Below are 72,089 nucleotides of genomic sequence, written 5' to 3' on the forward strand. Positions count from 1 at the left end.
AAGTGTTTGAATAATATCAAAAAATGTAATATACTAAAGTTTAATACATTTGCTTAAGTAAAAAAAAAAAATTTCATTGGCCACATTTTTTAATTGAAAAAATTGTTGTTAAAATTTGCACATCAACAGTCTTTGAAAGCAAGGACATGAAAGGTTAACCCATTCCCCATATTATACATGAGATCCTTCTGGCTACCTCACATTTCTAGCCAGAGGGCTGGGGAGGGCGGAAAGCTATTGGACACCAGAGGTTGTACCAGGTGGACTCCTCAAAAGTGAGTGTGCTTGTCCTGGCTTGTTGCTCCAAAGCTCTGTAATAAAGTCATTTTCCTAGAAGGGTGTATGTGGCATACATTAAACAATAAGAACTAAAGTGCTATGTAATGGGCAATGTACATGTGTTCCTTTTTAAACAAAGGTGTATAAGTAAAAAGTAAAAGTTTCCTTTGCAGGTTAATAAAAGCCAAAAAGGGGAAAAGAAATAGAACGAAGGACGAGCTAATTCAACACTGCAGCTGGCAGGCTCGGTCCAAAGATAAGACACTGGCCTGCCCAAGGACACTACTCACAGCTAGGATTTGGCTAATAGCCAAGAAAGAGCGGGGCTTGAATGTGCCCAAGCAGCTGTGAGATCTGCAACACACTGCCAGACATTAATGAAATGTGTTAGGTCTCTGTATTTACAGGTAAAAGAAGTCCTGCTTCAAGAATCCTGAGCAAACCTGCCATTTGTTAAAACCAGGTGACTGGGTCTACATAAAGGTCCATCAACAAAAGACTACTCTGGCCCCTTGCTGGAAAGGCCCTTATTAAGTCCTGCTAACTACCAACACCGCTGTGAAGTGCCAAGGACTGACTGCCTGGACCCATGCTTCTTACTGCAAAAAGACCCCTCCACCTCGAGATGACTTCACTTTGACTACTGATCAGCCTGTCCCTCCTTCTGGGTTTTTTTTTTTTCTTTCCTCCTTTTAAACAGCAGGAAAAAAAAAAAAAGAAAACAAGGTGAAGTGCTAGTAACCTCTCCCTTGTCCACTGACAAAGCTAACCTGCATTCAGTATTTGCTAAAAAAAAAACAGCACTACAGGGTGACGTGCTAGTAACCTCTCCCCTGTATAATGCAAAACCATGACTGTTCCAAAAAAAAAAACGCCTGCTCTGCTAAAACCACCAAAACCCAAGGATTCCTGACTGCAAGAGACACTGAGAATTGGCCTTAATGGCAAAAACGGAGCATTGTACATTGGCAGGAAGGAAGTTGCGGGATGTGTTCTTGGAAATGTGAAGTAAAGTGGTGGGGTGGGTTTATTCCAGAGGCTGGAACCTGTGCTTGTAGGCAAGTATAAATACTAAAAACGCCTTACAGCCATGAACATTACTCCCACCATCTGCCACCACTCCTTTGCAGGTAAAGGTTCCTGGATCCATCATAGCTATGTTAAGTTGGCGCTGGGACCCCCACCTGACCCTGACAAGCCATTGGACGAGCCACTTCACAAATAAACACTACAACCAACCCATGGACTGAGCTTTCCAGCTATTGGGACCTTCACAGCCCACCAGGACTTTTTGTTTTCCTGTTTACTGGACTTACATTGGGGGTAGTGTTTTTCATATGGTACAGGGGAGGATGTCGACATTGGTATGGTTTGCCTGGGGGATCCTCTCCCTATTCCCAAGTCCAGTACAAGGATGGGAGGGCAATAGCTTCTTGAATTTAACCTGTGCTATCAAACAGGGTGTAAATCGAACGCAGTGTTGAATTTGTATTCATACCCCCACATATTTAGGTCAGGGGGTCCCGTTGGTAGGGGTACCTATCCCCCTTAATCGAACACTCCAAGCTAAGCTATGGGCAAACACTACATTTAACTGGAATGTTACAATCCAAATATGGTTTATTAATATGGTGGCTCAGGGTAATTATGCTTTATGTGTGTCAGGACGTAAGGCTATAGAAAATACAGTTTTTGTAGGAAATTTTGTGGGGTGCCAAAACACCACCCAAATCAGCTCTGGTGCGGAAGTCCCCTCTACCTACTCCAGGACCCCGTGGCCAGTCCCCAAGGGGTCTGGCTGGTATTGGTTATGCAATCACACAGCCTATAAGATTCTCCCAGCAGGATGGTGTGGTACATGTACCTTAGGGGCTATAGTACCCGCCGTGACAGTACACCAGAACCTGACCCGGGGAGAGATCCGCAATCTAGTATGGAGGGACAGACAAAGTATTCCTTTAAACCCCCTTTCTTATCGGCCCAAAGGCTTTCACTCCTTTGTGCGTTGGTTTCTGCCATGGTTGGGAGTAAGCGAGCTGGAAAAAGCTATAGTTAACATTTCAGCTGCTTTGGAATTAATGGCAAATGCTACTGCAGATGCTCTATCTGCCCTTCAAATTGAAGTCACTCAGCTATCCCAAACTACATTGCAAAACCGCCTAGCCCTGGATTATCTCCTTGCAAATCAAGGCGGGGTTTGTGCTCTGGTCAACTCAAGCTGTTGTGTTTTTGTAAATCAGCACCATAGGGTGGAAACTGACATCCACATCCTCAAGCAACAGGCAGCCCTATTCCACCACATCAGCCTCGACACTACCAGCGCCGGATTCCAAGAGGTCTGGGACTGGCGCACCTCATGGCTACCGGATGTGGGGACTTGGGGACGGCGTATTTTGTATTTACTTTTTTTGACTGTTATTGTTTTTGCGTTATTTTTTGTATGCCTACAATGCTGCAGTATGTGCTGTCGGCAGTTGCTAACCCTGCAGCGCGGTTACTCAGCCCCGATATAGCTTACTGACGTACAAAAAAAAAAAGGGAGGACTGTTAAGGAAAAGTTAGCACATGTGACTCCATTTTGGTTTGGGGCCCACCATTGTTTAAATGCCAGCACATCATACACCAGGAGGAGTAATCCTTAGATACTGAATCCCTGTGAAAATCCTCCTCCTTGTCTCCAGCCTGCCTTGATTCCCAGTATCTGGTTTTTGTCAGTCTCTAACTCCCTGTCTCTTGGCCTTGATGTGAGGCCTCCCATCCTGATAATAAAAGTTACTGATGCATGGCTTTAGGACCATGCTGTATAATTAACATACTGGTATAGCACGAGGAATGCACCAAGCAGGGATAGGTGGTAGATAAGACAAGGGTTTGTTTATTGGCTAAGGTTTCCGATGCACGAGGGCAACATGCTTTGCTAAAAGGTATATAACCTTTGTATAATTTGCATTCAGGGTCCCCTCCTGGCTAGCAGGGGGGCACCACGCTCGAGCGTAATAAACTTAGTGTCTTTTGGGAACTCTGCAGTTGTGGACTTTATTTCTGTGCCTCAGCCTAGATTCGAACTGTGCGTGACCTATCAGGTATAATTCGCAGCATTGGTGTGCGTGTCCTACCAGGTGTAATTTGCAGCACTTGTGTGCGTGTCCTACCAGGTGTAATTTGCAGCACTTGTGTGCGTGTCCTACCAGGTGTAATTCGTAACACCTAATATCTAAACAAATGCTTTGCCTCAGTCTTTAACTAGGCTAATGACGAGCTTAGGGGTAATGGTGGGATGACAAATGGGAATGAGGATATGGAGGTAGATATTACCACATCTGAGGTAGAAGCCAAACTCGAACAGCTTAATGGGACTAAATCGGGGTGGGGGGGGCCCGGATAATCTTCATCCAAGAATATTAAAGGAACTGACACATGAAATTGCAAGCCCGTTAGCAAGAATTTTTAATCAATCTGTAAACTCAGGGGTTGTACCGTATGACTGGAGAATTGCTAACATAGTTCCTATTTTTAAGAAAGGTAAAAAAAAGTGATCCGGGTAACTACAGGCCTGTTAGTTTGACATCTGTAGTATGCAAGGTCTTGGAAAAAATTTTGAAGGAGAAAGTAGTTAAGGACATTGAGGTCAGTGGTAATTGGGACAAAATACAACATGGCTTTACAAAAGGTAGATCATGTCAAACCAACCTGATCTCCTTCTTTGAGAAGGTAACAGATTTTTTAGACAAAGGGAACGCAGTGGTTCTAATTTACCTCAATTTCAGTAAGGCATTTGATACGGTTCCACATGGAGAATTATTAGCTAAATTGGAAAAGATGGGAATCAATATGAAAACTGAAAGGTGGATAAGGAACTGGTTAAAGGGGAGACTACAGTGGGTCACACAGAAAGGTGAACTTTCAGACTGGAAGGAGGTTACTAGTGGAGTACCTCAGGGATTGGTTTTGGGACCAATCTTATTTAATCTTTTTATTACTAACCTTGGCACAAAAAGCGGGAATGTGCTAATAAAGTTTGCGGATGACACAAAACTGGGAGGTATTGCCAATACAGAGAAGGACTGGGATATCATACAGGAAGATTTGGATGACCTTGTAAACTGGAGTAATAGTAATAGGATGAAATTTTATAGTGAAAAGTGCAAGGTCATTCATTTTAGGGATTAATAACAAGAATTTTTGTTATAAACTCGGGACACATCACCTGGAAGTAACAAAGGAGGAGAAGGATCTCAGAATATTGTTTGATCACAGGATGACTTAGGGTATGTCTACACTACGAAATTAGGTCGAATTTATAGAAGTCGGTTTTTTAGAAATCGGTTTTATATATTCGAGTGTGTGTGTCCCCACAGAAAATGCTCTAAGTGCATTAAGTGCATTAACTCGGCGGAGTGCTTCCACAGTACCGAGGCTAGAGTCGACTTCCGGAGCGTTGCACTGAGGGTAGCTATCCCACAGTTCCCGCAATCTCCGCTGCCCATTGGAATTCTGGGTTGAGATCCCAATGCCTGATGGAGCTAAAACATTGTCGCGGGTGGTTCTGGGTACATATCGTCAGGCCCCCGTTCCCTCCCTCCCTCCGTGAAAGCAAGGGCAGACAATCGTTTCACGCCTTTTTTCCTGAGTTACCTGTGCAGACGCCATACCATGGCAAGCATGGAGCCTGCTCAGCTCACTGTCACCGTATGTCTCCTGGGTGCTGGCAGACGCGGTACTGCATTGCTACACAGTAGCAGCAACCCATTGCCTTGTGGCAGCAGATGGTGCAATAGGACTGGTAGCCGTCATTGTCATGTCCGAGGTGCTCCTGGCCACGTCGGCCAGGAGCGTCTGGGCAGACATGGGCGCAGGGACTAAATTTGGAGTGACTTGAGCAAGTCATTCTCTTTAGTCCTGCAGTCAGTCCTATTGAACCATCTTATGGTGAGCAGGCAGGCGATATGGATTGCTAGCAGTCGTATTATACCATCTTCTGCCGGGCAGGCAAGAGATGAGGATGGCTAGCAGTCGTATTGTACCATCTTCTGCTGAGCAGCCCTGAGATGTGGATGGCATGCAGTCCTTCTGCACCGTCTGCTGCCAGCCAAAGATGTAAAAGATAGATGGAGTGGATCAAAACAAGAAATAGACCAGATTTGTTTTGTACTCATTTGCTTCCCCCCCCCCTCCCCCGTCTAGGGGACTCATTCCTCTACGTCACACTGCAGTCACTCACAGAGAAGGTGCAGCGAGGTAAATCTAGCCATGTATCAATCAGAGGCCAGGCTAACCTCCTTGTTCCAATAAGAACAATAACTTAAGTGCACCATTTCTTATTGGAACCCTCTGTGAAGTCCTGCCTGAAATACTCCTTGATGTAAAGGCACCCCCTTTGTTGATTTTAGCTCCCTGAAGCCAACCCTGTGAGCCGTGTTGTCAGTCGCCCCTCCCTCCATCAGAGCAAGGGCAGACAATCGTTCCACGCCTTTTTTCTGTGCGGACGCCATACCAAGGCAAGCATGGAGGCTGCTCAGCTCACTTTGGCAATTAGGAGCACATTAAACACCACACGCATTATCCAGCAGTATATGCAGCACCAGAACCTGGCAGAGCGATACCGGGTGAGTAGACGACGTCAGCGCGGTCGCGTGAGTGATCAGTACATGGACACAGATTTCTCTGAAAGCATGGGCCCTGCCAATGCATGTATCATGGTGCTAATGGGGCAGGTTCATGCTGTGGAACGCCGATTCTGGGCTCAGGAAACAAGCACAGACTGGTGGGACCGCATAGTGTTGCAGGTCTGGGACGATTCCCAGTGGCTGCGAAACTTTCTCATGCGTAAGGGCACTTTCATGGAACTTTGTGACTTGCTTTCCCCTGCCCTGAAGCGCATGAATACCAAGATGAGAGCAGCCCTCACAGTTGAGAAGCGAGTGGCGATAGCCCTGTGGAAGCTTGCAACGCCAGACAGCTACCGGTCAGTCGGGAATCAATTTGGAGTGGGCAAATCTACTGTGGGGGCTGCTGTGATGCAAGTAGCCCACGCAATCAAAGATCTGCTGATATCAAGGGTAGTGACCCTGGGAAATGTGCAGGTCATAGTGGATGGCTTTGCTGCAATGGGATTCCCTAACTGTGGTGGGGCCATAGACAGAACCCGTATCCCTATCTTGGCACCGGAGCACCAAGCCGCCGAGTACATAAACCGCAAGGGGTACTTTTAAATAGTGCTGCAAGCTCTGGTGGATCACAAGGGACGTTTCACCAACATCAACGTGGGATGGCCGGGAAAGGTACATGACGCTCGCATCTTCAGGAACTCTGGTTTGTTTCAAAAGCTGCAGGAAGGGACTTTATTCCCAGAGCAGAAAATAACCTTTGGGGATGTTGAAATGCCTATAGTTATCCTTGGGGACCCAGCCTACCCCTTAATGCCATGGCTCATGAAGCCGTACACAGGCAGCCTGGACAGTAGTCAGGAGCTGTTCAACTACAGGCTGAGCAAGTGCAGAATGGTGGTAGAATGTGCATTTGGACGTTTAAAGGCGCGCTGGTGCAGTTTACTGACTCACTTAGACCTCAGCAAAACCTGTATTCCCACTGTTATTACTGCTTGCTGTGTGCTCCACAATATCTGTGAAAGTAAGGGGGAGACGTTTATGGCGGGGTGGGAGGTTGAGGCAAATCGCCTGGCTGCTGGTTAAGCGCAGCCAGACACCAGGGTGGTTAGAAGAGCACAGGAGGGCGCGGTATGCATCAGAGAAGCTTTGAAAACCAGTTTCATGACTGGCCAGGCTACGGTGTGAAAGTTCTCTTTGTTTCTCCTTCATGAAACCCACCGCCCCTTGGTTCACTCTACTTCCCTGTAAGCTAACCACCCTCCCCTCCTCCCTTTGATCACCGCTTGCAGAGGCAATAAAGTCATTGTTGCTTCACATTCATGCATTCTTTATTCATTCATCACACAAATAGGGGGATGACTACCAAGGTAGCCCAGGAGGGGTGGTGGAGGAGGGAAGGAAAATGCCACACAGCACTTCAAAAGTTTACAACTTTAAAATTTATTGAATGCCAGCCTTCTTTTTTTTGGGCAATCCTCTGTGGCGGAGTGGCTGGTTGGCCGGAGGCCCCCCCACCGCGTTCTTGGGCGTCTGGGTGTGGAGGCTATGGAACTTGGGGAGGAGGGCGGTTGGTTACACAGGGGCTGTAGTGGCAGTCTGTGCTCCAGCTGCCTTTGCTGCTGCTCAACCATACACTGGAGCATACTGGTTTGATCCTCCAGCAGCCTCAGCATTGAATCCTGCCTCCTCTCATCACGCTGCCGCCACATTCGAGCTTCAGCCCTCTCTTCAGCCCGCCACTTACTCTCTTCAGCCCGCCACCTCTCCTCCCGGTCATTTTGTGCTTTCCTGCACTCTGACATTATTTGCCTCCACGCATTCGTCTGTGCTCTGTCAGTGTGGGAGGACAGCATGAGCTCAGAGAACATTTCATCACGAGTGCGTTTTTTTTTTCTTTCTAATCTTCACTAGCCTCTGGGAAGGAGAAGATCCTGTGATCATTGAAACACATGCAGCTGGTAGAGAGAGAAAAAGGGACAGCGGTATTTAAAAAGACACATTTTATAAAACAGTGGCTACACTCTTTCAGGGTAAACCTTGCTGTTAACATTACATACATAGCACATGTGCTTTCGTTACAAGGTCGCATTTTGCCTCCCCCCACCGCGTGGCTACCCCCTCAACCCTCCCCCATCCCCGTGGCTAACAGCGGGGAACATTTCTGTTCAGCCACAGGCAAACAGCCCAGCAGGAACGGGCTCCTCTGAGTGTCCCCTGAAGAAAAGCACCCTATTTCAACCAGGTGACCATGAATGATATCTCACTCTCCTGAGCATAACACAGAGAGATAAAGAACGGATGTTGTTTGAATGCCAGCAAACATACACTGCAATGCTTTGTTGTACAATGATTCCCGAGTACGTGTTACTGGCCTGGAGTGGTAAAGTGTCCTACCATGAAGGATGCAATAAGGCTGACCTCCCCAGAAACCTTTTGCAAAGGCTTTGGGAGTACATCCAGGAGAGCCGTGAATGCCAGGGCAAATTAATCCTTTCACATGCTTGCTTTTAAACCATGTATAGTATTTTAAAAGGTACAGTCACCGGAGGTCCCTTCACCGCCTGGCGGGTCCGGGAGGCAGCCTTGGGTGGGTTCGGGGGGTACTGGCTCCAGGTCCAGGGTGAGAAACAGTTCCTGGCTGTCGGAAAAAGCGGTTTCTCCGCTTGCTTGCTGTGAGCTATCTACAACCTCATCATCATCATCATCTTCTTCGTCCCCAAAACCTGCTTCCATGTTGCCTCCATCTCCATTGAACGAATCAAACAACACGGCTGGGGTAGTGGTGGCTGAACCCCCTAAAATGGCATGCAGCTCATCATAGAAGCGGCATGTTTGGGGCTCTGGTTTTCTGGTAAGCTTGCCTCAGCTCCTTAAGTTTCACGCGGCACTGCTTCGGGTCCCTGTTATGGCCTCTGTCCTTCATGCCCTGGGGGATTTTGACAAAAGTTTTGGCATTTCAAAAACTGGAACGGAGTTCTGATAGCACGGATTCCTCTCCCCATACAGCGATCAGATCCCGTACCTCCCGTTCAGTCCATGCTGGAGCTCTTTTGCGATTCTGGGACTCCATCATGGTCACCTCTGCTGATGAGCTCTGCATGGTCACCTGCAGCTTGCCATGCTTGCCAAACAGGAAACGAGATTCAAAAGTTCGCAGTTCTTTTCCTGTCTACCTGGCCAGTGCATCTGAGTTGAGAGTACTGTCCAGAGCAGTCACAATGGAGCACTCTGGGATAGCTCCCGGAGTCCAATACCGTCGAATTGTGTCCACAGTACCCCAAATTCGACCTGGCAAGGCCGATTTAAGCGCTAATCCACTTGTCAGGGGCGGAGTAAGGAAATCGATTTTAAGAGCCCTTTAAGTCAAAATAAAGGGCTTCATCGTGTGGACGGGTGCAGGTTTACATCAATTTAACGCTGCTAAATTCGACCTAAAGTCCTAGTGTAGACCAGGGCTATGAGCCACCAATGTGATATGGCCGTGAAAAAAGCTAATGCAGTCTTGGGATGCATCAAGCGAGGTATTTCCAGTAGAGATAAGGAGGTGTTAGTACCATTATGCAAGGCACTGGTGAGACCTCATCTGGAATATTGTGTGCAGTTCTGGTCTCCCATGTTTAAGAAGGATGAATTCAAACTGGAACAGGTACAGAGAAGGGCTACTAGGATGATCCGAGGAATGGAAAACCTGTCTTATGAAAGGAGATTTAATGAGCTTGGTTTGTTTAGCCTAACTCAAAGACAGCTGAGAGGAGATATGATTGCTATCTATAAATATATCAGAGGGATAAATACCAGGGAGGGAGGAGAATTATTTAATCTCAGTACCAATGTGGACACAAGAACAAATGGGTATAAACTGGCCATCAGGAAGTTTAGACTTGAAATTAGACAAAGGTTTCTAACCATCAGAGGAGTGAAGTTCTGGAACAACCTTCCAAGGGAAGCAGTGGGGGCAAAAGACATATCTGGCTTCAAGACAAAGCTTGGTAAGTTTATGGAGGAGATGATATGATGGGATAGCCTAATTTTGGCAATTCATTGATCTTCGACTACTAGTGGTAGATATGCCCAATGGGCTGTGATGGGATGTTAGATGGGATGGGATCCGAGTTACTACAGAGAATTCTTTCCTGGGTGTCTGGCTGGTGAGTCTTGCCCACATGCTCAGGGTTCAGCTGATCGCCATATTTGGGGTCAGGAAGGAATTTTTCCCCAGGGCAGATTGGCAGAGGCCCTGGGGGGTTTTCGCCTTCCTCTGCAGTGTGGGGCATGGGTCACTTGCTGGAGGATTCTCTGCACCTTGAAGTCTTTAAACCACGATTTGAAGACTTCAATAGCTCAGACATAAGTTAGGGGTTTGTTACAGGAGTTGGTGGGTGAGATTCCATGGCCTGCGTTGTGCAGGAAGTCAGACTAGATGATCATAATGGTCCCTTCTGACCTTAAAGTCTATGATTCTATGATACTCCAAACCCGTCTTGCAGGGTATTTATCCATAAGTGGTAACAAGTAAGGTATCTACAGAAAGCTGTAATTTATCAAGACTCAATCATGTCAAGATGTGTGTAGTGGTAATATTTATGGAATAATGTAACTATGCTGAAAGTGTGCTTTATAGTCTTGGGTGTAAAAGTTAGTCACCAGGGGATAATGTGTCTCAGTGATGGCCCATTCAAGCAGGAGGGAGTTGTCACCCGTCTCTGATTAGCCAGTGATATAATGCAAGGCTCAATGGTGATTCATTAGATTGTGTTCTTTCCTCTGATTTAGTAGTGGCTCATTGCCCCCAGAGCAATCTTTTGGATAACAGTTTGTTATCAGGTAACTCAGGGGTGACAGATGAGAGGAAGGATGACTAGTGGCTAGAGAACTAGACTTGGACTTGTGAAACTTGAGTTCAAGTCCTTGTTCCACCACAGATTTCCTGTGTGACCTTGGTCAAGTCACTTAGACTCTCTGTTCCTCAGTTCCCCATATGTAAAATAGGGATAATAGTACTGCCCTACCTCACAGGGGTATTGAGAAGATAAATTACATGAAAGATTGTGAGGTGCACAAATTGAATAGTAATGGGGACCATATAAGCATCTAAGATGGATAGATACTGACTGTGCCTTGTTCCAGATGTAAAGCAAAAGTGAAGTCTGCTTCCTGACCAGCAGTTATAAAAAAAAATGCTTGGCGCTTCTTTCAAGAGTAGGGTTGTCAGCCCCAGGTAGATGGTCATTTGGGTAATTATGTTCTCCTTTACTTAAATTCTCTCTCTGGTTTTAACTGAATAAGTTAATTTTCATTGTCTGTCCTAAACTGTTGTGTAAATGTTGCTGTGTTCTGTTAAACAACTAATATAATCCACCCCAGGGGTTGTTTAATTTCATTGGTGGATGAAATAATTCCTATACAAACAATATAAGAATTTACTCCTAGTCTGTAATGTACTCTGGGATCTATCTGAATGAAAGGTACCATGGCCAAAACTTTAGAATTTGAGTTCCAGAAATCCATATTTGGGGACCCAGTTAAAGGGATCTGATTTCCAAAGATGTTGTTGACTGTTTAGGCATCGTAGTCCTTCAGATGTGCTGGTCTTTGAACTAATCTCACAAACAATAAGTGGATTACCACTCTTGGTGGAGGACTTGTATCCACTCTGTTGTTGACTTCATTCCGTTGGGTGGTATCCTGTTGATCTTTGGTATTGGTCATATATGTCATTTATGGTACTCAGGCATCAGGCAAGCTGATGTCTAAGGTTCATTCTAATTCCTACTGATGTTGGCCCTGTCTGTCAGGATGTGCCAGCTGTCTGCTGCTGCTCTGCAATTGTCTTCAGTTTCATTTCCAGTGCTGTCATGAGTCTATAGCTACCTTTGTCCCACAACAACTTGAAAACAAAACGCTCAACCATGTATACGATACTGTAAATTTCACTCCACAAAGAACATACTTTTTATTATTTATTTATATGTATAGCATGGCAACAACAGGTGCCCATCTGTTAGTGCAGGGTGACCCTGGCAATAATTTGAAAATATAGTGAATTTCAATTAATTAAAATTAGAGCTGATTGGAAAATTTCTATCAGAATGATTTTCCAACACAAAATTCAAATTCCACAAAATCTGCCAAAAAAATTGATTTTCCGTCACTGTATTTTATTTTGTTGAACTGAAATGTTTAGTTTTGAATCAGTTCAACAAAACATTAAGCTGTATTTCCCTATCAGCACATTGCTTTATGGGAATTATATTTTGGGTTCTCATTCTTTCGAAAGGGATCGGCTCCCCAGAAGACTACATCTCCCATAATGCAATGTGAATTGCCTACTGTGAGGTGCATAATGGGATATGTAGTCCATCCAGGAATTCTGGCCCATTAGAGGATATGGGGCATCAGGCTCCCAAACTACAAAGAGGCAATGCACCACTATGCAAACCATGCAGTTTAATATTGAACTGACTTGGAACAAAGCATTTTGGGCCAATTCAATAACCCAAATGAAACTTTTCAATTTGGGGATGTCCAAATGTTTCATTTTGATGGAAAATGTCAAAACAAAACATTTCAGCATTTCCAAATAATTTTTTTTATTGTTCCATGTCAAATTTTGTTAGTTCCAAATTTTATTGTTCCATGTAAAATTTTGACATTTTGGGACAAAAAAATGCTGAAATGTTGCAATTTCTCATGGGATGGAAATTCAAGATTTCATGCAGCTCTAATCAAAATAAGCAGCAAAATCACTACATATCATGAGACCGTATAACCATTCAGCACAAAACTAAGATGATTTTCCCTCTTTCCTTTTACGCCATCTTGACTAATCTTTGCTGCTTCAATGGCCCTCTTTAAAAAGATGTGACTTGCACCATGCCCTGAAAGTCTGTTGATCTGGACTACATGCCTAACTGCTCATTCCAAAGGAGAAAGGGCACTCATCACTCATGAAAAACATGAAGCTAGTATCTTCAAGAGCATGTACAGAAATAAAGTGAATCCCAGTGTCACAAACACCCCAATGTCAATTAATGGTCTCAACCAAAAATCTAATCAGAGAGCTCAATTTGCATCTCCCCTCATAAAAACCCTTACACTCTCCAACCCACCCTTTTAGGCAAAAGTCAGTGCAAATGGATGAGTTTTCCTGTATATTGTGAAGGTCAACAAACCTAAATCTCTGTTGAACCAGCAAGGGAGAGTAGATTTCAAAGCCAAGGGCCCTCTAGTAATGGCAGACTGCAACCAGCCCACAAATATTTAAATCTGCAGGGGTAATGTTAGTAGCAGAGATATTTTCAAAATACAATGAAAATCATATTGAACAATTAAACACAAAGGTACAAGAAGATAACACATAAAACAAAACTAAAAGAAATGAAAACACAATTCTACCATTAGTATCTCTTCCTATACCCAAAAAAAGATGCAGAAAATTATATTAACCTTGCAACAAAAGAAAGCATCATCTGCTCATTGAAATGTAAACCCACCAAAAATGATATAATAGCAGCAGAACTAACACACTCCAGCTATCCCTTTGGTCAGGGATGAACAGTTTTGCCCCAAATGCTTATTCAGCCCAGATTAAAGCCTTCTGAAAGTTCAAAATAGCTAACTTCAGAAAATATTATGACATATCTAATTTGTGGTTCTTGCTGGAGTAAGAGAAGAGATGGTCCAGTAAGTAAGGCATTACCCTATGACTCAAGAGGGTAGGGTTTGATTTCCCATCCTACTACGGACTGCCCATGTGACCTTGGACAATTTGAATCATCTCTCTGTGCCTCAGTCCCTTCATTTGCAAAACGGGAATACGAGACATTCCCTACTTTTCAAGGGTGTTGTGAGGTTAAACATATTAGAGATTGTGAGGCCCGCAGGAAGTTATGGTCACGGCGATATACACTTCCTTGTGCGTGGTCCTAGTTCAAGCAGCGTGGGTTGGTCCTTTTCCTGGGCAGCAGAAGCTTAAATCAAATCAACAAAAAGGCCAAGTCTATAAATATAACATAAATGGTTCAAAAAGCTATTTGCACTCAAGGCTTCTGCTTTTAGTTCCCTCTCTCATGTTCCAGGGAGTTCTAAGTCTTTCAGAGGAAGCCTGGTTCTAGTTCTTGTCAATCTGACAGAGATTCATTACTCCCTTGAAGCCCCGAGCTTTGCTCTCTCCTCTCTCCTTGTTTATCTGTCTTTATACTTGTCCTTGTCCTCATTAGCTTCAGTAAGTGAGGTTGTGTCTCTCCATAAGTGATGTTTCTTGTGGCTGAGCCAGGATAGGGCTTGTTTTGCTGTCTACAGGCAGGGAGGTTTCTTTAATTTTTCTTGCCTGTGTTTGGTGTGGTGCTTGTAGATCTCATTACAGGGCCAGACAAGTACCTTAGACAGATTAAAAGTGACAAATTACCGAAAAAAGCTATTCTCATGGTATTTCAAACCTAGTATTACAGAAATCTCATGGGGATGTTTGTTTTCAAGTCATTTTCAACCACTTTTAGACAAACCCAAAATGTATGGATAATTCAGAAAAGATATGGATAAGCAACAAGAGTTTATGTGCTAATATGTGCCTCAAATGCCTTTGAAGTTCTTCCATCATGGACGGACATAAATGTGTAATGAAAACATAGGGTACTAATTCTAGTTGTACCTATACTCATATTCTACTATTGCAGCTGGCAAATCTAATTCGTAATCTTATCAAGTAAGAATTTTAATTTCAAAAAGTTTAGATTTAGAGATAGTAGACCAGATTCAACCCTGGTGATTTTTTGAGTGAAATCAATGAATTTACACCCGGGATGAATTTGGCTTAGTTTATCCTAATGGCGCTCAATTGTTTTATCTGACTAGTGATGCACTATAGTAAACTGGCAACAGCTAACACTTTTTTAGTAGTCAGTTTGCTTAGACTGGTGTTGTAAATTACGGTGTGTTTGGCAGGAAGCCTCTTTAGAAGTGTTTATAATTAACAGGCTTTTACTACTAAGAATGATTAACTGCAATTGCTTAACAGTCAGTTGTTCACTCCATAATACATGTGGTCAACTGAAAGATAAAGTTAGATGTCAAGAATAAGCTTTCAGAGAAGTAGTATTGAATCAATCATATGCAAATATATATGCAGATAGGGGCCTAATCCTGAAAACACTGCCAAGTATAGTGCTGACTATTGTGAGCTGTCTCATTGACTTCCCATTGATGCTCAATTGTACTATTTCAGGATCAGTCTTTGGGGCTGCAAAAGGAGATGCACCATTGAACTAGGTGTACTGAATTTGTTCTCCCTCTAATGCGTACACACTTTTTAATCATCATCTATCAACCCACTGAGCCAAACTCATCCTCAGCATAACTTCATTTATGTCGATGTACACCAGGGAGCCAGTAGCCCATATGTTGTTGTTCTTCTGCTAATGCAGTTGGGCTCATTTTTTGAGTGTTTCAAAAGCACTGTGGGCCAGAGATTGCTATAAGATTGCGTGGGGTGCAAGTTAGGGCAGAATTCGTCCTATATGTGAAAGACTCTTTCTCCCCTATGAAGTATCATGTCCATCCCTACATTACTGAAAGTGACAGGAACCTGGGACATGCCATCTTCAAGTCTATTACAGTCGTTTTGTTGAGAGAGAAATGTACTGCTATGCCCTGTACTTATATATGTACCGTCACCAGTACTATAGTTCCCCTTTTTAGTAAGCAACATGTATATCGTGTGTTTGAGTTATTTCCAATTTCTCTCTACCACATTCCATTTTAATTACATTTGTACAAAATATTGTTAGCCAACATGTGTAGGTGACAATACAGACCTTGAAGAGAGGTAAATCACACCTGGCTTCTGTTTTTCACAGCATATTTGGTCTAAGGATTGTATTTCTTTCTCAGTAGTTTGAATTTTAGCTTACTCTATGCTTTGTTATCCAATTTGGAAGTATTATATCAAACTATTTTGCTAATTATTATTTGAAATGACTGCAAAGGCACTTGAAATGTATTTTAATGTAATTTTTAAACGTTGAGAGTATATTAATGGACAAGTTACTACTGTTGATTTGACTGGGAATAACATAAATGGTACAACAGACGGTTATACATAAATGGCCTTCTCTCCTCTCCCATTGGTGTTATATCAGACTAAGTTCCGATTTAGACTGGTGCAAGAGAAGAGCCAGTGGCAAGTCTCTAAGTGGACCTAGAAATATCTATAGCAACTTTCTTCTGTATAACGTGTTTCTCCTTTACAGCCTGAGCCTCAATATCTTATTATTCTTATGTTTGTATTACATTTTGAACTTGTATTATTTATTTGAACCACAGTAACACTTGGAGGCCAACTGAGAACAGGGTCCTGCTGTGCCAGGCACTGTGCAAACACATAGGAAGAGCTTGTCTACACAGAGCAGCAATCTGCACAACGGGGGTCTAAAGCACAGGTCTACTTTTCGATTTATGGTCCTAGAGATGGAGTCATGATAGAGGGAGGGAATGGACGCCCTCTATGGCACTGACGGCCATGTAGAGGCAATGTGGTTAAGAGGGGTAAACTTGCAATCAAGGGGAGGAGGTTGCACAGACATTGGAGCTATGCTGTGGCCAAGGGAGGACAAAGGTCTGCATTGGTTGAAACGTTCGTTTTGCTAGGCCTTTGATGACCCCAGAAGCATTGGAATTTGATTTAGCCTAAAGGCTAAATAAACTGTTTTACAGCAGGAGGGAAACTGCACAAAGTGTGAATAAACCACCCTATGGAGAGAGGTAAACTGAGGCAGAAGTCACATGTGACTGGGTAAACCACTGGCCTACTAATACCAATGTACAGTTCTAGTGCAATTATAGATATGGGCTTTTTTCTTTTTTATGTAAAATGAACGCTTCTGAAAGATGCCACATTGACTGACTGTCCTAAAACCAAAATCTTATTTATGCACAACTAATACAGCACAGGCTGCAAAAGCATAGGCTTCCCCACTCCATGAGAGGTGGGGACACGATAATTCATTCTCCAATGTCTTTTACTTTTTGGCCTCTCTGATGAAACAGTTACGGAGGATGACGATTAGTGCCAGCATAGTGGGAATTTTGTGTGGCCACCTTTCTATTAAGAACTGGACTGAGACTGTGTCATTCATTTCATATAGGTCACTAAGCAGCCTACAAGTGGTCACAACTGATCTGAGCTGGATTTAAACCTGTGACTTAGAATTGCCAATTCAGGACAGGAATACTTAATCCTCTGTCAGCTAGATTCAGAATCTGTTCTAGCTGTAGACAAGCTAGGCAGCAGATTTCTGTGTAAGGCAGCTGATTTGGACTGGCCACCCTTCCAACATGGGGCTAAATTTGAGGGACGTTGCAACCCCACGTGCCAGGTCGCAATGCCACTCACTCAGATTTGGCCAAGCTGCCCCTCCATGATGAGGAAGAGGTGGCTGGACCAAATTTGAGAGATGTTTTGGGCAGCACACTGAAGTGTTGTCTCAGGTGGCAGATTTTGTTGAACAGCCTCTGTCTGGGTTTGTTGGATTTTACCACCTTCACATTGTCCGGCGATCTGTAGCTTTTGAGATAACTACAGAGAAATCTTTTGAAATTAAAATTATTGTGCAAAGAAGATGAAAGAGGAAAATTGGATCCTTTACTATAAATGAATGCAATTTCGCTTTTGCTATCGCATACTTGACTATTCTGTTAACAAACATTTCAGGGTTTTCATTATGAAAATGAATATTTTTTCTAAGTGTTAATACTTTGGGGGAACCCTTACTCATCTTGAACAGTGTTTGCTCATGCAGGTAGTCCTACTGACATAAATGGGGCTACTGGTGAGTAAAAATTACTCACTGCGAAAAAGGCTCGTGGAATTAGGACCTTAATTATTTGATGGACTTATTTAAACTTCTTTATTTGGTACTTTTCGGTTAAGAAGGAGGAGAAACTTGGGATGAAAGAAGGAAACACTGAGAGGAAATTACTTGGATTGAATTTAATAGTTCTGAGATCTGAAGCTGTGATCACATTTTAAACACAGTATGAGTCATCCATATAAATGTTTGGTTTTAGACCTTTAATTTAAAATGAAATTGAAATAGGCTATATTTGACAGTATAGTGTAATTGTCTATTGTGTTTGCCTATGAGTATACTGATACAATTGACTGTTGTTTAATATTTGGCATTTACAAGTATAATTAGCATAGAGGTGAATTTATATTAATTTTAGGATTGTGCATTAACTGCAGTTAATGCATACAATTAACACAAAAAGTAACTAGATTTAAAAATAGTTGTGATTAATCTCAGTTTTAATCACACTATTAAACAATAATAGAATACCAATTTAAATTTATTATAAATATTTTTGGATATTTTTCTACATTTTCAAATATATTAATTTCAATTAAAACATGGAATACAAAGTGTACAGTGCTCACTTTATATTATTTTTATTACAAATATTTGCACTGTAAAAAAAGATAAAGAAAAGAAATAGTATTTTTCAATTCACCTCATACAAGTCCACTCAGTCCTACTTCTTATTCAGCCAAATCACGAAGACAAACAAGTTTGTTTACATTTATTGGAGATAATGCTGCCCGCTTCTTATTTACAATACCACCGGAAAGTAAGAAATGGAGGTTGCATGGCACTATTGTAGCCAGTGCTACAAGGTATTTATGTGCCAGATATGATAAACATTTGTATGTCCCTTCATGCTTCGACTTGTAGGCTCTAAAGTTTTACGTTTTTTTTAATGCAGTTATGTAAAAAAAATAATTCTACATTTGTAAATTGCCCTTTCACGATAAAAAGATTGCACTACAGTTCTTGTAAGAGGTGAATTGAAAAATACTATTTCTTTCATTTATCTTTTATGCAGTACAGATATTTGCAATCAAAATAATAATATAAAGTGAGCACTGTACACTTTGTATTCTGTTGTCATTGAAATCAATATATTTGAAAATATATAAAAATATCTAACAATATTTATAATAAATTTTAATTGATATTCTATTATTGATTAACAGTGTGACTAATCTCACAATTAATTGCGATTTTTTTTTATTGTTTGACAGCCCTCATTAATTTGGATGCTATTTACTATCTCTGAGGTTCCTAATGTATTTTTTTCAATGTCTGCATAGGTATTCTTCAGTTTTTGAATGGTTACATTATGATTCTACCAAATCGGCATTTAGCATGTGCATCAGAGGACCGTGGTTTAAATTACCATCAGTGTCACCATCAACAAAATTTAAGTATGATTCATTATGAATCTCTCCGGAGATTGCTGAAGTGCTTATACTTGCTTCATAATCTACAGAAAGATCTGTTTAAAAGTTAATGGCTGGTGGAACGCGACTGGGACCATCTGGCTCACTAGGAACAATTGTTCTTGTTTTAATTCTCCTCCGTCTTTGCAGAAAGAAGAAAGGCAAACCTTGAAAGCCATTGTATCTTTGAAAACTATGGAGATGCATTTGGTGCTCAGGGGTATAAAAAACAGCATGGGTTTCTGACACACAGCTCAGCCAAAGTATCTCAGTTCTGGTTCAGATATAGGTGCTGTTACTAAAAAGTCAACATTTACCTGTAATTCATAAATTCACAGTGGTAACAGAGATATTATTCCCTATATGTAATTATGGTTTCTTAGATACCCTTGAGTGGTGACTGTATGCAAATGTTGAGTTTTTTAATAGCAACCACCATAACACTGTGAGACCTACATTGGGCCAATTTTGTGTACAGACATTAGTTTAATATAGCAGCTAGATGTCCACATATACACATTTTACTTGTGTGACTGTATCAAAATATAAGATGCAGTAAAAGACTATTAATTACAGTAGTCGACTGCAGTTCATAGACCTCATTGCTGAGATTCTAACATATGGCTGCCTAGAAATGAACCATAAACATCAGCATATGGGGTTGGCTTGGTGAGCTAAAAACAACATTATGCAATACCAAGGAAAGATCTGGCTTCGAACCTCATATCTTATCTTGCTATTAGAACTGGCAAGAGACTGAAAACTCAAAGTAGAGGAATCATTCCGCTTCTTGGGGGGTGAAGAGAAAGTATTTGCCTTACAACTTGCTGTAGTCACACCTATTGGATGGTCAAGAAATTCATACCACCTCAAACCTTGCTTGAAGGAAAATAAGGGGAAGAGCCAGGCAGCAGTTGGTAAACTTGACGGCAAAGAAGGTAGAAAAATATACTGCGTAACGGCAAAGAAATTTGCGCTGAGCTCATGTTCCAAGGAGCTATTAACTAAATTTAACTAAATAACTAAATTTTGAGTTATTCATAACTAAACTGCTTGAAAAGGGTATTATAAATTATTACCAGTCAATTTAGGATTTGTGGTTGTATAACTTTTTAATAATGCTGTGTAATGTTTTGCCTCTCCACTTTATGTTGAACATATTGTTTTACCCTCTAGGATACCTTGTAAAATAAATCTCATTTGAAGTGTTATTTCCTGGGGGAACAAATAGAAGTATGGCTCTTATCTATTACTTCAGAATGTAACAGTACCCAAATGTGCTTTCTACTTACATCTCCATCTCTACTGCTACCACCATGGTCAGAGATGCAGTGGATAAATAATTCACTGGAGCACAGGACCCTCCTGGGTGGGTGCCCTACCCACAAAGCTGCATAGTCATTTTTATTCTTTCTTTATGGCCCAATGACTATTTAAGTATTTATACAGTATTTAAGTGGAACAGCTTCAACAGGAGAGATTAAGGGAGCTCCACATCAGACTAACCCATAGCCCAGTGATTAGGACACTCTCCTGAGAAGTGGGAAGCCCCTGTTCAAATCCTTTCTTCCCCCTCAGGAAGCGGGGCAATTGGGCCTGGATCTCCCACGGGCCATGTGAGTTCTCTAACCACTGTGCTAAAAGTTATAAGGAAGCCACAACTATCACCTCCTCCTCCTCTTGCAAGAAGCAGCTTCCGTGCCTAAGCTGCCTGACTCCAGGGGACTCCAGGGGTTCTACTGGTTGATTGCAAAAAGAGATAGGCACATTGCTGCAGCTCAGACTTAGACACTCAGTCCTGTGAGAGCAGCTGTGGTTAGGATACCCTCTCTTGTTGGCATCTCCCATTGGCTAACTTAAGCAGTGTGTAGCATGCTGTCTTGCGTGGATACCATTCTTAGGTGCCTATTTGTGCCCTCTCATTGTACAGGGAGCAAGGGTGCCTAACTCAGGCTTTGTGTATCCCAGTGTTCTTCAAGTGATTTTCTAGGTGCTTATCAGTTAGACATTGCAATGCTGTGGCCCTTTGTGGATCCAGACCTAAATAACTAGTTTAAATTGGTATCCGATTCACAAAGCATCACATGTAGTGCACCAACAAAATCTCTGAAATAGTGATAGTAACACTACAGTTTGGGAAAACAGTTCAGAAAGCACATTTTAAGTGCCCAGCCTAAACCACCAAATGTAATCACACCTGAACCTCTGTCAAGATTGAATCTGTTTGGATAAGTATCTGCCTTCTCCTTAATCCTCAACAAAATCCCTAGCTTTCCTGAAATTCTTTAGGTACGAGCAAAAAGAAAAGGAGTACTTGTGGCACCTTAGCAACTAACCAATTTATTTGAGCATAAGCTTTCGTGAACTACAGCTCACTTCATCGGATGCATACTGTGGAAAATACAGAAGATGTTTTTATACACACAGACCATGAAAAAATGGGTGTTTATCACTACAAAAGGTTTTCTCTCCCCCCACCCCACTCTCCTGCTGGTAATAGCTTATCTAAAGTGATCACTCTCCTTACAATGTGTATGATAATCAAGGTGGACCATTTCCAGCACAAATCCAGGTTTTCTCCCCACCCCCAAACCCACTCTCCTGTTGGTAATAGCTTATCTAAAGTGATCACTCTCCTTACGAGGTCTCTCTGGGACTGGCTGCCATCTTCAGGTCTTATACTTTGGGTCTTCCTCAAGGCCAAAGGTGTGCAGTGCATTCTGGGTTGCCTGGCTCTGCCCTTCAGCACACGCAATCTGAGTAGTTCTCCTTCCCTTCTTTATACATTGGATGATGCATTTTTCAGGTTGTTTCTGAATTCAGTTCAACCAAACACCTGCATCTTGGTGTCCAGTCTCTGATCCCACCCTTATCCTACAACATCAAGAGTAGTGTCCTTGCAGGCAGAAGGAAAAAAGCAAACCTTGGATGAGAGTGGAGCTTTCACTGATAAGAGATAGCTTAGGTTAGAGGAGGAGTGACTGCTGGGTTGTGCTGTACCCATTCCAAACAGTTAATTAAATGAACAACTCACTAATCTTCAAAATCTTCCAAGCACCACATTTTGAATGCTCCAGTGATCTGATCATTATACTGAGTCACCCCTACAGATAATATAACATTTAGTATAAAGTAGTTCTTTGTAAGTTTAACTCTGGGTGACATTAAAAGTGAAACACAGAAAAAAATTTAAGGTTAAAACGTAGAGATTGTGCCTTTCATCTGAGGATCACAAAGCATTTTACAAATGTTAATGAGTGTGGCTTTTCTTTGCCCTTCTGGGGTACGGACATTAATGTTATCCCCATTTTTTAGATAGGAAAATTGAGGTACTGTTCTTATATTTCCCAGAGAAAACAGTGGTCTTGGGCTAAAGTTTAGTGTGGGCTGTTTTGGGAGCAAGGGCCCAATGCTGCTCCCATTCATGGTCAGTACCAAAACTCCCATTGATTTCAATAGGAGCAGTGTTGAGCCCTAAATGCATAGTAAGGGGACATGCTACAAGCGACCTTTCTGATTCTTTTCTTGTTACAAATCTTTGTTTGGTGCTCTCGGTGCTTCTCATTTGCTCCTCAAAGTGTTGGAGTTCTGCGTTCCAAACGAGGGGGAACCCATTTTCATTTAAGTTGCTCTCCCATCATGAGTGATAATGTGGCTCCTACTTTAATTACCATGGTTTTGTCTGCCAGCTCCTGGCATCACCCTGTCATTCCCTTTCTCCATCCGCCTGCACTTTCACTCCCATTGTCACCCTCTTGTCTCTGACTAAAGAAAAGGAAAGAAAGAAAATAACTTTTATAAGCAGACAGAAGTAAAAGAAAAACTAGGGGCTACTGGGGCACTGTCTTCAGATTTTCATTCTAACAGTCATGTTACCTTCCCCTTCCTTCCCTCTTCCAGTTGTGACAGTCAGCAATGTCAATCAGTGAGGGCAAGATTGATCATGTGATGCAGCAAGCTGTGTGACCTCTTTGACCTTCAACTCTGCACCTCCTTCACACGTGTTTGCACCTCCACGCTAAACCAAGTAATCTATAACTGTAGGTTTTGCTGTGACATTTAAATTGCTGGGGCTGGGAATTTATTTTCATTTATTATAACTTTGGTAAATTTCATTGGGCAAAAAGAGTGAATTTTTACACTGTTTTAATGTCCATTTTCACTAAGTTTGCTTTATGAAGGAAATGTTTTGATTTGAAATGGGTCTGTCCTGGGAGTTGGTGCAGGCCTGGTCTATTGGGCATGGAACAGCAATAAGCTCAAACTGCAGTTATTTAAAAAATGGTGACTTTAAGACTCCAGATCCAAAAGCTTTGTGAATCATAAAATGACTAGATGTAGCTTATCTTCATGGTCCATGATTCAATTCTCTAGCAACTGCTCACTCATGGTCATTATGTGCATGGCCTTACACAGGGTGTATTGGCTGGTGTGTGCTCCTCTACCATAGTAGAAAGAAGCTTGGAGGAGGTGAGAAGAGAAGGAGATGGAAGTATATTATCCCCACCAATGCTGACCCTGGCCTGCCTGGTGCCGTGAACCAAAAGCCACCAGGGGAAGTATCATTGCTGGTTACACAGCAATTTCATGTGCGAAGCAGAAGACCTGTGATTCCACAAATAAGAGTGCGCACATCCCCATTCAACCTCCTCCCAACCCAATACCCTGCAATATTTGAGTTTCACATCCAGAACACAAACATCACAATGTTTGACTTTGTGTGGGTCCAGATGATTGTGAAATGCACCTGGGTGTACATTAGAAGGAAACAATATTATCAGATTAAAATTGCACAACTCCTCCCCCAATATTTCTTCAGTCTGGTGACGTGCTATTTTTATGCAATCATCCTCAAGTATAATTTATTGGAGGGGGGGAAGAGAAAGAGAGAGATAGTGTTGTGCTTTGTGTAGGTAGAGTTACATCCCTTCAACTTAACAGGTTATATGAAGCTGTAACTTAGTGGGTCCTTCCCGATATTTTTTCGGTGTGTAAGAGTTTGCATGCTGCTTTTATAATGTTTTTATTGCTGTCAAGACCTTGATATAAAAACAAGACTAGCAGTGTACTAATTTACTCCATGGTCTCCCATGTCTTTCTGTGCCTCCCTCCTTGAGCAATTGGCATAGCTGCAGGAGTGTTTACTCCACGGCTTATTTCCCCTTTATCTTTGCTGTCCCAGGATGTCAAAGGCTATGAATTTAATATTGATTTTTATAAAGTACTTTTACTGTAACATGTCAGTTAGGATTAGCTTCAACCTCGAGGAAGCTTGGGCACTGAGCTGAATTTGCACGCAATGTGGCTCTCTGGTTCTCAGACTCCTTACCAGAGCGAATGCTTTATTTATAAGAGTGACAGTGTGCTGTGAAAGCAGGGACAGCACACAGCCCCCAGCTATCTCTGTGTCTTGTATACACAACGTCAGTGCCTTGTGTATACATTAGGCTTGAAAATGTAAGTGGATCAGAGAGACGTATCATTGGCTGGTATGTAAACAGACAGATGAGTTTATAGATCGCATTAAACCCCAGTGGCTGTAACTAGTGGAAGGGAGAGAAGTCTTCCTTGAGTACCATTCCCACCTTAGAATCATAGAATAACAGAGTTGGAAAGGACCTCTGGAGGCCATCTAGTCCAACCCCCTGCCCAGAGCAGGACCAATCCCAACTAAATCATCCCAGCCAGGGCTTTGTCAAGCCTGACCTTAAAAACTTCTAAGGAAGGGGATTCCACCACCTCCCTAGGTAACGCATTCCAGTGTTTCACTACCCTCCTAGTGAAAAAGTTTTTCCTAATATCCAACCTAAACCTCCCCCACTGCAACTTGAGACCATTACTCCTTGTCCTGTCATCTGCTATCACTGAGAATAGTCTAGATCCATCCTCTTTGGATCCACCTTTCAGGTAGTTAAAAGCAGCTATCAAATCCCCCCTCATTCTTCTCTTCCGTAGACTAAACAATCCCAGTTCCCTCAGCCTCTCCTCATAAGTTATATGTTCCAGACCCCTAATCATTTTTGTTGCCCTTCGCTGGACTCTCTCCAATTTCTCCACATCCTTCTTGTAGTGTGGGGCCCAAAACTGGACACAGTACTCCAGATGAGGCCTCACCAGTGTCGAATAGAGGGGAACGATCACGTCCCTCGATCTGCTGGCAATGCCCCTACTTATACACCCCAAAATGCCATTGGCCTTCTTGGCAACAAGGGCACACGTTGACTCATATCCAGCTTCTCGTCCACTGTCACCCCTAGGTCCTTCTCTGCAGAACTGCTGCCTAGCCATTCAGTCCATAGTCTGTAGCGGTGCATTGGATTCTTCCCTCCTAAGTGCAGGACTCTGCACTTGTCCTTGTTGAACATCATCAGATTTCTTTTGGCCCAATCCTCCAACTTGTCTAGGTCCCTCTGTATCCTATCCCTACCCTCCAGTGTATCTACCACTCCTCCCAGTTTAGTGTCATCAGCAAACTTGCTGAGGGTGCAATCCACACCATCCTCCAGATCATTAATGAAAATATTGAACAAAACCGGCCCCAGGACTGACCCTTGGGGCACTCCGCTAGATACCGGCTGCCAACTAGACATGGAGCCATTGATCACTACCCGTTGAGCCCGACAATCTAGCCAACTTTCTACCCAGCTTGTAGTGCATCCATCCAGCCCATACTTCTTTAACTTGCTGACAAGAATACTGTGGGAGACCGTGTCAAAAGCTTTGCTAAAGTTGAGGAATAACATGTCCACTGCTTTCCCTTCATCCACAGAACCAGTTATCTCATCATAGAAGGCAATTAGTTTAGTCAGGCATGACTTTCCCTTGGTGAATCCATGCTGACTGTTCCTGATCACTTTCCTCTCCTCTAAGTGCTTCAGAATTGATTCCTTGAGGACATGCTCCATGATTTTTCCGGGGACTGAGGTGAGGCTGACCGGCCTATAGTTCCCAGAATCCTCCTTCTTCCCTTTTTTAAACATTGGCACTACATTAGCCTTTTTCCAGTCTTCCGGGACTTCCCTCGATGGCCAGGAGTTTTCAAAGATAATGGCCAATGGCTCTGCAATCACATCCGCCAATTCCTTTAGCACTCTCGGATGCAACGCATCCAGCCCCATGGACTTGTGCACGTCCAGTTTTTCTAAATAGTCGCGAACCACTTCTTCCTTCACAGAGGGCTGGCCACCTCCTCCCCATGCTGTGCTGCCCAGTGCAGTAGTCTGGGAGCTGACCTTGTTGGTGAAGACAGAGGCAAAAAAAGCATTGAGTACATTAGCTTTTTCCACATCCTCTGTCACTAGGTTGCCTCCCTCATTCAGTAAGGGGCCCACACTTTCCTTGGCTTTCTTCTTATTGCCAACATACCTGAAGAAACCCTTCTTGTTACTCTTAACATCCCTCGCTAACTGCAACTCCAGGTGTGATTTAGCCTTCCTGATTTCATTCCTACATACCCGAGCAATATTTATATACTCATCCCTGGTCATTTGTCCAATTTTCCACTTCTTGTAAGCCTCTTTTGTGATTAAGATCAGCAAGGATTTCACTGTTAAGCTAAGGTGGTCGCCTGCCATATTTACTATTCTTTCTACACATCGGGATGGTTTGTCCCTGTAACCTCAATAAGGATTCTTTAAAATAAAAGCCAGCTCTCCTGGTCTCCTTTCCCCCTCATCCCTTCCGCCCTTCCTTCATCCCTTCCCATTCTCCATTCCACTATCATCACCACCACCACTAGTTGGTCTCTTCACTATATTTCTCATTTGGAGAGATAGATTGCAGCATCTTTCAAAGAGAAAAACATGTTTCAAGAACATTTTCAGCTCTGACTTCCACCCCCCACACCTAGCCTCTTCATCACTCCTTCTGAATGCAGGTGCTGCTGATGAGATGCAGTAGTCCACAGACGAATCTGCAAGGTCTTTTCATAACTCAGTATTGATCCCACACTCAGTACCAACAAAGGTGAAAAGTTTGTCTTGCTTTCTCCTTCCTTCTCTCCCCGCCCCCTCTCTTTACTCCATATCGTTTCTGTTTCTTATGGGGCAGACATGAGGGGTAGAAGCCTTTTTAGTGTCTAAAAATGTTGACAGTAAGGTTAGGTTTCTCAAAAGAGCTAATAATCCTGGGGCTTGGAACTACAGTCTCTGGAGTGCAGTCCCCAGTGTTCTCGGGTGCTAAGCAAATCATGCCAACTGATTACACACTGTTAATGAAAGATTAACAATTTAATGCATTAGCTTTTTGTAAATGCATGGAACAGCTGTGCATGCAGACCATGTCTGCCCCACTCAGAATATGTTGTATATTCTCATAACTCCCCAGTTGCTTTGAGCTTGCTTTCATCCTCAGCTGGGGCTCAAGCCAGTTTAGGTCTTTTGAGCATATTTAAAATATTTCATGTTCGGTTCACTAATAATTCTACAAGCCGTGACTTTAAAGCCCATGGACACTTATGGTGCTGCATAAATAATAAATAGTTGTTATTATTTATGCGCAGGATAGATTGTTGGTATTTTAACAAGAAGGCATGGAGCTGCATCCTTTTTCTACCCAATCTATTGTATCTCCCTGTCTAGACATATTTGACAATTAGATGCTTATTTTAAGCCATTTTCACAAGTGATAAGCTATTGACAGGTAAAGGAACCATAGGGCTAGATTCACAACTTGGATTCGTTTAGGGAAGAGTTTGGAAGAGCATTGTGCAAAACTGAAAGTTGAATACATGTGCCCTCCCCACACACACACACATGTGACACTCCATATTTTATACTGCAACTAAGACATACATTCTCATGAAAATTTGGAAATAAAGGAATCCAAGCAGCAAGGAATTTAGGTGATAAGGTTAAGGTCATATGACCTGGGTACCTTCCTTATACAGCTGCATAAATTGGTGTGAATAAAATGACTGGCTCAACCATCTTTAAAGCAAACTGAATAAAACCTTACTTTGAGGCTTAAACAAACACGGTAAGCTTTTTAATATTTTTGGTCCACCTATGCATTTCCTACTTTTGGCAGACACATTAAATAGAAATACCATGAGATAAGCTCTTCAATCTCTGAAGCATCTGAGAATCACCTATCATTTTTTCATACTTACAATAGATCCATAAAATATTTGATTTACCTGACAACAACACCTCTTCTGTTTCCCTTACCAAAATGAAGTCAAGTACAAAAGACTGCAGAGCAATTATTGAAGTAAAATTATGACTTTATTTTTCTAGAGCATTTTTTTATTATTATTATTTTATTTATTATTTTACTCATGCAGTACTTTTACATTACTTTTTATTCATCTATATAACATGGTTGCACTTTCTACAATATTGTTAATCAGATAATTGCCTAACAGGTAGCAGCATATGCTGTGCTGAGTTAGCAGGGATAATTTTTGTCAGTCAGTAGCAAAGCATTCGTTTAGATACACCTAGTTCACAACAGTAACTTCTTTGAATACTTAATTGAATTCATACCACTAAAACGAGGTTGAAGTAGCATTAAGGTTCTGGCTTAAAACTAAATGAAAAGCCAGGAAATTCCAAACTCAGTTGTCATGTCAGCCTCATATGACTAAGCCACACAACTGATCTGTGCATCCACTACTTTTGTAAGTTTTTATTGGAATTTTTGATCACTAACGTGTGCAAATGATACTACTGGCTATAGTCCAGTAAAATGTTCCTGCTTTGCTGATGACCTCACTACTCCAGTACCCTGGTTGTCTCCAAGGCTTTTGTGAGCAGACTATTAGTCATGTCACAATCGTTGGGGGTGTTGGTGCTGTCATTCTAGCTGGGTGCTATTCAAAAAACCCCAATGGTTGTGATACACCATGACTAACAGTCTGCTCAGGAAAGACTTGGAGACAACAAGTGTACTGGAGTAGTGAGGTTGTCAGCAAAGCAGGGACATTTTACTGGACTATAGCTAGTAGTATCATTTGCACTCTTTTGTGATCAAAAATTCCAATAACAACTTACAAACGTAGTGGATGCACAGATCAGTTGCTTTGCTTAGTCATATTGTGCAATACATTTGGGGTATTTTTAGAATAAATGTCATTTAGGTACATGTTATCTTATGGAAACATGTTTTTAAATGCCTGTTTCTACAAATAGTTGAATTATTTTTTGTGAGTAAAATATAGTCCTTTATTCTGTATGCTACTTTTTGGTACAAAGTCATAGGGTGTATCTACACAGAAAAGAAAAATCAAAGAAACCTGCAGCTCTAAGTCTGAGAGCCTGGGTCAATTGACTCAGGCTCGAGGGACTCTGGTTGAGGGGCTGAAAATAGCAGTGTACACATTTGGGGTCCAGCCAAATCCTGGGCTCTGAGATCCTTCCACCACACCAGGTTTCAGAGCCCAGGATCCAACCCAAGTCTGAATATAAACGCTACTATTTTTAGCCCCACATCCCAAGCCCCACAAGCCTGAGTCAATTGACCCAGACTCTGAGACTCGGTGTTGTGGGTTTTTCTTTGGAGTGCAGATATACCCTTTGATCTAGATCCTCTGCCCTGGTAGCCTGGCCTAATTGGTTAACAGGGAATTCCTCTGGCATAGAGCAATCTCTGGGTTTCATAGAGCTGGCTGGCCCCTGAGGCTCTTTCTACTACCGCTCTGTGATGTAGGGGAGTATTATTATCCCCACTTTTAGAGAGCGACTGGTGTCAAAGAGAGAATAAGAGACTGCCCAAGGTCACACAGTGAGTCTGTGGTGTAGACAGGAACTGAATCCATGCTTCTTGAGTCCCAGTCCACTGCCTTAACCACAAGACCACTTTTCATCTGGCAGACTCTGACTGCCAGAGTCTATTGCAGGTGGCCATAAGTTACATCAGCCCTGAGATATGTTGTGGGGTCAAACGAGCCCCATCAAATGAAGTGTTCAGTTAGTGCAAAGATGGCACATGGTCCCCTTTGCCGTTCCCTCCTGGTCCTACACTGAGCACTGGAGCTTTAGATAGTTCAAATCTGGGTGCTGTTGAGAAATGTTCAACAACAATTTATGCAAACCGCTTTCAGCCTATGAGTTGTTCATGAACTGTTTGGATATTTATTATCAGTGGTCTGTGAATAGTCACCTAAATCACAAGGATTGTTTCTACTTCCTGGCTGAATGAGTGAATCTTTCAAAACTGGAAAATAGCAAATAGTGTCAAGTCTTGTTAACATAGCCTTTGTTCATACGGAAGAATAGCCTTTCCACAAACCCTAGTGTGAACAGGAATGTTTGCAAACAGCAAATAACAAGGGATATGAACATGGCTGAATTGAATAGCTGTTCAGAATTCAAACAAATGTTTGTGAACAGTCTTTATTAATATTTTACCCGTTCTGCCTAATAGCATACACGGATGCATTTTAAAATGTGTAACATCAAAATCGTATGTTTATGTATAGGTACTGGATTTGATTTCTTTTTCTCATAAAGCTGTGGACCAAATTCATCACTCCTGTAACTTCCCTGACTTCAGCAGTGATCAGAGATAAACTTGGCCCCTAATGTCTACTTTAGAAATACCACTCTAACTATAGTTCACTCAACACAGTTTATTCAGACTTTGGGGCCTGATTCTGAGGGTCAACTCTGACTCCAGTATTCTCCCTATATGTGTAAGATTTCAGAGTTTCATGCATCTAGAAAGGGAAAAAACATAGATTCAAGAGGAAAATTTACTCTTTCATCTGCTGTAGCAAAAGATAATCAATCATATTGCTTAAAAAGGCATAAAATAGAGAGACGGATTTAAAAACTGGGTGGGGAAAAGCTCTGCTCCTAAGGAAAGCAAATAGTGCAAATGTTCTTCCTAATATCAGTCACTTAAGATAAAAAATGAAGTCTTAAAAAAACTGTCATGTTTTGTAACTGAGAACAAGCACAAAAACCAGCACCTCATATGTATCAGCTACATGTTTGCATGTTGGCTGTCATTGAGTTTCAAGAATGACTGTTGGAGATCAGGACATGTGGACCCACTCTCATAGCTATCTAGCACAAATCTGGATGTGCAGTTTCCCTCAGTGTCTGATTATGGAGGCTCTGCTTAGACTGATAGCTAGATGCTTTCATTGCATTAATTTTACACACAGATTTTCCCCCTGTAGTTGTAGTTTGTGTCATTGTTTCTCAAAGACATCCACTCCATTCAGTCTGACTAACTGAAATCCTACCAGTTCTTCTGCTAGTATTTTCCAGTTATTAATGCAACTCATAGGTTCAGGCCACAGTTATCATAGATTCATAGATTCATAGATATTTAGGTCAGAAGGGACCATTATGATCATCTAGTCTGACCTCCTGCACAACGCAGGCCACAGAATTTCACCCACCACTCCCACAAAAAAACCTCACACCTATATCTGTGCTATTGAAGTCCTCAAATTGTAGTTTAAAGACCTCAAGGAGCAGAGAATCCTCCAGCAAGTGATCCGTGCCCCATGCTACAGAGGAAGGCGAAAAACCTCCAGGGCCTTCCAATCTGCCCTGGAGGAAAATTCCTTCCCGACCCCAAATATGGCGATCAGCTAAACCCTGAGCATATGGGCAAGATTCATCAGCCAGATACTACAGAAAATTCTTTCCCGGGTAACTTGGATCTTACCCCATCTAAAACCCATCACAGGCCATTGGGCCTATTTACCATGAATATTTAATTACCAAAGCCATGTTATCCCATCATACCATCTCCTCCATAAACTTATCGAGTTTAATCTTAAAGCAAGATAGATCTTTTGCCCCCACTACTTCCCTCGGAAGGCTATTCCAAAACTTCACTCCTCTGATGGTTAGAAACCTTCGTCTAATTTCTAATCTAAATTTCCTAGTGGCCAGTTTATATCCATTTGTTCTTGTGTCCACATTGGTACTGAGTTTAAATAATTCCTCTCCCTCTCTGGTATTTATCCCTCTGATATATTTATAGAGAGCAATCATATCTCCCCTCAACCTTCTTTTAGTTAGGCTAAACAAGCCAAGCTCCCTGAGTCTCCTTTCATAAGACAAGTTTTCCATTCCTCGGATCATCCTAATAGCCCTTCTCTGTACCTGTTCCAGTTTGAATTCATCCTTCTTAAACATGGGAGACCAGAACTGCACACAGTACTCCAGGTGAGGTCTCACCAGTGCCTTATATAACGGTACTAAGACCTCCTTATCCCTACTGGAAATACCTCTCCTGATGCATCCCAAGACGACATTAGCTTTTTTCACAGCCATATCACATTGGCAGCTCATAGTCATCCTATGATCAACCAATACTCCAAGGTCCTTTTCCTCCTCCGTTACTTCTAGTTGATGCGTCCCTAGCTTATAACTAAAATTCTTGTTATTAATCCCTAAATGCATGACCTTACACTTCTCACTATTAAATTTCATCCTATTCCTATTACTCCAGTTTACAAGGTCATCCAGATCCTCCTGTAGGGTATCCCTATCCTTCTCTAAATTAGCAATACCTCCCAGCTTTGTATCATCTGCAAACTTTATTAGCACACTCCCACTTTTTGTGCCCAGGTCAGTAATAAAAAGATTAAATAAGATTGGTCCCAAAACCGATCCCTGAGGAATCATATCTCTAAGGATTTTTCTACCTAACCTTTTAAATACTTACTAGGCCTGATTCGTACTGTGATTAAGGCAATTTTACACCCCTCTGGAAGTGCAAAAGGGCCTTTACCTAGAAATAGGGAATCAGGTTTACATTGGAAAATGTGTCAGCAGAGACAATTGTTTCTCTTTCAGGCACTATTTATCCAAATGAATCAACACTCATTCAACTAGTAGATTAATGATTCTCTTCTCTGATCCAATGTATACAATTTATCTCAGTGGGAATTTGCCTGCTTCTTAATGTGAGAATTATGGTGACAGTACAGCCACATTTCACAGACTTACACTGCAACTCCATGGAATGTTTTGCACAGAATATCTTGAGTGGTGTACACGAGAAAGACCACTACCTAAGAGAGAGGGTACTGAATAAACTTGGAGCACTCACATATCACTATAATGGAGTAATCCGTGCTATACTTCTTTTGCTCATAGCTATCAGTTGCTATGATATGTATGTAACAGTACAGAAAAGTACAGTATGGCAGTCTAGAAAACATGGGAAAGCATATAAAAATAAGGTATAGATTCATCGATTCCAAGGCGAGAAGAGACCACATTGATCATCTAGTCTAATCTCCTGTATCACACAGGCCCTAAACTTCCCCCAAAATAATTCCCACAGCATATATTTTAGAAGTACGTCCAATCTAAAAATTGTCAGTGATGGAGAATCCATCATGACACACAGAAGGTGGGGCTTCCCTGACCTTAAAAATGCTTCAGAAAATATACTTAAGGTGTATTGACTCTTGATTCTTATTAGATGTGTTGTAGCCAATTAGTATTTGGTTTCTTCAATCCAAAAGGCTTTCTACATGACACTAAAATTAGCTCCATCCATGAAAATCTTCTGTATGCTATTGGATATACTCAGGCATTTACATGTTTTGGTGTTTTGCTGTGTTTTGAACAGAATAATTTAATCAGCAACCTGGTATCAACCACTGAAGACAAGTGCAGAATAGCCTTGTATTAACTGAGATGGAGCTCATATTACACTTTTCAGAATAGCAGCCATGTTAGTCTGTATCCGCAGAAAGAACAGGAGTACTTGTGGCACCTTAGAGACATTACACTGGCATTCATGTCACCTTTTCTATTAACAAGCATTGAAGCATTTGTTAAAATTAGCAAAAATGAATGCACATAATTATGGCAATTGGTTTTCATCATCTCACTGTGACAGTCCGGGGAGCAATCCAGACCAGTGAGGTGTTGTGTCACCATATGCACTATAACCCTGGGTGCCTCACAATGCTTTGTTGCCGTAGCTTCCAACCTGGTCTGCTCACAGACAGCCTACCAGCATGCAGGTCACACCCTGAGTATCTGTGTAGAGCTGCGGCCCTGGTCCAGCAGACTCTGACCCCAGCAGTCTGCCAGCAACACACCAGTCACACTCTGGCTTCCAGCAGCCTTGGTTACAATCATTAAGATGACTCAAACACACTCCCAGTCCTGAATTTCTCCAGAGCCATGTGCCCTGAAGGTTGCCATAGATGGCTTCTGTCTTTGCTTATGTCTTCCAAAGTTCAGTGACTTTGTTTAAGGAGCAAGATGGCCTCATGCTGTTCTTCCCTTCCTGTGGGCTTCCCATCCCCCTGTATGATTTCAATGTAAATGGGGCTTCCATTGTTTCTGATTCCACCATGCTTAATTTACATAGGAGATAGGTAGATAGCTGTGATATTCCCTCCTCTCTAGGCAACCCATACAGCCAAATATTAGTGAGTATTCATAGTTCCTTATATAGTGTTAAAACATACATTTCATAATGATATTAATCACCAATGTGTCATTAGCTTTCAGAAAAGACCTCACTCTGTACACTGCTATAATACAGTAATACTGCATATAATCAGTTGATTCAATTGCTTATCACTTGAGGTTCAGCACCCTGTCTTTATAGACCAGTAAACCTTTTCAGTGTATTCTTTGAAAAGTAATACCCAGACCAGGCTTCTCTGTTCTGCTGTGAGTAGAGGCCATGCTATCTCCTCCCCAGTTGTTAGTGCCTCCACCTCTTATTACTTGGTGGGTCTGTTTACACTATCTGTAAATACAGTCTCATTGTCTTTCAAAGAACTTTGGATGTAGCTCACAGGTGGGGAAAAAATATTCCTTTGTCTATAACAGACCTGTTTACCAACTCCCCCTTAAATGTCTGGATTAAACACACTAATGTCATAATTCGAGCATATATCTGTAATTCTTCATTTACACCTTGTACATACCATACACAAGAACATTGATTTCCAGTGAGTTATTAGTTTTCAAATGATATGTCACAAGGCATACTTTGTACAAAGATTATTACAGTAGTGTGTAGGGTGTGAATACAGGCATGTTTAGTGTCACACCCACATATAGCCATGATGAACATTGATATTACAGCCAATTTGGAGCTACCCTATTTATAGCAAGTTACATTCTTCCTGCATTTGGAAAGCTCACACTGTGATCTTGCTAGGCAGATGCAAACTACAGTTATAGCCAGACTAAATATATCCCAGACAAGAAGATTTTCAACAGGCTGTCATGCATGAGACTACAATCATTTTTTTTTAATATCTTGAGAAGTAGATTCAATACAATATTTTTTATTTTCAAAAAACAATGACAAAGTGCTATACTTTGACCAAATATTTTGGCTTGCTAGGCCTTTTTTTCTAAATAAATCTATGGCATGATGTGAGATGAGTATCAAATTACATGAACCAAATTCAGTAACTGTTTTTGGAAATCAAATGGGCCATTTCCTACTTCCTTTGCAGGTTACAGGGAAAGGAGAGTATTTCCAATAACAATCTATGAAGCTAGTGAGAGAAAAGTTAATTTATGAGAGTCCCACCCATTTATAGTATTAGTTCGTTATTTAGAAAGAGGCTGAATATAACATCCTGGGTTTGAGGGCTCTGAATTTTGGGGGTGGTTCAAAATCAGAACCAGATCCAAAACCTAATTTTTTTGCTGGTACCTATCTCTGTAGTGGGTTTAACTAAAACCTCAGATCCAAAGACACCCACTCCATCTCTGAGGGGTTCAAAACCCTCATTTCTGCAGCTCAGGCCCATCTCTGTTTTATGGCTTTGATCCATGGCTGCAGCTGAGGAGCACTTGTTACAGTTCAGTACACCCACTCCTCCCATCCTAGGTTGCCAATCCATTAGGCTACAGTAACATGGGCTGGCTGCCTGCAGCGCCAAGAAGCCATTACAGCAGCCAGGGATTAGCAAAAATACCCTGGCAACTCCCCATCTGCTGGCTCTATGCCACCTGAGAATACCCTGCACAGGAGCTTTCCTCCTGTGGCAAACTACACTGGCTTTAGAGCTACCTTCCACCAGCAGAGTGGTGCAAATCAGCTTCTATGCAGGGGCGGGAACATGGTCTCTGTTTCTAAGTCCTGGGCAATTTTGTACTTATACAGGGCCTTATCATGAGCCTATTAGTCAATGGTGAAATTTTCATTTTCTTCAATAGGCCCTCAAAGAGCAGTGTTGATAAACAAATCTACAGAATAGCTAAAGCAAGTACTCAACAGTCGTCTTCTTTCTTACATTAATCCTACCAAATGGGCCCGCTTTATAAGTCCTCTCCCTCCAAAGTGCTATTCAATGCCATATCTTCTATGACACCACATTGCTAACATGTCTTCCTTTATGACCTCCCACGCCTTCTTGGGTCAGCCTTTCTGTCTTTTTCCTTCAATCTTGATTTGTTGGACTCTCACACCTTGTAATTATCAGGACTACACTTTACATGACCAAACCATCTAAGCCTGCACTCCCTCATTTTTTCATTATGGATGTTACTTTGAGCATGTCTCTAACATACACATTCCTCACACAGTCTTTCTTGCTTACACCACTAATCCATCTCCACATTTGCAGTTCTGCTGAACAAATCATTTGCTCAAGTTTCATCTTTGTTGCCCAACACTCAACGCCATACATTAAAACTGGATGGAGCGCCGTTTTATAGACTGCCTCTTTTAATCTTACTGGCACTTTACTGTCACATACTACACCACTTATCTCTCTCCATTTGAGCCAGGTACTTATTATCCTACCTCTAATTTCATCCTCCTTTTTCCCAGATTCTGTAACTCAGATACCTGAAACTTTGCATGTCTGCCCATCTCGTTTCAAGGATAATTTTTCAGTGTTCACATTACTGAAATTACATACTATATAGTCTGTTTTTCCTCTGCTTATTGTGAGCCCATGTCTCTCCAACCCATCTCTCCATTTATCAAGATCCTTTTCTGAACTATATTTCTCTTCACTGCATAGAATACCAGCTGCAAACAACATGCACCAAGGTGCCTCCTTCTGTGTGTTCCTTGGGAGGGTATCCAGGACAAGGACAAACAAAGGGCTCAGTGTTGATTTCACCTTTACTGACAGTTTGTCTGTTTCACCACTAGAAACTCTTGACTATTGATGTTGCACCTCCATACATTGATAGAACATAAAGTTCTGGTACAATTTCTCCCTCATACACCACCAGATGACTTCTCTTGGAACTTGATCAAAGACCTTTTCCAGATCAATGAACAACATGTGAATATTTTCCCTTTTCTCTGTAAACTTTTCCACTCAGTGCTTTAATGCAAAAACAGCATCTATTGTCAACCTCCCTGGCATGAAGTCATATTGATTTGCATTAATATTTACTTCATTTCTTAGCCTCTTATTGATGACTCTCTACCACAGTTTCATTGTATGACTCATCAGCTTTATACCTCTATAATTTGTGCTATTGCCAGAATCACCTTTTCCCTTGTGTATTGGCACCGCGATACTTTTCCTCCACTTGTTTGGTATCTTTGCCCATCTCATGACTGAACTGAACAGGGATGTCAGCAGATGGATGCCTTCTATTTAAAGCTTTTTCCATGCCTCTGTAAGGATTCCATCTGGACTAAGATCGTTATTATTTTTCATTTCTTTTATGGCATTTGCTACTTCATCAGGTATGATAGACTCCACTCTACCAAAGTTCATCATTTTGAAGTTGCATTGTTCTCTTGGGTTTTCTTCATTTTAACAGCTGCTAAAAATACCTTTTCCATCAATCCTTTATGTGCCTATCATCAGTCAGTCCATGCTATACCTTTTTCATCCTTGATTAACTTCACTTCCTTTATATTTTTGGTACTTCTGTCCCATGCTTTCGGCAGGGTATACACTTTTTTTTTTCACTTCCTTTGTTCCAAGTCTTGGGTAGAGTTCCTCAAAGACCTTTGTTTTCGCTTTTGTAACTAGATTCCAATTTATTTTCATGCTTATATTTCTCCAAGTCCCATTTGCTCCACTCCTTTGTCAGAATTTAAACTTTGTTCTCTTACCTTTTGTAACTTCTGGTACTTTATTCACTTCACCTCCAAGTTTCTTTTTAAATAAAGGCTTTCTCTCTTGATTCACCAACAACTTGTTTAGTACTCTCCAATATATTTGTTGCCATAAAATCCCAACATTTTCCTTCTGCATGTGCTGCTGACCTCATCTCCTCCATAACCAACTCCCTGTAGTCTTAGCTTTACCCTCTGGTTTTCACCACTTTGTCTTTGGTGTTACACTCTTTGATTTTCTCTGTATGTTTGTTCTAAGAAACATATCTAAGATAGAGGTATCTCCCATTATCACCTTGCAATCTTTTATATCTTTCATTTTCTGCTGGGAAACAAGAATTAGTCAATCTGTCTTCTAGTTCTTCCACTCTAGATATGTAATAAGATGTTCATGTCTTTTCATAAAGAACGTGTTGGATACTACTATACTAGGTCATGAACTTGTGCCAACTTTCAATATGCTTTCTTCTTTGTCTTTTAAGTTCTAAAGACCTGGTCACCATGTGCTCTCCTATATCTATTCCTGTCTCTTCCAAAATATGCATTTAAGTTGGCACCAATAACTAGTTCCTCATTTTATGGAATTTGCTGAAGAGCAGTGTCTAGCATTTCCCAGACATTTGCTTTACATTTTTCACCACAGCCAGACTGGTGTGCATATGCACTATGATTTGCATGCCACATTCGAAAGCTAGATGGTCCATCTGTGATGGAGTGCACAAACCCCACACTGGTGAAGCAAGAGTTAAGGAGTTGTTCTTGACACAGGGAGCCACACCCTGCTATCCCTGCTGGGCATGGTCATAGTGAAGGCAGAGTTCAAAAGAGAGCAGCTCAGCTCAGTCTGGGCGGACAGAGCAAGAGAGTAAATGGGTGGTGCAGCCTCCTACAGAGAAGCCGCTGAGGCACCAACTAACCTAGACCAGGCCCTGTGGTCAAGCTGCCACAAATAGAGGGAGACCTTCCGGAGAGTGACCCAAGCAAACTCCAAGGGGGACCCCAAGACAGACTAGTGGCACCAGCAGAGGACCCCGAAGCCAGAGTAGGAAGTGGCCCAGGGAGCAGGTGTAGGGGTGTCCATCCTCCAGGCTGCACATTTTGAATTATTGTTTCTTTGGGCCCTGGGTTGGAACAGGGAGGGCCTGGAGCTGGAGCAGGGAAGGTCCGGGTTCCTGTACCCACGGCCACTGATCCTTGCCATTCGGTGATACAGTTGGGTACTCTTGCCATTGGGCAATACAACCACTGACTCTAGCCACTAGGCAAAGTGGTCACTGGCACTCACCATTGGGCAATACGGCTGCCGACTTTCACCACTGGATGACACGGCCATTGACTCTAGCCACTAGGCAAAGCAGCCACTGACTCTCATCACTGGGAGACACAACCACTGACTCTAGCAGCTAGGCAAAGCAGCCATTGATGCTCACCACTGGATGACACATCCCGGAGTATCACCACTAGACGGTACTGCCGGCCTTGGACTCAAAACCCTCTTTGACACTATCATTGTGTCACTGTAGCTGATTGTATTTATTGTCACTAATCTTTCTTCATTTTACTAGAAAGAGCTATACCTGCTCTGTTTCTTGAGTGGGGGGCCCCCCAGTAAATTATTTTTTTCCTTTCCTCAATCTCTTTGGCCTTCTCCCCCTTCCATTTTGTTTCCTAGATGCATGGAATCTGTACCTTCCTCCACTTCAGTGTCTCCACCAGGTCCTATGGCCAGTTAGTGTTTAAAATTCCAGCTTACCAGTCTGATCTTGGTTTTCTGGGCTAGCTTCTTTAACTGCATGTGTCCAAAGTCATACCATAGCCTTCGCCCACTTTCCACAACATTCAGGTGGGAGCACTGCACAGTAAAATGCAACTTTGTGAGGTATTCTGCTCTGCTCTTTAATTAATGGATTACTGTTTGTATATTTGTTTTCTAAATCCTTTCATCTAGTATCCCTTACTCAGGAGAAAGAGCATAGGACTGTTGAAAGAAGTACTTTGTGTTAGAGGAAAAGCATTCTGTGAAAGTATTTGCTTGCTTTTCTCTGGCTGGCATTCTTGCTAGTGCTCATTAAATGGGATTCTAAATTTCAGTCACTGATGTGTTTAAATCCATTTTAATGAAAAAATTCTAATCCCGTATAATCACACTATAAGTACCCGCTTTCTCTTCAAAGGGAAAACAGTGTAAAATGTTAATGCATGCCTCTGCCTGGTCATATTAAAAGTGTATGGGCAGCTTTAAATCCAATTACTGTAACTGTTACAGATTACAGTGAAATCACTTATGATCACAGATAGTCACAGCTACTCAAAAGAGTCACATTCACAATCCCTGCTCTGCTACATAGTTGTGATATTTAAATGGACAGGCACAACAGTGCATTGTAGTAAAGAGTTTAATCTTTTTATTAGAATAACAAAAGGGTTAGAGGAGAAAATATTTCTTATTAAGATCACACACAAATACCCTTTTAAGCAAACTATTGCAAATCCAAAAAACTATTGCAACTATTGCAAATCCAGGTAAGATTACCTTTAGTGATTCACAATATGCCCCAAAAAGATATCAGGCCACAAGTTCTAATATTTCCAGAAATGTAAACATAAGGGATCATCAAGTTATGATTATTTTATTCCTTTTGAAGACGCAGCACTGTTTGCAGCTATGACATTTCCCCACAACCATGTTTTAATAAATGCTGTTGTCTTTTTTCATGTGACTGTACTGCTCTGAGAGCTGAAGTCTTTTGTTAAAGTATGAATATAGCACTGGTAGCAGTTGTGCAGGCTTCTTAGTACTACCCGCCCCCAGCACAGTTTCCCTCTGATGTCCAGGGAAGGAAGTGTAAATTCTGTATCTGTGCAAAATCAGTCGTTAAAATCTCTGCTGTTAATTATTTTTAATAATTCTAATTACAAAGCACTTTATGTGTTATATTAAGTTGTTATTGGAGGGGCACTAAAGAAATATTTTCTCCTTCAAACTGAACAGAGGGCTATGAGAAGCAATCCTTGCTCAGGCAAAACTGAAGGATTGGCACTAGTATCACCAGGAAATATGCAGGAAGGCAGACTTTTAAAAAAAAAAAAAAAGGATTCATGGAAGCTGTAAGGAATTAAATCAAATCGTTCATATAATCATAAGTACCATAATTAGAGGAGGATTTATAATAATTCCATGCATGTTTCTAGTATCTGAGTCTTTTTTTCTTGCAATTTTCTGTATCTGCTTTACATAAAACTTGGACTCTTACCAAAGCCTAATGAGACTACTTTATATTAAGCTTCTCTAAGGATCTAAGCTTTAAAAGGAAAAGCCAAAATCCTGCTAATTTATCTTAGAGGAAAAGGTGTCATAATTTGAGTGAAAAACAGCAAGCAGAGGGATAAAGATGAGCTAAGAAAAAGCTCAAGCAATCAATATGTTCTGTACCTGCTTACAGTGAAATAGTCCTCCACGTTTTGTAAGGCTCTGGCAGTTATCTATTTTAACTTTATAGTAGGTTCGAGTGTGATTGTGTTAAAATCTGAACAGTGTGCAAAATTTAATACTTTAATAAGATAAAATATGTTTAACCTGTTTACATGCTGTAAAAGACTATTGCCATACCACTCAACAACAGGAATCAAACTTTGATTTAGAGGATGATAAAGCGTACAAAATATACGTCTATTACGGGTTTAAATTAATATTAGTTACAAGCAGGTGATTAGGGTGATTTGTAGAATGCAGATAGCAGAGTGATAGAACCTTGTAAACCAAATATATAATAAGATCACATTTGCTTTTGGAAGGGAACTGGGTGAAAAAACAAGAATTTTTATATCAGTCTTCTGCAGTACTCAAGGAGTGGAAAGAGGAGTGACTGGGAGCCATTATAAAAGAACCTGTTATGGAGAATGAATTTCAAATATAGAGGTTGTCCAGAACCAAAATCTAGATCTGAATGGACCCAAACTTTTGGGAATTTCAGAGCCCGGCCTCCACTTCACAGCTGACCTTTTTCATAAAGGGCCAGAACTGAAACTCACTTTGAAACACTCCTAGACTGAAGAATTCTGGATTCAAGTTTTGTATGGTTCCTTTCTAACAAGTGAGAATATGACTGATGCTTCCTTTTATAAAGTGTGCTTCTGACGTGTCAGGTGTATAAGGAGTGTTCAGTTTAAGCCATACTGATTTCTAAGAAGATCAGGATGTGATATTGGTTACTGCTGTTGTTGTTCTTTGAACCTCAAAAAGAGAGAGTGCCTGAAATACACTCTTCCTCCTGTACTCTGTATCCTTTGATGTATATACCCCCAATCTTATGACTGGAAAGGAGAGGGTTAACCCTCTGTCCCTGAGCTAAGCCACTGGGTGCCCTCAGTGCAAGGATTGCCAGGAAGACCAGCCATGAGAGACAGAGGGAAATGTGGCTTGGCTCAGATGGAAAATTACCTAATCCGAAAGGGATTATAAAGGGAGAGAGTTCTGGGGAAGCGTTCGATCTGGCATGGAATCAGACCTGTGTTATGGCTAAGGACAACCTTAGCTGCAGGAAAATTTTGTGAGCTGATTGTTTTTGTTTTTGTTTGGTTTGGGGTGGGGGGGATTGGTGTTTTGGTTTTGTTATATGAAGTCATTTTTGCATGGGTTAAATTTAGTGCCAAAAGCCTGCCTGCAGGCAGCCTTTTTGTGTTAATTTAGCAGAGCTGGTTATTTGGAGTGCCAAACTTGGCATTGGTCCTCCACCAAGCATTGCCTACATGACCTGTCCCATCCCAGAATGAAGTGGTATTATTCCAACTTTCTCAATCTCTTCTGTTGTGAAGCTGTTCCATTTGGGCTAAATACTTAGTGTCACTGGGGCCACTGAGACAGTCACTCTGTCGTCTGGTGATTAGGGCCCACTTGGGAGTGAGAGACCCTGGGTCCAATCCCCCTGCTTCAGTGACTTTGTAATCACTAATACAACATAGAATAGCTTCAACAGGAGAGGTTGAGGGGGCCCCACAGCAGAATATCCCCTAGCTCAGTGATTATAGCACTCTCCTTAAACCTGGGTCTCCCACATCCCAAGTGAGTGCTCTAACCACTAGGCTAAAAGGTTACTACTGGCACCGGTAGCCATATTTTGAAAGGGACCCAATCCAGCAGGCAGCCTCTATGCATGCCTACCAGATCAGGCCCTATCTGTGAATAGATGGGCTGATGTCTGTCTACTCCAGTTTGTGAATCACTCTGAGGCTTAGGCGGGAGATAGGTGCCTGGATGGCTAGAGTGAGGCAGCAGAAGAACAAGCCCAGAAGAACTTTTATCCTGAAAAGATAGGCACTGAGTGAGTTTGGGTGCTTACAGGGTTCAGCGGGAGTTTTGTGGAGCCTAAAACTGAGATTCAGGCACCTAAACCCAAAGTTATTTACCTGCAGCGTCCGCACGTTCGGCCGATCGCAGCTCCCACTGACCACGGTTTGCTGTTCCAGGCCAATGGGAGCTGCGGGAAGTGGCATGGGCTGAGGGATGTGCTGGCCGCCGCTTCCCACAGCCCCCGTTGGCCTGGAACAGCAAACAGCCAGTGGGAGCTGCAATCGGCCGAACTTGCGGACACTGCAGGGTTAACAAACATTGATTTCCCTGATGGGCCATGTGCCAAAGGTTGCCGATTCCTGCTGTAGATCTTGCTTCTTTCCTTGAGACTGCAAATCCCAGATTTAGCAGCATTCAGGCACTGCATATTTACTTAGCTAAGCATTGTCTTGGATGGTTTTGCAGTGAGGAACTTACTTGGGCAGTGGATGCAAGCTGTGTTTTTCCACTCTGCTTGTGGAGACTTTAAATATATCTGTTAATGTTTTAAATGTCACCTGATACCCAGGTGCTACAGCAAGGGGTGCCAAACTAACACAGAAAGAAGTGAGAATATTTAAGGAAGCTAGGATGTGATGTGTTGCACACATGAATTAGTATTAAGCTGTGCAGATCCAGCACAAAAAAGTGCTGAATTTTAGACTTGGCTGACCAGCTGGGTGTTTTGATTGTATAGTTGCTTTTTGTTTTGTTTTTTGAGAGGCAGTGTGATCTAGTGCAGTGGTTCTAAACCAGAGGTCCGGGGTCTCCTGGAGGGGCCCTGAACAGGTTTCAGGGGGGCCACCAAGCAGGGCCGGCATTAGACTTGCTGGGACCCAGAGCAGAAAGCCAAAGCCCCACTGAATGGGGCTGAAGCCTGGAGCCCCGAGCCCTGCCACCTGAGGCTAGGGTTGCCAGGCATCCGGTTTTACACCAGCCTGCCCGGTTGAAAAGGGACTCTGGCGGCTCTGGTCGGCTGCGCAATGGAGGCCCAGGGCTAAGGCAGGCTCCCTGTCTGCTCTGGCTCTGCACAGCTCCCAGGAAGCAGCCACCAGGTCCCTGCAGCCCCTAGGCACCTGGGAGGCTCTGCAAGCTGTTTCTGAGTTTCTGGCTCTGCAGCTCCCATTGGCCAGGAACCGTGAGCAATGGGAGCTGTGGGTGCGCCGCCTGCGGGCACAAAGGCAACACGCAGAGCCTCCCTGGCCGCCCATGCACCGAGGAGCCACAGGGACCCGGCGGCCGCTCCCTGGGAGACATGGCAAGCACTGCTGGGACCAGACACCCTGAACCCCCTCCCGCACCTCAAGCCCCTGCCCCAGCCCAGAGTCCCCTCCCGCACCCAAACTCCCTCCTGGAACCTGCACCCTGCACCCCCCCCCCGGCAACACCCCAAACCTCTGTCCCAGCCCTGAGCCCCCTCCTGTACTCCAAACTCCTCATCCTTGGCCCCACTCTAGAGCCCACACCCCCAGCCGGAGCCCTCACCCCCCCACACCTCAACCCTCTGCCCCAGCTCTGAGCCCCCTCCTGCACCCAAAACCCCTCATCCCCGGCCCCACCCCAGAGTCCATATCCTCAGCCAGAGCCCTCACCCTCCGCCCCAGCCCAGTGAAAGTGAGTGAGGGTGGGAGAGAGCGAGAGACTGGAATGGAGCGAGTGGGGGTGGGGCCTCAGAGAAGAGGCGGGGCCTCAGGGCAGGGGCAGAGGAGAGGTGGGGCAGGGGTGTTCAGTTTTGTGCAATTCGAAAGTTGGCAACCCTATGTCGGGACTGAAGCCAAAGCTTGAGCAACTTAGCTTCAAGGGGGCCCCTGTGGCACGGGGTCTGGGCAATTGCCCGGCTTACTACCCCATAATGCTGGTCCTGGCTTTTATATGCAGAAAAACAGTTGTTGTGGGACAGGTGGGCTGTGGAGTTTTTATAGCATGTTGCCGGGGCCTCAGAAAGAAAAAAGTTGAGAACCCCTGATCTCGTGGATAAGGCAATAGAGTGGGAGTACAAGAACCAGATTCTATTACAGCTGTTCTGCTGATCTGCTATATGAAATTGGGCACCTCCATTCTGTCTCTATTTCCCTTCCCACCCTGTCTGTCCTGCCGATTTAAATTACTGGCACTTTAAGGCAGAGACTGTCTCTTTCCATGCATTTGTACAGTGCCTTGTACAACAGGGCCTGAATTCAGAGAGGGCCTGCAGCTGCTACCATAATAGAATAATGATAATTTTTGAGAGGGGTGTTCTCACAGAAATGACTGAGACAAAAAATGATTGTATCACTTAGATGTGTACGCTGCACATTCCTTACAGTGGCATGTAGAGAACATATACTATGTGACCCTCTAGCAGAGGTATAAGTACCAGTGTAGGGGGTGAGGCACTGCTTAGGTGCGTAAAGACAGGACAAAACCTTGGGTTACGTGCCTTACACAGTTCTCTACATGCCTAAGCTGTGCCTCCCCCATCTACACTGCTAATTTTAGCAGTGTAGTGTCCTGCTGTTTCCCTGCTGCTGGAGACTTTTCCCACTACAGTGAGGTGCTAGGGCCTTTCCCTGCTGCCTTCCCCTGCCAGAGCCTTTCACTTCCGTGTGCAGCTATAGGCACTATGGTGTGGACACAGCTTGGTATTCACTGCTGCATGTAGCTACCTGTAGTCTATACGCCACCATCAGTGGTGTGCAGTGTAGACATACTCTTAATGTGTTACGGTAAAGTGCTCCGATACCACTGTGATGGATGCAGAATGAGACCTTGAATACAGTAGAATTGAATTGTATGCAGACATTTGAAATGCTTTCGCAAAGCGGTGCTTGAGTTACACTCACACCTCCCATGTCAACTTTTCTACCATTAGCAATGACTCAACAGTGTTAAGGAGGCTGCTTATGGTAGAAATAAGCATATTTCTTCCAAGCTCCAGTTGGAAGAAATTTGCTGTTACTACCACCTATGAATGCTCTAGTTTGCCGTCGTTTCATGAACACCTTGATGAGGGGTTACCAGGGAGGATTATGAATATATGAGGAAGAAGAACAAGGAGTGGGCCCCAGATGGGAATCCTAAGGAAGAGAAGTTAAATGACTTGTCCAAAGTTACACAGTGAGTCAATGACCAAGCTGGGATTAGAACTCACATGTATCAATGCTTTCTGACAGACCGGATGTCATAGCAACCATGGGGAAGGGAACTAATAGAGAAATACATCACATGTACGTTCCCAAAATTCTGTGTTGTATTAAATTGTGCTGTGAAAGGTGTTGGGGAAAAAAGTCCTCATTCTCCACTTTTCATTTTAGATTAACATAACCAAATGCTAATCAACAGTAGCTTCTGTGGTGGGCATGACATTCCTTACTTCATGGATGGAAAACAACCAGACAAAACACAGCTCCCCCAAGCATATATAATGGATGGCACTTATGTAATATGTACTGGACAGTGGCTTTTACTCCCAGGAGGGGTGACATTTTAGAAAGTCACATAAAAGTGCTGCACAGATAAAGTAAAATAGCCTTGTTTCTGTTGTATCAAGGTGAAGTCTGTGAACAGTATGTTAAGTGCTGATTGACTTTGATGCTTTTATTAATAGCAAATGCAAGTGGTCTCTCTTCAGACCCTTTACTGGTTTTATTGGTAGAATATTTTGTTATTTTTAGCACAGTGGCACTGTTACATCAGATTTTTTTTCTAATTCCTATGCCTACTGGAGAGCCCCATGGTAAATTTCCTTTTTACAGCATAATTGATCAAAGGCTCAGCATCTGGGACATATATACTAAGTCTTAAGACTTTAGATTTTGTCCTTAGGACTGTACAGTTTCTGCCATGTATATTGCATGCTGCCGTTTAATTAGCTCTTCCTAAATTTATAACCATTAGTCCTGGGGACAAATTCTGCCCTGGGATAAATGTGTGCAATTCCCATTGAAGCCAGTGGGAGTTCCATGTGTATAACTGAGGACAAACATGGTCTTTTGATTTGTAACTGTTCATTCAGTAGAAATAGAGGAGTTAGCCTCCAGAATAATCACTGGTTTGTGGCAAAACAGCAGATATCCCTGATACCAAATTGAGGAAGAAGATCACAACATACTAGATATTGGCTTATGGAGTATTTTGCTGTGATGAGTGTAAGGTCGTCTTTCAGTGGATCACAAAAAAAAGACAGCAGGGCCTTGGTGGGGCTTGAGTAGTTATTCAGCGGGGACACCTGACTTATTTTGCTCAAAATCTTCCCAGTGACGGAACACAACAGCACCCAAAGTGACCCTATGACCTTCTGATATCAAGACTGACAATGTAATTGTGTTTGCAGATCTTGTGGAGTTGGACCTACAGTTTCCATGTCCATCTTTCCTTTTCTGACTTCCCTTTTTTTCATTGCGTTACAATGTCAGCTCACAAGTAATGGTGCAGAGTGAAAATGAAATCTTTTTCTTCATCCATATTCCTTATTGGCCTCAAAGATGTTATAGAATATTTGTAAAAAAAAATGTGCAAGAAAAATAGTGTCTGGTCTTCAGAGATCCTAAGCACCCACATGTCATATTGACTTCAACTGATGCTGTAGGTGTTGAGCATCTCTGAAAATCACCCAAAGGGCTTACGACTTCAGTTGTACTTCAGTTTATTAATTTCACAGAAGTCTTCTCCCTGCCTGCCTAACCTGATTTCTGTGATACCATATAGCAAATAAATCCCCAAAATTTCATAGAGAGAGAAGTTTCAGAGTAACAGCCGTGTTAGTCTGAGAGAAGGCTTCTTTCAGGATCACAAAGGTTTTTTTTGTTTTTTCACTTTCTGTTTGTCAGGTGATTGAATAACACACTATATAGTATTAAGCCACAGTTAACAATGGAATAAGAATGGTCAGAAGTTTACACGTCATCAGCCATTGGCTCAAAGGGGAGCACAATCATTGCTAAAAGCTCAAAGATAGGTTTCCATTTGTGGGGTCTAGAAAAAAAAAATTGATTTCCCTCATCCATGTAAAGAAGCAGATAAAGCACAAAGATGAAAGAGACACATAAATTATCCATGTCAGAAGTTTATAAATATGTCAAAATCAGTACAACAGTCTACAACACTGGTGGGCAACCTGCAGCCCCTAAGGCCACATGTGGCCCATCAGGGTAATCTGCTGGCCGGCCACCAGACAGTTTGTTTACATTTGCACAGCCACCCGCAGCTCCCAGTGGCCACAGTTCACAGTTCCGGCCAATGGGGGCTTTGGGAAGCAGCAGCCGGCACGTCCCTGCGGCCTGCGCAGAGCCAGCGAAGAAAGAACTTTTGTTTGAGCTCCTAAGATAAATTTTTGCATTAATGCTGAGCTCTCGGCTGTTATGTGTAACCCCACGCAAATTACTGAAAGCTAAAAGTTTCCTAATTAAAACATCCTGTTTTTCCTCAGCAGATGTCATGATTTTGCATAATCACCCCCACTGTTTGTACTAGTTTCTGTTACCATTCTTGGATAAAAACTGTCATTACTGAGCATGTTAAAATTGTGTGAACCATAATGTCCTCAATAGGCTTAATTCAGGTCACTATTTCAAACTACCCATCCAGCTGACATTAGCAGGGTGCTGGTCACTTGCTCTTCATTCAGCTCTTGGACTGCCCAATTCTTCATGTGCTACCTTGAAGAAGAATATCTGGACAAATGCACCATGAAACCAATGTTATACCTGAGATACACTGATGGTATTTTCATCCTGTGGACAGATGACTTAAACTCCCTTATAGATTTCCACCACAACTTCAACAACCACAACCTGTCCATTAAACTCTCTCTGGAACACTCCCACACTAACATCAACTTCCTGGACACCATGATCAGCTTCAGCAGTGATACCCTAAAGACAAGTGTATACAAGAAACACATGGGTCACCACACCTACCTTCATAGATCCAGTAACCACCCCAAACACACCAAGAAATCTGTTGCCTATAGCCGGGCACTCAGCTACCACAGAATAAGCTGCAAGGAGAAAGTCCAGGATATACACATTCACACACTCAAAACCACCTTCACCGAACAAGGGCACTCCACCAGAGAAGTAGATCACATTATGGAATGGGCCACCCAAATTCTCTGAGAGAGTAATACAGAAATAAACTTCCATAAGAATATAAGAACAGCCATACTGGGCCAGACCAAAGGTCCATCTAGTCCAGTATCCTGTCTGCTGACAGTGGCCAATGCCAGGTGCCCCAGAGGGAATGAACAGAACACGTAATCATCAAGTGATCCATCCCCTGTCGCCCATTCCCAGCTTCTTGCAAACAGAGGCTAGGGACACCATCCCTCCCCATCCTGGCTAATAGCCATTGATGGACCTATCCTCCATGAATTTATCTAGTTCTTTTTTTAAACCTTGTTATAGTCTTGGCCTTCACAACATCCTCTGGGAAAGAGTTTCACAGGTTGACTCTGCATTGTGTAAAGAAATACTTCCTTTTGTTTCTTTTAAACCTGCTGCTGGTGACCCCTAGTTCTTGTGCTCTGAGAAAGAGTAAATAACACTTCCTTATTTACTTTTTCCAGGCCAGTCATGATTTTATAGACATCAATCATATCCCCCCTTAGTTGTCTCTTTTCCAAGCTGAAAAGTCCCAGCCTTATTAATCTCTCCTCATACAGAAGCCATTCCATACACCTAATAATTTTGTTTCCCTTTTCTGAACCTTTTCCAATTCTAGTATATCTTTTTTGAAATGGGGCGACCATATTTGTAAACACTATTCAAGATGTGGGCATGTCATGGATTTATACGGAGGCAATATGATATTTTCTTTTTTCTTATCTATCCCATTCCTAATGATTCTTAACATTGTCTGCTTTTTTGATCGCCACTGCACATTGAGTGGATGTTTTCAGAGAATTATCCACAATGACTCCAAGATCTCTTTCTTGAGTGGTAACAGCTAATTTAGGCCCCATCATTTTATATGTATAGTTGGGATTCTGTTTTCCAGTGTGCATTACTTTGCATTTATCAACATTGAATTTCATCTGAGATTTTGTTGCCCAGTCACCCAGTTTTGAGAGATCCTTTTGTAGCTCTTCACAGTCTGCCTGGGTCTTAACTATCTTGAGTAGTTTTGTATCATCTGCAAATTTTGCCACCTCACTATATACCCCTTTTTCCAGATCATTTATGAATATGTTGAATAGGACTGGTCCCAGTACTGACCCCTGGGGTACACCACTATTTACCTCTCTTCATTCTGAAAACTGACCATTTATTCCTACCCTTTGTTTCCTATTTTTTTTGCCAGTTACCAATCCATGAGAAGACCTTCCCTGTTATCCCATGACAGCTTACCTTGCTTAAAACCCTTTGGTGAGGGACCTTGTCAAAGGCTTTCTGAAAATCTCAGTACACTATATCCACTATATTACACTTTGCTTCAATGGCTCTTGTTAGGGGGCTTATTCCTTCACCCACTTACTTCCCTGGTCCTTCTCGCATGAACAGAGAGCAACAATACCCGAAGTCCAAAGGTGCAAACAATTCGATGTTTATTGGGGTGAACTTCCAGCAAGCATGATTCCAGTTTCCTTCTTTAGTATCCTCCTTCCCAGCTCTGACACCACAGAGCCTTACACCTGTGTCCCTGTTCCCATTCCTGCCCTTAGCAAAACATTATTCCAATTTCCTTACCCCCATTCCCTGTTCCCATTTCCCCCTTTAGGAAAACATGATTGCAATTTCCTTACCCCTATTCCCTGTTCCCATTTCCCCTCTTTAGCAAAACATGATTCCAATTTCTCCACCCCCATTCCCTGTTCCCATCTCTCCCACCCACACACTCACCCCCTCCCACCCGCACCCCTCTACTTCCTGATTGACTGCAGACTATATAGTAAAACTTGAGTTCGGCTTAGCTATACCTTAACCAATCATTTTCCTGAAATTTAACTAACCAATCCTAACATATTGTAACATGATTATGTAACCAATTATATCCCACCACCTTAATTAGTTTACACCCAGCAAAATTAATTATACAGCAGACAGGAACAATCACAGAACCAGACAGAGATTATACAGACAAACAATAGCAAAGTGGGAACTATAATGACAAAACAATACAGAAGTGAGGATTTCACATCCCAGTATTGATAAGTGAGTTCTTGCCAGACAGGATGCTGTTTCCTTTTACATTTTCTAGGCACTTCCCTTTCTCTGGAGGTGATAGGCACTATCAGGACAGGATTGTATTCCTAACAGCCCAATAGCACCTTATTTCAATGTGACTAGTTTGGAATGTGAGGATGTGACCGTTCGCTTCCCAGCTTATGGCTGCCTCTGTTGCTTAGCCAAAGGCCTTAGCCTAAAGACAGGGCCTCAGACTGTCACAGTAAGAAAAGGCCCTTACACCGGCAGACAGTGATTTTGATTCTCTTTTGTACCTCTATAACTAGCCAAGTGATAAGAATACACCTAAATTCTTAGAGTATAGGCCTTTACATACAGGCCTGAATATCTATATCCTAACACTCCACCCCTTCTTTTTCTTTTTCTTTTGGGATCCTCCTGCCCAGGTATCCCTGGAAAAGCATAGGCCATACGGCGACACATTTCCTGATAGGGCCAGGCATCAAGGTGGAAGGTGTCGATATTCCATTTGTCCCACTGCCCCTTGTGTAGTATAGTGCCCTGCACCTTCTCTCATACGGGCATACCACACCTATTCCAATTAGTGTTCCAGACTTCCCATTATAGTGGGCCCGAGAAGGTTGAATCCGGGTTGTCTAGTACACTGTAGGGTTTGGAGGGCTTATTACATTCCTTATAGGTTATCTCCCTATGCAACGTAACACAAGTACAGTTAACAATACAAAATCCACAGCAGCACTGAGTCCTGACCACTGCAGTATGGTCCAACATTCGAGACACCCCCAAAACACTGCCTCTCCTCCTTCGACAGGGTCACGATCTTATGTGTCCAGTTGCTGGCAGTTGCAACAAGCTGCCCCTGCAGGTTTTGCTTGCTTTTGTCCATATCATAAGTCCATTGAATGTTCACAGAGAAAGGGGATATTGTCCAAACCAGCTTGACCACTTGGTATGGAATCAGGCAGTAGGCCCTGGCTTATTCACAGCAATAAGATTCACAGATACATTTGTGCACCAAAGTCCATATAGCAGCATGTAGATGTGTGTAGTTTGGTTATGGGCTGGTGTAATTGTGCCCCCAGTAATATGTACATTCCCAGCAAAACACCTTATACACAGTACACCCAATTGTCCACCCTTTGCATAGGCTCTTCTATAGTCACAGAAGAGGGGCACATCCAAACATCTTCTATTGATTTACACTATTTTACACACCCCTCCATTGATTCCCAGTGAGCTCCTCCCCTTCTCATTAGTTCCATAGGCCTTGTGGGGACCACCTTGGTTGCCATTCCATTTCCAGGTACCATGGTAGCTATTACACAGGTGCTGGCCTCCTAGTTGAGCATTTTGCATTCCCATACACATCTTCCTCCCCAAGGTCAGCCTTTTGAAGCCATCCCCCACCCACATCATGAGATTTTTCTGTTCATTAAAACACAGCAATGCTAGCAACAAGACAAACACCACAGGCAAATAACACAAAACATAGATCCATGGTATTCTGAGTTATTCTTCCGCTGGCGCCAGCTTGCTTGTAGAGTGTCTGAAAAACAAAAGAAACAATGTCCACCCCCCTGGTAGGGACAGATTATTGCTTAATAATAATACCACTTTCTTTTACAAATTTCCTTTCTAATTGCAGGAAAAACAGAAGAATTACCTCCAGGCTGTCCTTATTTTGTTCTATAGACAGGCAAGTGAATTACCCCACTCACTGGTCATTTATGAAATTCATGAGGTGGTGAACCTCAGTTTCCCCTCTTGTACAACAGGCCATGTTTCCAATAGTTTCTCTGCTGTACCAAGCTTTAAGTTTATTCTCAGGTAATTGCTGAGACACAGCTTCAGATTTTAGCACTGTACACACACACACACCCCTTAAGGTTAACCTGTCCCCTTTATTTTCAGGCTTGACTTGTTTTTTTCACCTCCCTTTCCTGGAGGGCCATAATCTTGAGTCTTCTAGTAGCTTGTTTGCTGACTAGATGTATTCGTAATTTGTAGCTCCTTTGTGTCCATCAGCTAGGTAATTTGCATTTACACAGAGACTTACTAGCTTGCTTCTGGATCCAAAGCTGTTAGCAGCTGAGACACTGTCTTAAAAGGGAAGCATTTTACTTCCACCAGAGTTCTGATTACTTTCCACTTTCATCACCTGCTCCAAAACACAAAGAGATCTGAAAAAGAAAGCACAACCTATTGTGGCCCCTTTTGGAGCCCTAATAGGATTTTAATTAAGTACCATGTTTTATTTGCATTTCTTTTACCCCTTCTCCAATATACACTGCACACGTCCTGGGAATATGCACATTCCTTCCATATAGTTTAACCTCCATAACATCATATTAGCCAAATTAATTTTACACAAGGTGTAACTGCCTCCCCTATGCCCACAGAGTTTTCATGCACACCCACCAAAGCAACAATCTGATCCCCCAGAGCCACCCCAAGGCTCAGTGCTCCCATCATTCCTCCCGTTTTCCTTTTCTTTTACCTGTGCACACACACAAAATTCTCTTTTGCCTACCATCCCTTGCACTGTGATTACTCTTTTACACAACTCTACCCCGATTACCCTGCCATCTTGTACAACTAGACACAACCAGGGGCAGCCAAGTTAAGTTCCAATAGAAACCCCTTACATCCTTTAGTGATTTTGATTACATTACCCAATAGTCAAATAATTTTGCTCAGATTCTCTTTCCACCTGCTGCCTGCAGCAGCCCCTTATAGACCATTTCTGTGGGAAAAGGGCCCATTTTCCCTCAGAATAGCTGTAAAGGCTTCTGTGGACAGAAGCATAGTGGTGGTAGTAGCCACTCGACCTGACCCCCTTGGATAATTTAATTACCAAGCTTCCATCCAATGTGACTGCACAGAGTTGCACATACAGTTACATTTATATAACTGGGTTTTATCATTAAACAAAAACTTCCTTCTTGACATCTCACATATCCAAAGTACCCTCCATTAAAACTTCAGAAAAACAAGAGTGTGGAAAGGCAGGTTGCACTTTGAAACTTTTTTTTTTCCCACTCCCCCAGGACCAAGTCCCAGATCCAGTCTCTAAAGGTGGTCTGTTAACTCTGCTTTTGACTATAAACCCTTTTGTGCCAAATCATCTTTCACTACCCCTAACTAATTTACAACCCTTCAGCAGCCCTTGCTGAAGCAGCACCAAACTTGAAAGATTCCTGGCAGCTTCCCATAATGCTGCCCTTACTTCAAACCTCTCACAAGCAGACTGAAGTGCCTCCTTTCCCTGGAAGGCATTCAGTCCCCATGGGCAGGGACCTTCTTCCACTACCCATATACCAAGGATGGTGGGCTCCTCAGCCACCCCCCATACCTCTGGGTCCCCTAACACTTCCTCCATTTCCTTTTTAATCTCATCCCAGGTTGACCCCTGCACCTGGTATGGGTCCTGGTTCTTCCTTATCCATTTATCCAAAAAATCCTTTACCCTGGCTTGCCAGAACCCGCAACTACCATCACAAGAGTTCGCGATACCCCCTCCAAGCAGCTGCGCGGACTGTTGGGGAGGGGGACTTACAGGCTGCCACTCACCTATCCAATGCAATGCATCCGAGACAGTCATGGCACCAAGATGTTAGGGGGCTTATTCCTTCACCCACTTACTTCCCTGGTCCTTCTCGCATGAACAGAGAGCAACAATACCCGAAGTCCAAAGGTGCAAACAATTTGATGTTTATTGGGGTGAACTTCCAGCACCCCAGTAAATATCAAATTGTTTGCACCTTTGGACTTCAGGTATTGTTGCTCTCTGTTCATGCGAGAAGGACCAGGGAAGTAAGTGGGTGAAGGAATAAGCCCCCTAACAGCTCTCAGCACCCCCCTATAAAAATTGTTCCAGAACCCCTGCCTGCTAACTAATTTGCTTGAATATCTGTAGGAATTTCGAGGCCCTACTCTGACGAGGTGCCCATCAGAAATCAGCCAAAGAAAAGTGGCTGGCCTTAGGGGCATGCAGGGATAAGTTCACACTTACTTTATTTACATTAATAACAATATATAGATAGATATAAAAATTGTGTATAATTGAATGTTTCCTTCACATCATAGCTCCATAGATGACTTGTCATTTTAAACTGTAAATTCTTCATATTTGTTTGAACAGTTCATAATGCAATGGGATCTCAATCCTGATGGGACCTTCAGGCACTGTGGTAAAAAAAAGTATTAAAAGATAAGAACAAATGGAGTAGAAACACAGTGGTAGCTAATTCCGTTTAGACATTTGAACCAGTGGTTTTGAATAATCTGATATAATACTCACCCACATCGCCTCTGAACTTGCAAACAGAGAATTGTAGAATTATAGAAGTTAGAGATGGGAAAGTCTTATTAGGTTAGCCAGTCCATTCCCCGTCAGCACAGGATTGTTCCCTCTAGCACATTTTTTAGGCTTTTGTCCAGTCCACTTTTAAATGTGAAGCGTAAGGTGATAGGGTTTTCACCTCTGCCCTAGGCAATATCACTTTTAATAATTTATTCCACCTAAATTTTCCCCCTCTTAATTTTATCCCATTCCTCATATTTATACCTCCTGTGCACCATACCAAACAGTTTCTCTCAAGCCATGATTTTCACACACTTCAAATGTGTATTGACTTTTACTATGTCAATACATGCTTAATCATCTCTTAGTCAAGATATATATTTAATCTCTTTTAATCTTTCCCCATAGATCAATCCTCCTAACCTCCTGATCTGTTCAATTTCCCTTCCCCTTCCCGTTTCTCATTAACTTTAGGGTAATGGAACATTTTAATCCTAAAGTCAACTGGGAGTCAAGGGTCTATCACCAGAATCCGGAAGGAAAACGGGGAAGATTCATCTGTCTTCATCATTATAAGGGAAATGTTTTCATCCTATCTATTCCCAGGTTGCCAGCATTTATTCCACTATCACTATAGCCAAAGGAGTTTAGTTAGGTCTGGCGTAGAAAGGGTTGGTATGATCTCTTATTCTAAAAATAGGAATCCATTCAGAAGCTTTAAGATAGAATCCTTATGTTTTGCTTTGCACAGTATGACACATAACTAATTATATGTCTGTAACTAATTATAACTAACTATAAGTCTGCTTCTACAGGGTCCATTCTGAACTATACAGTAGTTTTATAGTCTTGTACTTCACAGTTCCATAAAGTCCTGAGGACAGAAAAATGAATAGATGCTTTGAGCCAAAAGGAAATATTATGCAATATAATGTTATATCAAAAGGTGCCAGGCAAAATAAATTAATATTTTGTTCTTATATCTCATATTATAGAAAAATTCTAGCTAAAAGAATACTTTCCCTCCATAATTTACCTATTGCAGGGTTCATTTGAAGTTCGAGGAATATGCCACATCGTTTAGCCTGAAAAAAGGCTTTACACTGCTTTACACTGCCTGCCACCTACAATTATTATAATCTGGCAGACAAATATAATTACAGCATGTGATGTCTGTTTATGTGTGTGAAGGCTTTGAGTGTGTAGTCTTGTTGGTATTATACCACAACACAGCATAAACAATTACACTATGTAGTAACTCTAATCCAGTACTAATGCCCACAGCTATGGGTGTCACATCAGATTGCATGGATTTGTTTGATTCTTATAACTGCCCATTTGCAGGTAAATTTGACCACAATGCAAATAGTGTGGTCCTGTTTGGTAGGTCTCTGGAAGATCATTAAAAACTATAGAAATGAATGTGAATTAGCTGAACAAAAATATGCATAATAGATGAACAATTATCCTAGCATTTTGTTATGATATAGGCAAAAGGAGTAGGGATTCCTGGATCATTTTAATGATTAAAATTGTAATTAGATGAGAACTCTTGGGTTTTAGAGACAGTTATTTTTACAGAGTACATTATGATTGTAATTTGTTCGTAGAATATTGCACCAACTGACAGAATAATAAAAGTAATAATTATTAGAAACCTTAGTGGTGTTTTGATCAAAATAAACCAATAGTCAAATTGTACAGTTATTTCTAAGAAAATTCTAACCATATCAGGTTTAGATTTTAGTATGTTCAAGCCAATAAAATAGCAAACCAGATCAAGATTACAAGTGGGGTAAAGGCATCTTAGCCAAATGAGAATTTGGCCTGGAATGCCCAGATCAAGCAAATGAAATCCTGTACTATATCGGTGGAGAATAAGCACTCTGGAATACTTTCGAACATTTTACCAATTCCCCCAGTCCCAGATCTCTCTAAACTTTGTCCTACACACGGATTTTTTTCATCATTGTAATTATTATACAATACAAAATTAAGAGTATTCCTAACAATCCCACAGAAAGGGAGAGAACAGGATTCCAGAGGAAATGAAGTGGGGTGTTCTGTAAACCCACGCTAGTGATGGAAGAAGAGGAAGAAGCTGCAAGTTGAGGATATAGCTCTTTAAAAGTCTTAAGTAAATTTTAAAGCTCGTGCTAGGTGACAGGTTGACAGCTCTTGAGTCATCAACAGCCCATGTTTATCCACAGAGATGGTATAGCACATATAGCACTAATGTAAGCTTCTTCACACAGGTTTCAGAGCAGCAGCCGTGTTAGTCTGTATCCACAAAAAGAACAGGAGTACTTGTGGCACCTTAGAGACTAACAAATTGATTTGAGCATAAGCTTTTGTGGGCTACAGCCCACTTCATCGGATCATAGAATGGAACATATAGTAAGAAGATAGATAGATAGATATACACATACATACAGAGAACATGAAAAGGTGGAGTAAGAGGCTAATTAATTAAGATGAGCTATTATCAGCAGGAGAAAAAACTTTTGTAGTAATAATCAAAATGGCCCATTTAGACAGTTGCAAGAAGGTGTGAGGATACTTAACATGGGGAAATAGATTCAATATGTGTAATGACCCAGCCACTCCCAGTCTCTATTCAAACCCAGGTTAATGGTATCTAGTTTGCATATTAATTCAAGCTCAGCAGTTTCTTGCTGGAGTCTGTTTTTGAAGCTTTTGTGTTGCAAAATTGCCACCCTTAAATCTTTTACTGAGTGGCCAGAGAGGTTGAAGTGTTCTCCTACAGGTTTTTGAATGTTATGATTCCTGATGTCAGATTTGTGTCCATTTATTCTTTTGCGTTGAGGCTGTCTGGTTTGGCCAATGTACATGGCAGAGGGGCATTGCTGGTACATGATGGCATATATCACATTGGTAGATGTGTAGGTGAACAAGCCCCTGATGGCATGGCTAATGTGATTAGGTCCTATGATGGTGTCACGTGAATAAATATGTGGACAGAGTTGGCATCGGGCCTTGTTGCAAGGATAGGTTCCTCTGTTAGTGTTTTTGTTGTGTGGTGTGTGGTTGCTTTTGACATCAGGGCTCGTTCACCTGCACATCTACCAATGTGATATATGCCATCATGTGCCAGCAATGCCCCTATGCCATGTACATTGGCCAAACCGGACAGTCTCTATGCAGCCTGGGGAGATCTGGGTGTGGGTCTGACCCGTTCCTGGATGCTGTGCAGGGGAAGAGGAAGTCCTGTCCTCCCCAGCCCAGCCAGGACTAGCAGCTGAGCCTGGCACAGGGTAGGAGCCACCAGCCAGGTCTTCCCCAGTCTCGCCCCCTGCCCCACAGTGATTTATCTCTCTGATGGCTGCCCTGGGCACCCAAAACAAACTGCTGGGGAGGGTTGTATGACTGCTCTTATGGCTTCCCTTTGTTTCCCCATTAGAAAGTCATTTTTCTGTGGGGAAGCAAAGAAATCTGCAGGAGATGTGAATTCTGCACATTCACAGTGCCACAGAATGCCCCCAGGAGTAGCACATTGTGAGCAGTACCTACCAGGAATAAATAATAGCTTTTTGTCATATGGAGACCACTCTGAAGGAACTGGACTGAAAACACTAAACATTTTTCTTATAGACAGTTGTTTACCTGGATTGTCTCCCACTGTCTACCTCATTCAGGCTGTGTGAGCATACCCTAGTTTCCACTGCAATCCATGTGTATTAGTATCATCCAAGATACCGAGACTTCCTCACGCATCCTTTTTCTCTTCTTAATTTAATTCTGTTTTTTATTGGGCACAAATTAAGCATTCTCACTAGAGGAACATTTGCTTAGTTTTCCACCTGCCTTTTTTTTATTTTATTTGTTATGTTGCTTTACAAACACAAAATATCACCTTACTTAGCGCAGCTATGAGTGCATATATATTTTGTGTTGTTGGTTTGCTGTTTTCTTTGTGTTCTTTCCTCTCCTGCACACGGGACAGAAGAACTAAGTGTGCTTTCTCACTTGGAACTGGGGGGAAATCACTGGCATGGAAAATCAGTGTTGCTTTTATAAGATGTGGTGGATTCTCCATCACTGGCAATTTTTATATCAAGACTGGATGTTTTTCTAGAAGATATGCTGTAGTTCACATGGGAATTAATTCAGGGAAGTCCTATGGCCTGTGTTATGTAAGAGGTCAGGCTAGATGATCACAATGGTCCCCTCATGCTTTGTATTCTATGAAAAGCAAAAATCCAGCCTGGAAATATTGAGTGCATTGTTGATGCAGAACAATAATGCCTCATTATGGAAGGGGAGGGAGCCTGTTTCCCTCTGTTGAGTGATTGTGAGACCCATGCTAAAGAAGTAGTCTCATAATGTTGGTGATCTCATCATTTATTTGCCATTGTAAACTTCCCTTTTTTGGTATGATAATTGAGAAGCTTGTGTTGAGACAACTTTGGTATCATCTGGATTGTTAGATATCTTTGATTGTTTTCAGTCTAGCTTGCATAGAAATGTAGGGTTGTAAGCGAACACAAGAAATCATCTAGTCCAACCCTCCCCTCCCACCACCACCAATGCTGATTTAGGACCAAGTAAACCCAGACCATTCCTGACAGGTGTTTGTCTAATCTGTTCTTAACTATCCATATAGTTAGAACGTTTTTCCTAATATTTAACCTAAATGTCCCTTGCTGCAGATTATTTCTTGTCCACCATCCTCTTCATAACAGCCCTTAGCATATTTGAAGATTGTTATCAAGTCCCACGTCAATCTTCTTTTCCCAAGACTTAAACATGCCCAGTTTTTTTCCCCTCATAGGTCAAGTCTCTACATATTTTACCATTTTTGTTGCTCTCTTCTGGACTCTCTCCAATTTGTCCACATCTTTCCTAAAGTGTGATGACCAAAACAGGATAGAATACTCCAGCTGAAGCCTCACCAGTGCCAAGTAGAGCAGGACAATTACCTCCCATTTCTTACATATGACACTCCTGTTAACACACCCCAGAATATTAGGCTTTTTTGCAACTGCATCACATTGTTTACTCATATTCAATTTGTGAGCCACTATCACACCCAGATTCTTTTCAGCAATGCTACTGCCTAAGCAGTTGTTCCCCATTTGTATATTTGATTTTTTTTCCTTCTTAAGGTGTAATATTTTTGCACTTTTTAATGAATTTTATCTTGTTGATTTCAGACTAATACTCGAACTTGTTAATGTTCTTTTGAATTTTAATCATATCCTAAAAGTGCTTGCAATCCCTCCCAGCTTGTTGTTATCTGCAAATTTTATAGGCATGTTTTCCCCTCTGTTATCCAGTCATTAGTGAAAATATTGAATAGTACCAGACCTGGGATAGAACCCTGCAGAACCCCCCTAGATATGTCCTACCAGTTTGACTGTGAACCATTGAGATGGTTGGAGTATGTTTTTTTTTCCCAAGCAGTTGTGCACCTACCTTATAGTAATTCGAGCTAGACCACAATTCCCTAACTTGCTTATAAGAATGTCATGTAAATCTGTGTCACAAGCCTTACTAAAATGAAGATCTATCAGATCTATAGCTGCCTCCCTTATCCACTAGGATAGTAACCCTGTCACAGAAAGAAATCAGATTGGTTTGGCATGATTTTTTCTTCACAAAATCCTTGCTGGTTATTCCTTATTACCGTATTATCCTCTAGGTGCTTAGAAATTGATTATTTGTAATGCAGTATATGTTACATGGGAATGAGGGGAATGTTCCTGTTGACTTGTGTTAGCCAGTGTTGATCCTTCAAGACGATATCACATGAATCCTGCTGACTAACTCTTGCTCATTCACTGTAAGCTGAATATAAGGAAGGAAACCCTAGAAACAGACAAGGGTGAAGTTTGTATTTATTTTTATCAATTTGTTAATAAAGCTAACCCCTACAAAGGAAAGTGACTTTGATAGTGCATCTTGACTGTATTTTTTATTAGGTTGGAAAAGTACCTGCTCACAGTATGGCAAAAATATTGTGCCACTCTTTGCCTGATGTTAAAGTGACTTATAGAAGGTAGGTGTCTATACTAATTCTATTGAAGTTATTAGCCACCTTTAATAGTACTGATCATGAAGTTTTGAGAGATGAGGTGGGTGAGGTAATATCTTCTATTGTACCAACTTCCGTTGGTAAGAGAGACATGCTTTTGAGCTTACATAGAGCCCTTCTTCAGGTCTCAGAAACTAACTTCAAACCTTGCATTTAGCAGTGACACTGAGTTAGTTTCCCAGACCTGAAGAAGAGCGCAATTATGGAAGCCAGTTGACAATTTGCCACTTTGAGTGAAGAATTAAATGTAAAGGGGTTAGGAAAGGTACTATTCACCTTGGCCTGCCACCATTGTACCATCTGATCACTTTATCCTGGTTTAAGGAGATTTTTCTTGGGAATAAAAGTTTTAGATCAAGTCTTTGACTGCTATTACCATCAGTGAGAATGCAAAAACATTTCTAGAATCTTCTAGTAGCACTGAGAATGTGTTTTCTTATTCAACAAAAATGTAAATCAGATCAGGCAATATAATTCACATGGCATGCACAGTGACCTGGTTCCCTCTAAATGAGTTTAGCATTGTCACACACCTACAGTAGGCAGAGCAGGGGTATTCATTCATGCTGCTTTTATACTCCAGGTTTTTGCATATATATTTTTGCATTAAAATATGCTCTTGTGTAAACACTTAGTGACAAATCACTACACCAACATGAGAAGTAGAAGTTTCTGCTTTTCTTAATTTAGGTGCATCCAGGAGGTTAAAAGTGTTTTGAGAGCGTTGCTAAACATTCATATAAACTTGGCAGTTTCAGTTTGCAGGGGTTCAAATTCATGCAAATAATTTTTCCAGCTTGCATCTATTTGCACCCCCCTGTGATGTGACCCATTAATTTCTTTTTCAACTAAAAAGAGATGCCAGGCTTCAGTGAGCAGTCTTTCCATTTTCACATTCCAATCCAACCTGGGGAAAACAGAAAATAAACATTAAATGAATTGCTAGGTTTATCCTCCTGTCATGCAATTTGAAAGAAATGTATGATCTAATTTTCATCTCCACCATTAAAAAAACAGAAGTATTTCCACTCTCCTTATCATCTCTGCCACAGGATTGACCATGTTTTCCCAGGAGCTTATGAAATTCTAACAAATAGAATAATTTGTATATATTTGTATTACCGTTGCTTTATATTGTTTGAGGACTTAATAAATCGGATGATAGGCTATGAAGTTTAGAAATACAGTATTTATTCAATAACTCTTAAGGATCCCGTCAAGTTTCACTGTCTCATTGGAAAAGCCAGTCAGTAGGAAAAGTTTATACATAAAGGTTCACTCAGTGGTTAAAACTAGAAACTGGAGAACTTTAAAAGGTTTTGCAGTTCAGATAATCATCCGAAGTTCAGCTGTTCATCCAGGGTTCATTTCAGAGTGCAGGATTGTGCCTTCATTACACCCAAAGAAAAACAGAGCACTAGAAAGAGAAAGAAAGGCAACAGGGATCGAGAAGGGGAAATGAATTTTGAAATTCACTGAGAGCACGTGAACAGGCAACACCTAGACACCACAGTGATGGTGATTTAGAAACGAGTATAATTAATTATTATTTTAAGGCCCTATTAATTAAGGCCAGCCCCGCTGGAGGCTCTACTCTTTTAGCATTACTAGTGTCTGCCATCAGTGTCTCTCATGAGAATTCCAGTTTCTCCCAATTTCAACCAGGCTAACAATACAACAGGAAAGTCTCAATTCATCACTGGTATAATGGTAATGCTTTTCCTGTTTTATGCTGCTGAAAGTGAAAGGAGAATCAGGCTAATGAATGCAGCTTTTCTCCTGTTACTTTTACAGTGCTAACCCTGACTAAAACTGGGAAGTGATGAGATGGCCAAAAATGAATTACTTAATTAAAAAGAAAAAGTTACATGAAACATTTTTCAAACCTCAAAAAGAAAAATGTGAGTTCAGTTCGGTTTGATATTGGGGCCAAAGTTCAGGTCGGTTCTTTTCTTGTCTAGTCTGTCAGGTTTATCCAATCCTAATATAAATTCACTTACATGTAATAGTAGCACACACCCTCTGATTCTGTTTTGCATTCTAGGACTTCCGGAAAGGGAAGAAATTGCTCTGTCGTAATCTGGCCAAAGAACTGTGTGAGTCTTACTCTTCTCTGAAAGAAAGAGCAAACTGCTCGAGCTTATCCTTAATTGTTCAGTTGAATTTCTTCCTGACGTGCAAGTTAAAACTTCGGTATTTAGGAATAATAATACTTTTAATAATCCTATTCAAATGTTCAAACCTCCTTCCACCTCAAATAATTAAGATTCTACTGTGCATGTGTCCCTAAGGCTCACAAAGTGCTTGAATAGTTCAATATCCCAGAGGATCACAGCTGTTTTTTATTTTATTTATTTATTTATCTTACACTAGAGTAGAGATTCAGTGTGTAGCCTGAAGGGTGTGCTTTTGAATAGAAGATAGAAACAGATGTTATTCAACTAGCAATGAAATATGAGGCCTCTCTTTCAACTCCGAGGCTTGTTAAAATGTTTTGTGGCAATAACATTGCCAGAGGTAAGTAGGTCAGGTTTCAGTATGATCTAATTAATAACGAGTCTCTATCTTCACTCTACTTACAAGTAACCCAAAGATGTGTGTCACTTTGAATGACATGTGCAACAGTTTTCATCCTGCACCATGAAAGTGCACACAAAGTGCTACATGAAGGCAAGACTATATAGCAATCATGGCCGTGCCCTTCTCTCTCCCTCTCCCCAAAAACTTAGAATGTCTACTCTATAGGACAGTGGTCCCCAACCTTTCTGTTGCAATAGCATATTCATGTTCCCAGAAGAGTGCGGCGGGCGCCGGACGATCAGCTGCCGAAATGCCGCCGAGGAGCAGCGTCATCAAGAACCGCCACCGCCAAAATGCCACCGCGAAGCAGCGGGATTTCAGCGGTGACGCTTCCTGGCATTGCCTCTTCTGGGCGGCATTTTGGCGGCTGGTTGTCCAGCGGAAGCGCTCCCTTGTCAGTAGGAGGGCGCACATAAATGGCGACCGTGGGCACCGCGTTGGGGACCACTGCTTTAGGCATTCCCTTCCATTTGCCATGCCCAACGTGCATACACACGCCGGTAATAAGGTTACGGCCACTAATGCTATTTGTTTACCGATTAACATGTCCAAAAATCCACATTGCTTCAGATCTAAAAATGGGAACTACCTTAATCTAAATATCTTAGATGAAATGTTTTCTTTAAGTTGAAAGCAGGCATATGTGAGTTTCATTTGTTATTCTGATACAGTATAAAGCCACTGGCAGAAAAAAGGAAATAGCATTCAAAGATTATTTTATACTATTTTTCTGAAACTTAATGTAAGATTTAAAAAAAAAATACAGGTGACATAGCTTGCTAATATACCAATTGAAAGACTTTGTTCATATTTTAAAAAAAAAATCAAAAACAAATTCTGGTTCTGTTATGTGATGCTGGCTCAGCATTATTTATTCCTGACTCACAGACACACTTTTTTCTGTAAGGCAGACCATAAGAGCCCACAAGAAAGTCTGACCAGTTTGCAGACTTATGGAATCTCAGTAGGATTCTATTTCCAAATATGAAATGCATGTCATGCCCATCGGCAGAGTCTTACAACAGCAATAATGATCTGATGGCCGCTTTACCATGAAGGCACTATTAATGCTTTGAACCACTGCTACTGCTGTGCAGGTCCAAACATATAATTTCAAAGCATGCATGGAGTGCAAGCCTCCTGAGGCAGAACTGTGTCCCTGTTTTAAAATTGACCCACAAAAAGTGCAGTAAATAAAAGAACAAACTATTTTTCTGAAATACAGGAATATAAAAACTGAAAGAAATGAACTGCTAACAATCTTGTGAATCATTAAAATTACACCCAGTATAAGCAATGCTTGAGTATGTGGAGTTTATAGAAAAAAAGATATTTGTTTTCAGACAGCACTGTGTGTAAAGGGAATTCTACAATTGGCTGCAGCTTCAGCTTTTCCATCACCATCCTCACACATGAAGGTCTTCGGTTCCTGCCAGAAGTAACTGACACTCTGATGCCAGCTCACTTGATCTCCAGTCTTCTGTAACTTCATAGAACCAGTTGTGAAGAAAAATAAAACACAGTCACAGAATTGTGAAACAGTTCTGAATCCTATACATATGCCTGTAAATTCCTTTTGTGTATTATTTACTCAACTTGATAAGCATTATGGCCCTGATTATCATTTCTTAGGTGGAAGCACACTTGTGCTCATGTCTTTTACCAGGCACGTGTTTGTAAAAATCATAGACTTCTGCGCGTGTGCACCTAGATAGAAGTCAGGGATTTGAATGCTCAAATCCAATAGTGCATAGGCAAATGTGTGTCTAACTCACCCTAAAAATTAGGTTCTATATGTTTCCAATACCAACCCAAAAGGGTAAAAAAAAAATAGAGGTCTGAGTGTGATGATGCATAAGTTGCTCTATTTTTGAGGGTTGCAACTGACTAGTGCAACCAAAATATACAATTTTCTAACATCTTAAAATTTTACCTTTTAAAAAAATGCTCAGACATTTCTTCTCTTTTCACTATGTTTTAGAAGTATTTTAGCATGCTATGTAAGTCCGTTGTCTCAGCAGCTTTCCTATGATATTTCATAATACACATTTAAAGACTAAAGTTCTGGAATAATGAGTGCTAAAAAAAAATGCTTGTTCAAAACCCTACATTTGCAAATCCAAACAGGCATCTGCATGCACAAATCATTTTTTTGCATAGCTCTGCACCCAATTTGCTGGTGCAAATGCCCATTTAGTCACAGAAATTTAAGGATATTCAGGTGAATCTGGTGCCACCCTCATTGCTCTTGACCTCAAAAATATGGTCCTTATAAAATAGTTAATGGAATTTTTTTAATGTATTTTATCTTTATCCAACTCTTTCAGGGCTAGGAGTTGTAATACTCAGAGCTACAGTACCTAATTTTTAGGTGCCTTGCCACCTAGTGGAATGGACAGCCCCAGGTTAGGTGCCCAGACTCTCTAAACAATGCATGGGGAGAGTTAGCACCTAAGAATGGGATTCACAAATGTCAGTTCTTTTGAGTGGGGAGCTGCAAAAGCTAGCCAATAGGAAATGCCGAGGACAGGTGTGTAGCCTAAGCCCCATCCCTCAAAGGGAATTAGGTGTTTGTCTCCACTCAGGATTTCCAGCCTGAACCCTCTTGTGGTGGTAGGTGCCTAAGCCATCTCTTGCCAAAAACACTGGCGGAGGAGATGGTGGTGCTAGTGCCCCTCTTACAACCTTTAGCTCAGTGCTAAGAGCACTCACCCGGGAGGTGGGGTTCAATTCCCTCCTCTGTCTGATGAGGAGCACAGATTATCTTAAGTCTTCTCCTCTCAGGTGAGTGCCCTCACCACTGGGTTGTGTGGTATTCTGGGGCAGGTCTTTCTCAATCTCCCCTGTTGAAGCTGTTCTGCTGTGTGTTAATAATATATGTGTTATATAATATGAATGGGGGTGAGTAGGGCATGTATAGTAGGATGCAGTATATTATTATTTGTCATTTGCTTTCTGTCTTGGAATGGAATTTTATGTGATACTAAATACAGGGTAAATGAGGTATATGAGGCGGTTCTATTCTCTGTAACAGACTAACATAGGCTTATTTTTTGTAATTAGAGTCGTCTTAGTTTTTGTGAATGGTGGCACAACAAGCTAAAAAGAAAAATGAGCAGGGGAATGTCCTGGGAGATGCGCCTCTTCAGAATCCTCATCGGGACTTTGGAAGAACCAAAGGTGAGGCTGCTCCCTGAGTGCCATGCTCACGTACTTCATATACCCCAGTCCTGGGAAAGGACTTCTGGAGCTTGAGGGCTGTGTGAATACAATGCAAACAAGATCCATAAAGCTTACAATTATGTATCTCACTAGCCAAACTATATGCCTTGATTTAAGGGGTTCCCAGGACCTGGGGATACAACACATAGCAGTAGTCTGGAAGGAGTTAAATAGCTCAGGCATTCCAGTATCTCTGTGTATTGTAAACAGAGATTCATACTAGAACAGATGGAGTCTCCCCTATTATCTGGTAGTGTTCTGTGATTAGATATGCCTCAGGAGTAATAAATTGCTTCTACTGCATTTAACTGTCCATCAAAGATAGAAATGGGGTTTTCTTATATTAACCTGGATAGTAAGTGATAGATGTCAAAGAAAATTGTGTAGTGCATACTTGGCCTCAAATGGTGAAATGAAAAATAACATCACCTAGTAGTTTCCTCTTGAGGATAAAGCTTTGTTGACTTCATAAGAGGTTTGACTAACTCAGGAGCAGATGGTGATGTTAGTTCAACTGGAGCATCAATTAGTAGACTACAGGCCTTCTAATGATATTAATGATCTAATGCCGAGATACTCAAATTGTAGCCTCTGCACGACTAATGACCCATGGAGCACTTGCTTGTAGTCCATGGAGAGATGGCTGTTCACATAGTTTCCTGGCTTCCACATTCTCCTTGTTTCCAGCTGCTAAACTGCATTAAAAGAAACTAAAGACATTCAAGATTTTTTTCTAATATTACTTTTTAATGAAAGTCACTGCTGTGGTTGCAGTGAGGATGTTACGTGATTGCAGTGTGGTCCATTCTATGAAAATTTGGGGAATGCCTGATCTAGAAATTATTTTATGGAAACTAAAGAGCGTTTATAGGAAACATCATTGCCTTGTATAGAGATGTTGTAACAGTGCAACTACATAGCTACAAAGTTCTGGATTGTCATAACTACTGAAATTCAGTGACTAGGACGTAGAACTATTTATTTACATGCTGTCACATGTAATCAACAGGAAGGCCAGATATTACTTTAAAATATTTTGTCAGATTTACCCAAGATTTACATTAATGTAAGTGAAACAAAGATTTGGAAGAAGTTGTTGAAAAGGAAACTGGATGACCCAGAAACACCAAAATCTTTGGAAATCCTGGATCAAATAAATCCCAAGTGTAACTCCGTTGAAACCAAATGAAAACTTTTCTGCCTGCTCACTGTGTTCACTTGCCAAAGGTCCAGAGCACCCGCACATCCCTAGCACTAACTCTAACAAAGAATACTCTCAAGAATGCACATATAGGAAATGTTGGAAAGAGTGTCATAGCAGATCCCAGCTATCATGTATTTTGTCCATCTAAAAGGATGGCCATATTTTACCTACATAGATAATCTTTTAAAGCTTCTACATGGGTATCAATCAGTTCTGCTTTATGACTTTTTCATATTTATAAAACAGTTCTTGAAATAAAAACACAGAAAACTAGTCAAAATGCATTCTCGGACTGAATATAAAGTAATGTTCCCCATGATTTGTTTGGTCACAGCAAGCAAACCCTCCTTGCTGATAGAGTAAAGCAAGATTTCTTTTATGTTACTCCTGACTGATAATGATAAATTCCTGAGACATTTTTTCCCTAAACACAGTAGGTAAATCAAGGACACTCTAGGGGTCAGTGAGATGTTGCAGGCCAGATAATTCTAATTCATATCCATTCCCCCTTTATGTTTACAAACTTTAGTGTTAATCCATGACTAGGATGCCCTTCACATGAATGTAATCTATTTTTGCAGATGCTGTTTTAAAATTGATTAGATTGCAGACACGCCTACTGAAATCATCCAACCTAGTGAAGAAACAGAATGGGATTTGGATTATAGGGTTTCAGATAACACCAAGTCCCTCGTGAAAGGTATATTATTTCTTTTCTTTGTTCTGCTTTTGGAAAAGTATAGCTGTGTTATTCTTTCCTTTTTTTCCCCCAACAATATAAGTCACAGCATTTTTCCCCCACCAGGAATTATAAGCTGCAAGGAAGATTTCCAAGCCAAAATCACAGTCTTAAATGGGTGCTGAATAAAACTAATCAGATGCTGCATGGTTCACAAAGGGTAATTAGTAGGTTATATTTGGTCAGCACTAAGGTCATTTCTGAGATAACAGGATGAAGACCTTCTTTTAGCTGCCCGCACAGAATAATTGAAAGACTTCAGTTCTAAGTACTACCTGTCCATAACCATTTATGAGCACAAACAGTACAATTAATTACACATAATGGATAGATCTTTCACTCTTCCTCTCTCACCGTCTCTCTCACACACTACAGATAGAACTCCAATTATTTGAAGGTCTCAGGGGACAACCAAACCCTATGAATAACTGAGGAAGCTGGCTCCTGAGTGCAGACTTGAAAGCCTGCTGGCCTGTTCCCCTAATTCTAGTCAGTTGACCAGTCTCCTCAAGGCCAGGCAGCCTCAAGAAGACTTACTGTCTCAACAGGACGTCAGCATGTATATGTTGAAGTCCTGATGAGTTGGAAGGCCTCAGGGAAGCCAGCTGGCTGTCTGTAACTGGGGAAGCGGTCAATAATCTTTGAAATCTGTGCTTTTGGCTTTGGGGAGCATGAGCATAAGCTTCAGTTCCTGCTGGGCCTGCTCCTTTGATCATCAGCTGATTTTTGTAGGCACTATAGTCAGCATCAATGCCTAAGGACTATATGGATTCTGGTTTTCAAGGGGATCTTTTGCACATATGCAAAGTTGTGTGCAGCACTTTTTAAGCATTAACATCCATATGTGCTTTTGATAATATTTACACATGCAGAGTTTGTTTGTCTTAATTGGTTCTGTGTGTGTAAATATTATCACCTGGGTTTGCAGGTGTTATAATATATCAACTGTGTATACAGGCATTACAGTTCAAAAAGTGTACAAGCGGGTGCACATACATATGAGAGACATACGCACATACTTACGTATGGATTTAGGAGTTTAACTCTAGATGCTTATTTTTTGAAAATCTTGGCCTAAATGTTCATTTAGCAAAATGAGAAATTTAAAAGCAAAATCAGGTGAGCTACACTGCCTGGCAATGGAAGAAAACCTTCATATGGCAGAGATTACTTAAACATGGTAAAGTGACAAATCAGTCGGACACTGGAATACCCAGCTACAAATTTGGGATAGCTTTGCTCACAGAGGTGTGGGGAATAACACTATATCCAAGAGATTATATGGAATTCAATGAGATAAAATCTCTGATTGGAGAGACCTATACAATATAGTCTGATAAAAGTCCCAAAACATATGTACTAGTAGGATTATACTACTGACTCCAGCTCAGGAAAAAGATATTGAGTGCACAATCTTAAGGGAGATCAAAGAGGCAACTAAGGCTAATGAAACTGTAATAGCAGGTGACTTTAGTAGTAGATGACCATCTGCATATTAACTGGTCAAACATCACAAAGGTACAAGGTTCAGAGAAGCAATTTCTCAACACCTTAACTGATTGCTTCTTGCAACAGCTAGGTCTGGAGCACACAAGAAGAGAAGTTATTTTCAGCTTAGTCCTATGTAACACACAGGAGTTGGTTAATGAGAGTTATTAACCATTGGAACAATTTACTAAGGGTTGTGGTGGATTCTCTATCACTGCCAATTTTTAAATCAAGATTGGATGTTTTTCTAAAAGTCCAGCTCTAGGAATTATTGTGGGTAAATTCCATGGCCTGTGCTATACAGGAGGTTACACTAGACGATCACAATGGTCCCTTCTGGCCTTAGAATCTATGAGTTGTGACCACAGTATAATTAGGTTCAGGGGAGGAACTGTCCCAATAAACTAGTATTATGATGACAGCTGATGGGGGTTAGGGAGAAACTTTCCCTGTAGATAGGTTATTCAATGAGTGTCTGCCGTGTGTTATTGTACCGTCCTCTGAAGCATGTGGTACTGGCCACTGCTGGACGCAGGATATTGGCAAATCTAGTATGCAGCTCCTGTGTTTGTAAAATTCCGAGTCAAGATGATTGTATTCCTCTCATCACCCTGACTCACTATGTGGCCTTGACTATGTCACTTAGCTCCTCAGTATCTGTTTACTCATCTGTAAAATGGGAATAGTAATATTATCATCTAATTGTCGTGAAGCTTAATTAATAGCTGCAAAGTGATTTGAGATCCCTGGACAAAAGGTGCTACAGAAGTGCAAGATATTAGTTTAGGAATGAGTTTAGCACTAAAAGAAGTTCAGCTCTCCTCATTTTTTGGTAATATGATTTTCAGTGGTTCCCAATGTGTTATATACAGTCTCCATAAGCATGTTTTCCTTA

The sequence above is a fragment of the Chelonia mydas genome, chromosome 6 (assembly GCF_015237465.2).
Source record: "Chelonia mydas isolate rCheMyd1 chromosome 6, rCheMyd1.pri.v2, whole genome shotgun sequence".
In the NCBI taxonomy this organism is placed as follows: Eukaryota; Metazoa; Chordata; order Testudines; family Cheloniidae; genus Chelonia; species Chelonia mydas.